The following is a 65,375-nucleotide window of genomic DNA, read 5'->3' on the forward strand; positions in this document are numbered from 1 at the left end:
AACTGTGGTTATATAAACAAAGATTTTCAATAATATCATTTTAGTTAAGCACATGCCACACTCGATTCAAAACAAATCTAATCTAAAAGGTGTTGGTGAGCATAACATGATAGACAATTTAATTTAAGATGCTCCCCCTATCAATTTGAATTCTAATTTAGATGCAACAAACTGCTTATACCATATAGAGAATTATTTCATCATACCTAGTAGTATAAGTCATCATTTTGAATCCTTTAAACTAACCATACTAATGATTTATTAATAATATTTTGATTAGTATGGTCATCCCTATAGGCAACAAATGCATCATAAATAGATATTAAGACATGCAATGTAGTTCATGAACCAAGAACATTTCATATCAAATCATAAAGCGTTAAGCACATGATATAATGTTCAAGGTTTTCTAAAGAGCCTCAATATTCAAGAAGCACAACATGATGCATATGAGCCCATTATACTCTTTTCTAGGGATGGAGCTGAGCTCCTCACAATACTTGATGATTATGTTAGGATAAAATTTAATTATTTAAATGATTTTCACTCATCCTTTCAAAAATATTTTAACTTTAATTTTATTATAATCATCTTTGGACAAGGTTTTATGTTGGGAAAAGTCTATCGAAATTTCGGAAGCATACCGCCTATAAATTGGACATTTTCTTATAAAACATATACCTGATAGATTCAAACAAACAATTTATAATTCAGTTCAAGGCACACGAGAACCTATATCCACTACCAGTATGCAATACACATCACTACATCCGCCATGTAGGAGGCTTTCAATACAAGCATGCAATCCAGTAGTATAATCAACTCAAGATATTCAATGTAGCTCAATAGTAGATCGTGCTAGAAAAATACATAAACTATCCATCAAAGAGATTATAACTATTCATTGAGTCATGGATAGTGCTGCAATGCTATACACAGATAAGCATAAAGGCATAAACAATATAAGGATATGAGAGCATTTTAATTTATATAGATATGAAGAATAAAAACTCCCCCTCAATTATGTACTCTACTCATTTTATGTCATCATATGCTTTAAGTTTCTTGGCCAAGTGTTCAATGATATAAATTTGGCATTTTGATTATAGGCTTAATCGACCAAAAAGTCACAATGAATATCTTTTCTATGAGCTAAGTCTATCTTGCCTCTTTTCTTATGAATCTCAATACATGTGAGAGACACAAATTTAAATGGCTTTGAACTTTTAGTGACCGTGCATAAGTTTCCTTTAAAATATATTTCTTCTTCTAGATTGAGACCTAGGCGATCAACCTAGCCATTCAACTCATTTCTAAGGATATGAAGCTCTAAAGGATATGACTTAACATTTTGAGAGCTGATGAGACGAAGTAAAGAATAAATACTCTTAACAGTTAAATTTCTATTAAGTTCAGAAGAGTATTTAGGAGAGGTAGGACATTGTTCAAAATGTATTCGCGCTAGCTAATATGTCCTAACAGTTAGACCAAGAGCAACTAGGAGTATATTATTATTTATGGAACAGTGCTCTTTGGAGGATGGAAAATATCCTTTAGATATGATCACAATTTAGAGCGAGGATACGAACCAAGTAATGGGAGAAACCTTACCAAATATGATCGTGGTTTAGTAAGGAGTCCTATGGATGGGATGGTGAACTAAAATAGAGGATTTTTATATTTTAAGTACAAAGGGAATATTTTGATTCCTTTACTGATTACCTCAAAATTTGATTACGAGGGATGTCTTTTAAACAAGCACTTGTATAATAGGCATTTGTGATCATTAGTGTTTAAGCCTAGAGTAATGACGGCTACTTGTTCAAGGCTTTTAAGTTCAAGGATGGGTTTAGGATTAAATGATATATAGTGTGATATGGATTCCCTAAACCACAAACTTGTGTAATGGACAATGTATGTTTAACTTAAGATGTTTACATTTAAGTATAAGCTAAGCATTTTGAATTGTTTACCAAAAAAAAATGTTTTATCCATTTTGAAACTGGATTTTATTCAATTTTTGTATTGGCTTGGTTATCTTATGATTCTTAGTATGACAATAGTGTAATATACTAAGATTTGGAATTTTAAGCATGCACCACTCCCCGAGCCTATAGTCATCACTACCCTTTAAACGTAGGAACTAAGAATGATTAAAAATATTTATGTAAAGTTAATTTAGATCCATTTCACTTTAGGTTCTACGGGGTTTTATGTAACAACCTCCTTATAAAGATAAATTCTCTACCATTTTTAATTAAAACAATTTCCTACACAGCGGAAAGCAAATAACATGAAACACAACCTTATATATATACAATACCAGAGTGTCTAAATATTCCACAAATATTACATATTTCATTGTACTCTCAAGAACTACTCTTACTAATACCAAGGCTAACAAAATTGTACCCTAAAAACACTCACTCTCAAAAAGAACAAACTAATAGCTCCTTTATCTACGAGCTTGTTCCACTCGCCCAACTGGCTCACCTGAAAAATAATTCAACACTGGAATGAGCCAAAGTTCAGTAAGACGAAACATGCTATCACTAGTGTGTGGCTACTGAGATGTGGATCTATAAAAATTAATCTAGGTTAGGAGTAGTACAAATAACTAAAACTGAAAATGCTGATACTACATAACATATTATAAAACCTTTAACTACATAATTTAACATGTCAAATTGTACGAAATTACTTTTCATAATAATACTACTATTTCGAAAAATCTGATAATACCATAATATCTGAGAATATTTCCCTGGATGGTTGTATGTCATAATTTAACTCCTCATGACAGGGTTGTGCGGCCCGAAGGCTGGATTTATCCTGGTTGGCCTACCAAGGTAAACCACTCTACTCCTCGGTCAAATTGGCCCTCCTCAACCCATATCTGATGGGGAGCATGTCCACAACTAGGCACGATTGACCTCATACCACTTACTATCTTAGTTAAGTGGTTGCACTCTGAATTGAATATTTGTATATCTATAGTTACGGTACCATGCTCTACTGTCTAATCCATCAGGGTATGATACTATATAATACATTTCTATATACAACTAACTGTTTTACCATAATTCTATAATAACTGTATAAACCATGATGCTGTAATAATCCGTAACTATATCAACTGTATTTTTCTGAGATAACTGTAAATCTACCTGTTATGGTGTTGTAAAACTATAAAATTATGGTATTATGAAAGACTGTAAATGCATTTCACTGTCTGTATCTTTTGTAAAATATATTCCTGAAAATACTGTATAAACATGTTTTTATACTGTATTCATACTCTCATACCACACGATAATTTAAAACACTTTAACCTTAATAATAAATTGCATAAATTTCTGCTCTGAATAATAATTTGGTAAAAACATCAACTTCATACTGAAATCATACTAGGTTTTCCTAGCATAGCATGTTTCCCTTACCAAACTGTCAAAAAGCCCCTATCGTATACTGATCCTACACCCGCAGGGCTTCCTATTTCACACCCTGAAAACCATATTTTCCATAATAGAATATCAATATTTATAGGCCTACATCATTTCCAACAACTGTCATAAGGTCAAAAACTGAATAAAAGACCTTACCCTGATTCGAGAGAAATTCGACTCAATCCCACCGATGATCCGCCCCAACAGACTTAAAGAGAACTCCGTCAGGAGTGTCGTGGTGGCCTTAGATCGTTGATTCGGCGACTAACGGGACCGAAATCAAAGAAAATTGAGGAAGAACCGTATTGGAGAGATTTACACCATATATTATGCGTATAAACCAAGTTTAGGCTATTTATACTGCGGGTTTCGTCAACGAGCCACGTCACCTCGTCGACGAGGTCAAGAGACAATTCGTCAACAAACCCTGCCCTTCGTCGACAAAATTCAGAGTCGCCAAAACATCCTCTCGAATATTTTCTCGTCGATGAAGCTCGCCTTCGTTGACGAGGTCTTGCTACACCCTCATTGACGAATCCCATGTGTTTGTCGACAAGGACCAAGGAAAAATTTTTGGTTATTACCCCCAAAGTGCAATGTCGTCGACGAAGTCTGCCGTCTCGTTCTGTCTCTTTTTCCATTTCTATCGTTCTTTATTATTTAAATACCATTATTCTTTGGGTCACTACATTTTATTTCATGATCACCCATATCATTTCTTTGTTTAGGCCTCTAGTACTTCTAGATTTACATTTGGATTGGATGTGCCGTTCCTTTTACAAAGTAAGCTCGTTTTATATATGCATGAAAATCCTGCCTATTTGAACTCTTTTTGCTTGATGAGGCAAGACAATGATAGTGAGACCTATAATATGACCCATTTTTAAAAGATTTATTTCTTTTAACTCCTAAGGGTTTATTATCTTCTATTTCTTCCTTTAGGCAAATAATTTTCAATATCTTCTTGACCTTTTTCTTTTCAAGGATGGCATGATACTCTTTTAATTTTTCTAATTGTTTTGCCAACCTATTACTCTCATTTTTCAAAAAGGTTTTCTTCTCAGACATCCCAGCTAAAATCTTATGCATTTTAAATGATTCATTTTCTAGTACTGTATGTGAGGGCATGCTGTCATTGTAAGATTCAATACATGATTCATTACAAAATTTATCACTCTAACATTCATATGAATCAATGCATATAGCATTATCATCAGAACCAATAGATGACTCATCATACATTATATCACAAGATTTGACACAAGATTCATCACAACATGCATCATATGAATTATTAAATGAGCTAAAGTGAAAATCATATACCTCCTTATTGATTTCTAACTCATGATTTACCTCCTCCTGATCATTTGAGCTTGGAGCATTCGGAGGAGTTACGATCTCCTTCTCCTGGGATTCTCCATATTTCTTTTCTAGTTCATCCCAGATTTCCTAAGCACTATGACATGCCACAAACTCAACAAAAATATTAGAATCTAAAGCACAGTATAATAACTCCATGGAATATGAATTCACATGCAATAAATTTATATCATTTTCATTACCTGACATACAAATTCCATTCACAATCACCTGCCAGGTCCTCTAGTTCATAGATTTTATGAAAACACTCATTCTAATTTTCTAGTGGATGAAATTTTCACCACAAAATATAGGAGGGCAAGCAGGTGATTGTCCCTCACCAAATGGGGATACACCAATGCAAGTCATCTTAATCTTTTAGCAAAAACATTTAAGTCAATGCTACGAGACTCTAATACCAATTATTGGCTTTGGTGCAATCCCAAAAGGGAGGGTGAATTGAAATTTTAAAACTTATTCCTAAGTTAAACCAGATGTTAGCAGTATTTCACAACCTAGGGTCTTTCTATGCAATTCCAAATACGCAGATAAATAAAATGTGAGAAAATTAAATCATACACAATATTCACAAAATAACATATATGTGCATGAATGTAAATTGCGGGAATGTAAACAGTGTGCACATGATATGTTATCGAGGTTCGGCCAATACTACGTACGTCCCGACCTCTAACTCGCAAGTCTTATGATTCCACTAATGCTCACTTAACGGGGTGGAGCGGCACCGGTTACAACTAGGTCAATTCACGGGGCTGACCTCAACTTACACCTTACCAGAATGGTGCACCTAGCTTCCTAACCAGGTCTAAGTCAATCTGAAACTATTCAACATGGCTAGTCTCCCTCTTCAAACCCACGCCTAAAATACAACAAATGTATGAAATTTTACGTACACAGAAATGTTTCTTACATAAGCGAATATGTACACCAAGTACAATATAATCAATGCATCAATGCACCGCAAGAATGTATGAACTATAAGTTCGATGCTCTACGTGTGCAATCAACACTCAGTCTAATGATTATTCTCGGGCAAGTACTAGAGTGTTTAAACAGGCTATTCTTTAAAACCAAGTATACCAATGTCAGATCAGTGTTTCAAAGAGGCTAGAAATAATATTCAAACAAACTCAAAAATATTTTATTCAATGTAACAAGCACAAGAGTTGTTTGAAAACGAGCTTGTAAAATATTTTTTGCGCACAAAATATAAGCCTAAGGAATCTTGCAATATCAATGCAAAGACCCTCAAGCTACTGAGTTTTCCACACAAGATTTATTTATTAAAATCAGTGAGAATAACTCTAGCCTAACTCTCAAGATAAAAATCAAACAATACAAACTTCAAATGAGAGTTGTGGGCTTTTTAGAATGGAGGACAAGCAATCTAGAAACTCTCACAATACTTAGATAATCAAGGAATAAGTGTGTGAGAGTGAATGGGAATAGTATGAGCCAAATAAGTTTTGGAAATTTTGAGAGAATTTTGGCTTAATGATTTTGCTAATCCACCCTTAATTTTGCAAATAAGCTTGTATATATAGGCATAGGCAAAATTATGACCATTGGGGACTCAATGAGCATTATTAAAAAAAGTTTTAAACATGTTTAAAGAAAATAACCTCATTTAACCACTTTAATCTCAGTAAAAAAAATAAACAACCTGAGAGTTTTCGAGTGCACGGTCCAAGGTTCGGGTGCCCGAACAGACACAACACAAAAAGGTGTTTTTGAGGCTCAGTCACCTGAAAAGTAGTTCAATTTGCTGAACTGAGTGATTCCTCAAAAACACCATGGTTTAGGTGCCCGGTCTTGACTCACTCGAAAAATAAGTAGTTCGGAAGCTTTCCCAAGTATAGGAGTTCAGTTGTGTAATACTTAACCCAAAGGTCAGATCATCTCCTCAGGGCATGCAGTTTAATTCCAAATTTTTCATAGTTCTAATCAGAAAATAAGAAACAAAAGGGTCATTGAACACAATTCAGATTCCGGGTTTTGGGATATTTGAGATTTTCTTTTGACAAATTAAAACAACGCAATTTAAATTATGAATCTTAACACGCACTCAATTAACAACTAAATTACCAATGAGAAATGATCCTGTGTTTAATCAGCTAAGTAAGAATTAAAACCCATTTGAACTTTGGACAAAAACACTAAAGATGATCACTTTCCTACGTAATTAAAGTTGGCAATTCTAACAACCTCAATCAAACACAAACTCAAAAAAAAAAAAAAATTTAATGCCATCAAGAACGAAAATTTAACTCCTTAAGAACTTAAGCAATAAACTAAAACATAATAAAAATTCAAACTTTAATCAAACTGAATTTAAAATAAATGGAACTTAACAAATCTAAATCCCTAAGAAGATTTTTTTCTTTTTTGTATTTTATTTCTTTTTTTTTCAAGAAACCAAACTCAACTTTAATCAATAATAAAATAAAAAATAACTCAAGCAAAAATTAAATCTAATGCTAATATTAATTAAGATAAGGAAGAAAATAAATAAATTTTACTAATAATCACCCAACAAAAATTCAAAAGTTTAAGACTTTAATTAAAATTCTACCAAAAGAAAATAACAATTATTCTTTTTTTTTTTTAAAAGAAGGGCGGCACCTTCATTTATTTATTAATACATCCTCACTTTTGGCGGAGGAATACCGTGATTACAAGACAATCAATGGGAGGAACAAAAGACAAAGCAATAAAGGCCTCCCAAAAAACAACACCAACAACCAGCCAAAACGGGATTACAAATTTAAGTAAAATAAAACGAAACAAGGACCTATAAAACAAATCTCAAGCAACAAAACAAACAAAAGGTAAAGAACATAAAGCATAAACCAAAACTAACAAGAAATTAGCTAAACATACTCATATAAGTCGTGTCCATCTTCTCCAGTTTCCAGTTTATACAACCCATTGATAATTCTAGAGAGTTGACTACTATTTGTAAACAAACTATTCCTCCCCATAGCACCTTGACGAGCCAAGACATCTCCCACTTTGTTCCTTTCTCTATACCAATGCTTTATCGAAAAGTCTACTCCATCCAATAAACCAATCAGGCTGCTCCCAAAAATCTCACAAATACCACAAGGAGCACACACTGGATCTTATCCAATTTACAACAATAATCGAATCACATTTAATATCAATACTAGTATGGAATGTTTGCAAATCTTTATTCCCTCCAACATAGCTCTCAATTCAGCTTCATTATTTGAACAAGAACCAAAATATTTTGAAAAACCAAAAACAAAAGAACCTGCATGATCTCTAAGGATGCCACCACCACCCGCCGACCCTGGGTTTCCCAAGCTTCTCCCATCCAAATTTAGTTTCAACCTTCCTTGCCCCGATTTTAGCCATCTCACACATTGCATAGTTTTAATTCTTTTATTCATAATTTGCACTTCCAAATTCTAGAATATCTGAAAATCAACATCCTTTAACTGAGTCATTCTTGTCATATTCTTACTCAAAACCCCCACCCAATAATTAATGGACAGCCACACATCTGTAGTACTCTCCAATTTCCCCTCCATTTGAGCCGCACATCTCCTTCTCCATAGCCTCCAAACTACTAAACAAGGAATCAAACCCATCAATGATCCCATTTGAGAAAATATGGAAGCCCTATTAAACCACATTTGGACTCTTTGTTTCCAACTTTGTTGTCTAAGGAAAGGGACACCTACCTCCACTGAAACCTTCCTCCAAACCTCAGTAGCAAGGTCTCCCTTATTTAACGCATGCTCCATATCTTCTAGTTGCCTTATTTCACAACAATTACACGCCGAAACCAACGAAACCCACACCCTTCTCACCTTTTTATTAACACTTAAGCACTCAAAAGCGGTCTTCCACATGCAAATAGCAATTTTCTTCTGTAACCATTTATTCCAAACCCACTTTGCCCAATCAAACTTTGGAATTCTAGCTCTGATAAGATCCCATGCTGACTTTGTATTAAAGCAACCATCCTTTCCCGGGAGCCATAACAGTAGGTCCGAAGAGTTTCTAAGATTTCCCACCTTTTCCATCACTTCTTCCGCTTTATTATACCCCAGAATCCTCTGCAAATTTTTCACATCCCACTCATTATTGATAACCAAATCTTTTAATCTGATATGTGAATTTGCACCATCTGGACACTCTGCAAACAAAGGTTCCGAATCAAAAAATTTATCATACCACAATTTTATATTTCCTTCTCTAACCTTCCACTTAGATTTACTTAATTGATCAGGCATACCTTGTAGAACTTTCCTCCAAAGGAAGAATTCGATCCATGAGGTCTGCAAAGAGCAATATGGCCTCCTTTCACATATTTAGCTTTAAAAAATCTAGCCCATTAAGAGTTTTGAGTTAATAAATTCAACCAAACTTCATGAACAAAGACCGTTGAACTTCCAAAATGTCCCTTACTCCTATGCCCCCCTCCTCCACAATAGATATAATTTCTTCCAAGCCCTCCATTTCATTTTTTCTTTTCCATCCTTAAATCCCCAGAAAAAAGAAGAAAACATACCTTGTATCTTTTTTGTCACTAGTTTCAGGACATTTAGAATAGTTAACAGATGCAAAGACATACTCGAAAGCACATGTCTCAACAAAATTAGATGACCTCCTTGAGACAACAATCTACTTTTCCAATTCTCAACTTTCTTACTTATTTTTTGAATTAAAGGGTCAAAATGACAACCCTTCAATTTACCATCCACTATCAGTACACCCAAATACGTAAAAGGAAATTTACCTTTACTAAAACCAATTTCTTGAAGAATTTCTCCCTTCCTTTGAACACCCAACTTCTTTGAGAAAAAAATTGCTAATTTATCTTTATTCACTCTTTGGTCAGTCTAGTTTTCATACTCCTTAATCACCTCCATTATCTGTCTAACAGATTTTTTTTGCAAAATTAGCAAATATAACAACATCATCCACGTACATTAAATGCGATATAATAGGTGCACCACACGGATGTGCAAACGGTAAATCCGCTTCTCAGACAACTTTTTTTTAATTAATTTAGAAAGAACTTCTTCCATGATGATGAAAATATATGGTGACAACGGATCCCCTTGCCTCGAGCCCCTTTTTGACTTGAAGAAACCTCTATAAGTGTCATGCATCATGACAGAAAACCAATGAGTAGAATTACAATTCTGAATCAACTTACAAAACTAATGTGAAAAACCAAGAGCATGGAAAATATGATATACCACCTGCCACTCTACTTGATCATACGCTTTGCTCATATCAAGCTTTAGCATTATATTACCTCATCTCACCCGCCTATGTAAAAATGTTGTCATCTCTTGAGCAAGCGTTATGTTTTCGAAAATACTCCTCTCTTTCACAAAAGCACCTTGTTCTAAAGATATTAAATTACCTATCACCAACGGAAACTTACCAACAAGGATTTTGGAGAAAATTTTATAGATTACATTACAAAGGCTTATTGGCCTAAATTTATCAAAAGACTGAGGATCCTTTACTTTAGGAATAAGCACTACGTAAGAGGAACAAAAAAATTGAGGCAACATATCACCTCTAAAGAATTCTCTTACCGCATCCATCACATCATTTTTAATAATTTTCCAACAGGTAATATAGAAAGAAGACCCAAACCCATCCGGTTTCAGGCTACTATTCACAGAAATAGAAGAAATAGCTTCAAAAACCTCCTCCTCAGTCGGATCTTCCCTCAACCGACCTATAGACTCCTCATATACCACCGAATGGATAATACCGTCCAGATTTGACCTTTGCATTGAACTATTTTGCCTCAAGAATTGCTCAAAGTAATTCACAACCTCATCATGAACCATCTGCATATTTTCCAACACCGAGCCATCAGGATGCACCATTGAATTTACACAAGAGTTACGCCTTTTTTGTGCAATCACAGCATGAAAAAACTTTGAATTTTGATTGTAGACACCCCATTTTTACCCAGGCCCAATGTATGTATTATTATTATTATTTTTCACTAATCTTATTATTATTATTATTATTGTTATTATTATTTTCTTTATATTATTATTATTATTATTATTTATTATTAATTATTATGTATTATTTTCAATTAGTTATTATTATGATTACTTATTTTTACTTCTATTATTAGTATTATTTATTATTTTCATTATTATTTTATTATCATGATTGATCAGTGTTTTTTATTACTATTATTACTATTAGTTTAATTTTTATTATTACAATTATTATTTTTCGCTAATCTTATTATTAATAATTATATATTGTTTATTATTATTTCTTATAGTATTCTTATTAATTATTATTATTATTATTGTTATTAGTTTCATTAGTAATTATTATTATTACTTAGTTTTACTGCTAGTATTATTATTTTTTAATTTTTATTATCATTAAGGTTTTTTTTATTACTATTATTTTATTTATTATTATTATTATTTTTATTTATTATTATTATTACCTTATTATTATTATTATTTTTGTTTCCTTATAACCATAGTGGTAGTATATCTTATTTCCAAAAAAAGAGAAAATACCAAAAGTTGAAAAAGGAAATATTGCTAGGGTTTTTTTTTAAAAAAAATTTTATAAGAAGGGGGATCCGGCGCTGCACAGAGGGGGACGGCACAGGAAACCAAAATAAAAAAATAAAAAAAATCTGCCGCATTCTTCTTCATCTCCTTCTTCTTCCGGCCAACCGGAGCGTCTCCAACCCTCATTCTCCCATCTCTCTCACACTCTCTTTGCACAGCCACGGCGCTGCACATAGCCAAAAAAAAAAAGCACTCCTTCATTCTTCTTCTTCTTCTTCTTCTTCTCCCCGAGCCCTGCACCACCGACTCGTGGCCTGACCTCGCTGTTCCATCCATCATCTCCGACAGCCAATCACCGTCGCAACACTCCGCAACCGGTCCCCTAGCAACCTCCACTTCGACCACCCTCTGCTCCTCTCCCCTGTTCCAGCCACACACCCGCGGCCACAGCCACCGGCAACACGCCTTAATCTCAGATCCAGAACGACGTTGGCGTCACCATCTTCCCCTGCTCACAGTCCGGCGAACTTCTGCTCCAACGCCAACTCAGGCCGACTCCTCCAGCCATCAACTCCGCGAACCTGCACAACCTCCATCGACGCCACGCCTGAGCTCCGACCACCGCCACACACACAGCCGCAACTAAACTCCATTCCACCACAGAAGTCCACTGCTGCAGGAGAGAGTCGCTGGAACCTTCACCGCCGTTGTCGTCTCCGGCGGTCCTTGCCGTCCTCCACCGCCGTCGTCGTCTTCGGCAGCCCTTGCTGTCATCGCCGTTTCCAGTCTCCGTTCTCCGGCGGTGCCCCCCTCTGTAAGTCCTTCTGCTCGTGCACACACATGCACAGAACACACACACACACACACATGCAATTTTATTTTATTTTTTGTTATTTTGTTTTATTTTATTTCTATTTATTTCTCTTCTGATTTTTGGTCATTACTAATATCTAATATTCGGTTTTTCTTTTTCTTTTTTTGTTTTTTTTTTTGTTTTTATTTATTTATGCAGATATGTGTAATATTTAATCTTTTATTTATTCATTTATTTATTGTAATATATAGTCTTCATGTTTACACTTTTATTATATATGTACATAAATATTATTATTATTATTATTATTATTATTATTATTATTATTATTACATGTCTATATTTATTGTTGAATATTGGTTTAAAGTGTTTATGTTATCATTGTATTGTCAATCATTGTAATATACTCATTTATTATTTAGGGTGTCTATATTATTGTATACTATCTTGTGGTATGTTATTTATTTTAGTATATATTATGTATTTAGAGTTTAAATTATTACATGTTGTATTTAGGGTTTTAATTGTATACTTAGGGTTTTGTTCATCATATGCTTTATTTAGGGTTTGATTGGTCTCTCATATTGTCATGATATATTAATTTTTAAAATTATTTCCATAATTATTGTATAGCTTGTCTATTAATTATAGGGTTTAAATTGTTTCCCGTAATTTTACTTGTATAATAGTTTCCATTATTGTATATATTACATGTGTATTATAGGGTTTAATTTGTGTCCACATTGTTATTGTACATTAATTGTAAGACCCTAATTATTTCCAAGTTATTATTATTATTATACATATTGCCTATTAGATTTAGGGTTTTGATTGATTTCCATGCTATTAATATTTTTAGGGTTTAGTTGCTTCTATAGAGATTGTTTATTAATCTTAGGGTTATGAGTGTTTCCATATTGTTATCACATTTCAAATTTTAGGGTTTTATATGTTTCCAAATTATTAGTACATATTTCAGGATTTTTGATTTATTTCCATATTATTGCACGTTTGATTATTTCCATATTATTGTATATATTATTACGGGTTTGATTGACATTGTATACTTATTTTAGGGTTTGTCTAATTCCATAATTTCGTCTTATTTGTTTCCATGTTTGTTTATATTACCTTTAACTTTTAGGGTTTGACCTATTGTCATATTTCCTTTATTGTTAATATTAGAGTGTTGTTAGTGTCATGTCAAAATCTTGATTATTTATAATTAGGGCTTTTGCCTGTATTTATTAGGATATGTTATTATATTGTATAGTTATTTAAATTATGATGTATATGCATTATTAGTCTAGTAGTATTATTATGGTATAATATTAATATTTATGTGTTATGGTATATATATAAATATTAAAGTGGTATTATAATATTGTATTGGTATTTATGTGTTATTAATATTGTGAGATATACATGTGTTATTATTATAGTAGTATTGTTATTGTAGGTAAAGTATTATCATTATAATATATTAGAGCTATTATTATCACATATTTCTGGAATTTTCAACTATATCTTATGTTTATACTTAGAATCGTAGTATCTTAATATTTTAGTATTACTATTTTTTTTATCTTTGTTATTAAGTTTAAATTATTATATCTATTATCCAAAACCTCCCAAACTAGTATCATAAAATTTCTAAAATTTGGGAGCGTATTTTATAGAGTATTTTTGATTTTTAATCCCTATGATTTTATTGCGGGGGTATGAGCCTTCGGGCTTCACGTACGTTAAGCTCTGAGGGAATATTTGTATATATTTATTTATTTATTCATTTTTCATATGTGTTTATTAATTCATAAAAGGAGTAGTTTAAAGACTTATTAAATTAACTTAGGGATAATTTAAAATTAATTAGGTACCGTTCGTAAGAACGGGCGCGTAGGGGGTGCTCGTACCTTCCCCTCGCGTAACCGAACTCCCGACCCCAACTCTGGTAATGTAGACCGATTCTACCCCTAACGGGGTAGTAATAATGTGTTCTAACCGCACTAAAGGTTAGTGGCGACTCCTACACCATGTTTTTCCATGAAAATATTAAATTGATTTTTAATTTCGCCGCCCGGGGCACACGCGACCACGGGACGTCGCGACAGCTTGGCGACTCCACTGGGGAGGTAGAGAGTCGAGCCATTAATTAATTAGAAATTATCCTAAGTTCTAATTTAATAAATCTTTTAATTACTCCTTATTTTGTGAATATTTTAATTTGTAAATAACTTTGATTAATTGTAAATATTTTACTTCCATAATTTGTAAATAACCTTAATTAATTAAAAAAAAAAAAAAATTTTGTTTCCTTATTTTTTGTTTCCAAATTTTTGTGAATAAACATATTAATTGCATATATTGTGTTTCCTTATCTTTTGAATATATATATTAATGGTAGATATCTTGTTTCCATATTGTTTATAGCATGTGAATAAATGTGGGGATAGCGGGATTAGGTTAAAAAATTGAATTCACACACTCTCACGCTCTATACCCGAGCTTTCCTTACTAGAACTAGATAGGAGTGTAATAGCGTCAGTCCCTTCGTGGCAGAGCTTGATGGGACCCGCGAACCACTCCACTCAGTGCGGGTTTTATCCGGACCCCTATGGGGGAGGATGAAATTCCAAACTGGGAACCTTTTGTCAATAGGGTTAGAACCTACCCACACATGCTTGTCTATAGTCTTCCTTAACTAGGGTAGAGCCATGAAAAACCCTATACATACGTACCTACCCTAGGTTGGGACAGGAGCCACATCCTTCTCCATGAATAGTGTGTTGCATATATGTGAAATACTTTGTATTATATCATGCATTTGACATACATTTAGACATACATACTACTTAGTTAGTATTCTGAAAAAAGCCCAATAATGAGACCAAGACCCATCCTTTCAAAAAAAAAATAATGAAGCACTTGGCCCAAGCATTTTAAAATATGGGTTGGCCCAACCCTTTTCAAGTAACTCGGGCCCAATTTTTTTGAGAAATAACGAGTATAGGCCCAACCTTTTCCTAAGTAAAAACTCGGTCCAGGCCTGATTTTCAAAATGGGTCAAATCCAGATTTCCATAAATGGGCTTCGGCCTTATTACCCTAAAAATCCAGGCCCATATTTTCTAAACAATCCAAGCCCAAATCCTTTTAAAATTAGGGCCTGATCCCATCATGAAGTATATTGAAGCCCATATTTTAAAATACTTGAGGCCTAAGTGCACACTAAAGTCCACAAGCCCGTATTGAACAAATCCAGTGGGTTGACTAGCCTGAGTCAACCCCAACCTCAGAACATAACTTGACCCTTTATAGAATCTGAGGTACATAGACCCTCATCAAGGAAATGAATGGGTAAGGGAGAAATTGAATTGAAATCGTAGCCCATCAATGATTATGTTAATCTTGATCCGTTTCATTAGTGAGATTTTTCTAGAATTTTGGCTAAGTAGTAATTTAGGACATCATATTCATGCATCTCATTTCATACATAGTCATGCACGCTAGGTCACATGCATGTTCATATCTCTATTTGTATGTGTAATTGCACTAGTTACATCCATGCACAAACATACATTGCATCCATGCATTCATACCTTGCATCCACGATTCTAAAAGGAAGTTTGTTGGTTTTCAGCTCCTAATCAAAGAGGTGGTTTAAGTAATATAAAGCAATAATTGAGACCACCACGCATCAGTACAATACCAGGCGAAGAGCGAGAGAAATGAGTGAACAATTGGAAAATAGAGTCCTGGGTCTAGAACAAGGACAAGAAGAGATAAATGACAAGATAAGTAAGGTTCTGGAGTTACTGATGAACAAGGGAAAGGCAGTGCATGTTGATCCCGAAGTAGATGTGGACCCCGCTCATCCCCCAGGGTTCACCCCTGATCATGGACAAACATCAATTCCACCGTCTGGTGTCATGGGGGGTCCACCGCCAAATATGCCTCCTTTCATCCCTGCTATGCCAGCACAGGGGTTCCCAGTGGTAGGAACTCCTCCGTTAGTACCGTCTGATATGGGAATAAGCAAATCTGAGGCTGAGCGTCGCTGCGACGTATTAGAAGAACGTTTAAAAGCAATGGAAGGTTCTAATACTTCGATTCAGTTAATCCAAATGACCTTTGCTTGGTGCCGAAAGTCATCCTGCCGCCGAAGTTTAAAATGCCAGACTTTGAAAAGTTTGACGGGACCCGGTGCCCTCGAACACATTTAGTGATGTACTGCCAAGCAATGGCCGCTTACTCGGATGATGAAAAGCTAATGATGCATTGCTTTCAAAGCAGTTTGACCGGGTCCGCCATCCGTTGGTACATTCAACAAGATAAGGCTCGGGTCCGCACTTGGAAGGACTTGGCTAGTGCCTTTATCACTCACTATCGCCACGTGACGGAAATGGCACCTGATCGAATGACTCTGCAAGAAATGGAGAAGAAGTCCACTGAAACATTCAGAGAATATGCTTATAGGTGGAGGGATATGTCGATCCAAGTGGACCCCCCAGTGAGTGACCGAGAGGCCATCTCCTTGTTCGTGAGCACATTAAAAGACCCCTACCATACGCACCTTCGGGGAGCAACTCCCCATGATTTTATGGATATTGTGGCTGCGGGAGGAAGGATTGAAGGCGATATCAAGGCAGGCCTAGTTAAGGATAATGGCTCGGAAACTGGCTTAGGCAAAAGGTGGACTAATAGGAAGAAAGAGGAAGAGATTCAAATGATACAGGGGCAGTTTAATTGGAAGAATCAGTATGCCAGAGGTGGGAACCAATGGCCCAATAGAAACTCTGGTTTTGAGCCCATGGTAAATCAAACGATGCATACAGGCACAAGATCCCAGATTGTTCACTCTGGTCCGCCGAATCAGCAAACACAAGACAGGTTTGTGACCAGAAACTTCCGAAGGGTGGACCCCATTCCCATGACATATGCCGAATTATTTCCTCAGCTGCGGGAAAAGGGGATGGTATCTGCGATCCCTGGGACGCCCGTTGCGAACCCTCCACCACAGTGGTATGACCCTGGGGTTCGCTGTGAGTACCATGCTAACTCTCCCGGCCATACCAGTTGACCGTTGTTGGGCTTTCAAGCATAAGGTGCAGTCGTTAAGAGATGCAGGATGGTTAGCTTTGATGACAAGCAACCGGGAGTCCAGGGGAATCCTTTGCCCAAACACGAGGAAGGAAGTGGTTTAACATATAAGGGAGGTTCCTAAATCAATGGTTTCAGTCGTTGTCCACCAAGGCTAAAGTGATGGAGTACCGAACTTTTGACTATCTAATCCTCTTAGTTGATGTTCTTTTGTTTTCCGTTGTTATTTGCTTTTTGTAATCCGTGGACGCTTGTGTCTCGGAATAGTTTCTATTCAATAAAATGAGTCATGCATTTCGTTATCTCACTTGCATCATGAGTCCAATTGCCAAATTCTGTTTGCTTATGTTTCATGCCGAAATAGGGAAAGTAATATGCCAGTGTTCATGAGTTAGAAAGAGATGTAAAGGATGAAACAATCATTGAATTCAAATGTTATGAAGAAGCATCTTACCTTCCAAGGAATTCAAACGAAGTGGGCTGCACTGTTCTAATAATTTCCTATCTATTAATCACTCATGTTTTGATCAAATGATGGATGGCCTCTTTGGCCGACCAGTTATCCCTAAAAAGAACCCAAACAAAGATTTACCATTTGTTAACCAAATTGAGCCTGAATGTTAAACTAGCTTTTCCTTAAAAGTTAGATCACCAACACGCTAACCTGGGTTTGGGTCCCTTAGCGTTTGGCAAATCATTTGAGACAATAGTTATTACCAAAAGGATGGCAGGCCATTATTCTGTTACCCCAAAAGTCAAAGAAGAAATCCCTTGCCAATCCCTTTTGATTCCTGAAAGATTCATTTCTTGATTAACCTGTTGAAGGATCACACCCCATACTGGGGCAGTTTTTAAAAGATTGGTCCCAATTGAAATTCAAATGAAAAAGAAGTCAAGTTTCCTTTATAAAAGAAAAGTGAAAGTTGCAGTAAAAGAGAGGAAAAGAAGATTAAAAGGAAAAAAGAAAGAAGAAAAGTAGAAGGAAGAGAAAAGAGAATAAGGGACTTACTACATATGTGATCTTTGACCAAATTACCCCTGATGATATTGATGATTTTGAGCCTTATGTAATTCCTTTCTTCTTTAACCCATATCCTTAGCCTACATTACGGTCCTAATGAAAGTCCTGACCAGATTGGTATACATTATTGTCTCGAAAGATTGTCAGACTCAATGTTGAGTCTGAACTACGTAATGACCTGATCCTGAAAAGGTACGTAGGCAGCTTGTTTAAATAACAAGTTCGGTCAATATCTTGCAAAACGCCTCAACTCGAACTGGGAGCATAAACATTATTTGGGGTGGTATTTTTGAGCTTAGTTTCCCTTTTATTCTGAAATCATACATCCTTTAGCCTACGTTTCGTCCCGAGTCTTAAAGACCATCTTGAGATCAAAGCATGGGTTGATGAAACAGGGACAGTTGAAAAGAAGGGACAATCATCTAGGCTGGAATCAACGTTTATACGACTTTTGAATACTGGTATGAATTTTCCTATGATAGCATTGAAACATGGTAAAACATTTATTTTGTGCAGATGGCCTTTTGATTTAGCAAGTTGATGTCATATTTGTGGCATAATCATTCCCTCGTTCCATACAAAAAAAAAAAAAAAATGAACCTTTCTTATTCTTTAGAGCAATTAAAAGGAGATGGATAGTCAAAGAGTTTGCAGAATCACCAGAAATTTCTATAACAGAGATCCTTGTGGAGAAAGAGCAGTCAAACTAAGGCAAATGTTATGGGATACAACAATAGAGTCAAGATCGGGGTGGCAGATGAAATTTAACTGGGGGCCAATTCCGAGTGAGTTCAGAGGTCCCAATTCAAGCACTTCTTATCAGATTGGAAAGAAATCAAGTAGGATCAGCTGTAGGTCCATTCAACTGGCGGCAGATTTTGTGATATTTTTGAGTTGAGTCAATCATTCATGACCGGCTGAATGAATAAAGAAAATAAACTAGATCGGTTACAAAGCCATTCAAAATGGTGGCGAATCTCATGTAGAGACCAAAGATGGAGGGTCATTGGGAGAAGAAAGATTCATGCTTGTCATGCCTACCCCGAATATTTCACGGCATAGTCATACATTTAATGCATACCTAAAATCAATAGATTGACATGCATTCATGCATTACCATACTTCTGTGCATTTGCCATTGTATTCAGCATCACTAAGATTTCCATGCGTTTCCATGCATCTTTGCATACCATACATCTCAGCATTGTAGCATTTATGCATGCATTGTAATCCATTGCATGCATTACCTACACTTCAGTAGGGTAATACATCTATGCATTGCCCTGCTTTCTCGCATTACATACATCTTGCAGCGTTCATACCTACATTTCATAATTACCATATATCTTATGCATTCGTCATGCATTTCACGCTTATCATATGTTTAGACGCCATGCATTTCATGAATTACACCTATTTATTTCACACATTACAACAAATTCAAGGCATTCCTTGTTTATCATGCAGTTTCACGCATCTCATGCATTTTAGGTTTAGTATCCATGACATTTTCTTAGGCTATTGTCAGCATTTCACGCATACCATACATCGCATTTGCTATTGAATTGTGCGTTTCTACATTACACAAAACAATAAAAATGCAAACATATAATTCACCCGATAGTTAACAGGACAAGTAAGGGCAACATATCACTTGCATATAAGTTAGCAAACATGCATAACATATAGCCAGAATATCATTGATCAGCATCACAAGCAGACCTAGCAGCACCTAAACTTATCTGAGCTTTGAATGGATTATTTGACATCCTTGATGGAGAATTCTGTTGTGGTGTAATTATGAGCTGGGGTAACTGACCCCAAGCACACATTGATTTAACTTGGAAAATTGGGGCAAGTTGACCCCGTACACACATTGATTTATTTTGAAACTAGGGCAACAGATCCCAAAGACAAGGGGATTCATTCATTGACATTCAGACTTTACCCCAAGAGCATTTTCCAAATAGAGTATCATTTTCCAAACTTTGCTTTCACACCTTGTTACTAGTTGAGATGGCTAGATCATCGTGTCCCTACGGCTCGGATTCTTACATTCGAAGCAAGCCATCATTGTGTCCCATGGCTGGATCATCGTGTCCCTACGGCTCGGATTCTTACATTCGAAGCAAGCCATCATTGTGTCCCATGGCTGGATCATCGTGTCCCTACGGCTCGAATTCTTACATTCCAAGCAAGCCATCATTGTGTTCCATGGCTGGATCATCGTGTCCCTACGGCTCGGATTCTTACATTCGAAGCAAGCCATCATTGTGTCCCATGGCTGGATCATCGTGTCCCTACGGCTCGGATTCTTACATTCGAAGCAAGCCATCATTGTGTCCCATGGCTGGATCATCGCGTCCCTACGGCTCGGATTCTTACATTCGAAGCAAGCCATCATTGTGTCCCATGGCTGGATCATCGCGTCCCTACGGCTCGGATTCTTACATTCGAAGCAAGCCATCATTGTGTCCCATGGCTGGATCATCGTGTCCCTACGGCTCGGATTCTTACATTCGAAGCAAGCCATCATTGTGTCCCATGGCTGGATCATCGTGTCCCTACGGCTCGGATTCTTACATTCGAAGCAAGCCATCATTGTGTCCCATGGCTGGATCATCGTGTCCCCACGGCTCGGATTCTTACATTCGAAGCAAGCCATCATTGTGTCCCATGGCTGGATCATCGTGTCCCTACGGCTCGGATTCTTACATTCGAAGCAAGCCATCATGTGTCCCATGGCTGGATCATCGTGTCCCTACGGCTCGAATTCTTACATTCCAAGCAAGCCATCATTGTGTCCCATGGTTGGATCATCGTGTCCCTACGGCTCGGATTCTTACATTCGAAGCAAGCCATCATTGTGTCCTATGGCTGGATCATCGTGTCCCTACGGCTCGGATTCTTACATTCGAAGCAAGCCATCATTGTGTCCCATGGCTGGATCATCGTGTCCCTACGGCTCGGATTCTTACATTCGAAGCAAGCCATCATTGTGTCCCATGGCTGGATCATCGTGTCCCTACGGCTCGGATTCTTACATTCGAAGCAAGCCATCATTGTGTCCCATGGCTGGATCATCGTGTCCCTACGGCTCGGATTCTTACATTCGAAGCAAGCCATCATTGTGTCCCATGGCTGGATCATCGTGTCCCTACGGCTCGGATTCTTACATTCGAAGCAAGCCATCATGTGTCCCATGGCTGGATCATCGTGTCCCTACGGCTCGGATTCTTACATTCGAAGCAAGCCATCATTGTGTCCCATGGCTGGATCATCGTGTCCCTACGGCTCGGATTCTTACATTCGAAGCAAGCCATCATTGTGTCCCATGGCTGGATCATCGTGTCCCTACGGCTCGGATTCTTACATTCGAAGCAAGCCATCATTGTGTCCCATGGCTGGATCATCGCATCCCTACGGCTCGGATTCTTACATTCGAAGCAAGCCATCATTGTGTCCCATGGCTGGATCATCATGTCCCTACGGCTCGGATTCTTACATTCGAAGCAAGCCATCATTGTGTCCCATGGCTGGATCATCGCGGTCCCACCTTATTGACCCATCGCGGTCTCATTCTTATTGACCCATCGCGGTCCCACCTTATTGACCCTTCGCAGTCCCACCTTATTGACCTATCACGGTCCCATCTTATTGACCCTTCGCGGTCCCATTTTTATTGACCCATCACGGTCCCATTCCTATTGACCCATCGCGGTCCCACCTTATTGACCCATCGCAGTTTCAGTCATTATAACCCATCGTGGTCCCACCTTATTGACCATTTTCGGTCTCACTCTTATTGATCATTCGCGGTCCCATTTTTATTGACCTTTTGCGGTCCATTCTTATTGACCATTCGCGATCCACTTCTATTAACCCTTTTGCGGTCTCACTCATGTTGATCCTTCGTTGGTCATTTTTGGGAAGTCACACTTTGATCTCTTTTGATGCATTGGCCTGGTCCAAAATCAGCGTCTTTTGTCTTTGCAGGTTTGTTGCTACAAATAACGTAGGAGAGTTCCTACTTTTACTTTGAAGCAACGAAACCCACAAAGAGGGGCAGCTGTAGACACCCCATTTTTACCCAGGCCCAATGTATGTATTATTATTATTATTTTTCACTAATCTTATTATTATTATTATTATTGTTATTATTATTTTCTTTATATTATTATTATTATTATTATTATTATTATTATTATTATTTTTCATTAGTATTATTATTATTACTTATTTTTACTTCTATTATTATTATTATTTATTATTTTCATTATTATTTTTATTATCATTATTATCAGTGTTTTTTATTACTATTATTACTATTATTTTATTTGTTATTATTACTATTATTATTTTTCGCTAATCTTATTATTATTATTATTATTGTTATTATTATTTTCTTTATATTATTCTTATTATTATTATTATTATTATTATTGTTATTATTTTTCATTAGTATTATTATTATTACTTATTTTTACTTCTATTATTATTATTATTTTTAATTTTTATTATCATTAAGGTTTTTTTTATTACTATTATTTTATTTATTATTATTATTATTTTTATTTATTATTATTATTACCTTATTATTATTATTATTTTTGTTTCCTTATAACCATAGTGGTAGTATATCTTATTTCCAAAAAAAGAGAAAATACCAAAAGTTGAAAAAGGAAATATTGCTAGGGTTTTTTTTAAAAAAAAATTTTATAAGAAGGGGGATCCGGCGCTGCACAGAGGGGGACGGCACAGGAAACCAAAAGAAAAAAATAAAAAAAATCTGCCGCATTCTTCTTCATCTCCTTCTTCTTCCGGCCAACCGGAGCGTCTCCAACCCTCATTCTCCCATCTCTCTCACACTCTCTCTGCACAGCCACGGCGCTGCACATAGCCAAAAAAAAAAAAGCACTCCTTCATTCTTCTTCTTCTTCTTCTTCTTCTCCCCGAGCCCTGCACCACCGACTCGTGGCCTGACCTCGCTGTTCCATCCATCATCTCCGACAGCCAATCACCGTCGCAACACTCCGCAACCGGTCCCCTAGCAACCTCCACTTCGACCACCCTCTGCTCCTCTCCCCTGTTCCAGCCACACACCCGCGGCCACAGCCACCGGCAACACGCCTTAATCTCAGATCCAGAACGACGTTGGCGTCACCATCTTCCCCTGCTCACAGTCCGGCGAACTTCTGCTCCAACGCCAACTCAGGCCGACTCCTCCAGCCATCAACTCCGCGAACCTGCACAACCTCCATCGACGCCACGCCTGAGCTCCGACCACCGCCACACACACAGCCGCAACTAAACTCCATTCCACCACAGAAGTCCACTGCTGCAGGAGAGAGTCGCTGGAACCTTCACCGCCGTTGTCGTCTCCGGCGGTCCTTGCCGTCCTCCACCGCCGTCGTCGTCTTCGGCAGCCCTTGCTGTCATCGCCGTTTCCAGTCTCCGTTCTCCGGCGGTGCCCCCCCTCTGTAAGTCCTTCTGCTCGTGCACACACATGCACAGAACACACACACACACACACATGCAATTTTATTTTATTTTTTGTTATTTTGTTTTATTTTATTTCTATTTATTTCTCTTCTGATTTTTGGTCATTACTAATATCTAATATTCGGTTTTTCTTTTTCTTTTTTTGTTTTTTTTTTTTTGTTTTTATTTATTTATGCAGATATGTGTAATATTTAATCTTTTATTTATTCATTTATTTATTGTAATATATAGTCTTCATGTTTACACTTTTATTATATATGTACATAAATATTATTATTATTATTATTATTATTATTATTATTATTATTACATGTCTATATTTATTGTTGAATATTGGTTTAAAGTGTTTATGTTATCATTGTATTGTCAATCATTGTAATATACTCATTTATTATTTAGGGTGTCTATATTATTGTATACTATCTTGTGGTATGTTATTTATTTTAGTATATATTATGTATTTAGAGTTTAAATTATTACATGTTGTATTTAGGGTTTTAATTGTATACTTAGGGTTTTGTTCATCATATGCTTTATTTAGGGTTTGATTGGTCTCTCATATTGTCATGATATATTAATTTTTAAAATTATTTCCATAATTATTGTATAGCTTGTCTATTAATTATAGGGTTTAAATTGTTTCCCGTAATTTTACTTGTATAATAGTTTCCATTATTGTATATATTACATGTGTATTATAGGGTTTAATTTGTGTCCACATTGTTATTGTACATTAATTGTAAGACCCTAATTATTTCCAAGTTATTATTATTATTATACATATTGCCTATTAGATTTAGGGTTTTGATTGATTTCCATGCTATTAATATTTTTAGGGTTTAGTTGCTTCTATAGAGATTGTTTATTAATCTTAGGGTTATGAGTGTTTCCATATTGTTATCACATTTCAAATTTTAGGGTTTTATATGTTTCCAAATTATTAGTACATATTTCAGGATTTTTGATTTATTTCCATATTATTGCACGTTTGATTATTTCCATATTATTGTATATATTATTACGGGTTTGATTGACATTGTATACTTATTTTAGGGTTTGTCTAATTCCATAATTTCGTCTTATTTGTTTCCATGTTTGTTTATATTACCTTTAACTTTTAGGGTTTGACCTATTGTCATATTTCCTTTATTGTTAATATTAGAGTGTTGTTAGTGTCATGTCAAAATCTTGATTATTTATAATTAGGGCTTTTGCCTGTATTTATTAGGATATGTTATTATATTGTATAGTTATTTAAATTATGATGTATATGCATTATTAGTCTAGTAGTATTATTATGGTATAATATTAATATTTATGTGTTATGGTATATATATAAATATTAAAGTGGTATTATAATATTGTATTGGTATTTATGTGTTATTAATATTGTGAGATATACATGTGTTATTATTATAGTAGTATTGTTATTGTAGGTAAAGTATTATCATTATAATATATTAGAGCTATTATTATCACATATTTCTGGAATTTTCAACTATATCTTATGTTTATACTTAGAATTGTAGTATCTTAATATTTTAGTATTACTATTTTTTTTATCTTTGTTATTAAGTTTAAATTATTATATCTACTATCCAAAACCTCCCAAACTAGTATCATAAAATTTCTAAAATTTGGGAGCGTATTTTATAGAGTATTTTTGATTTTTAATCCCTATGATTTTATTGCGGGGGTATGAGCCTTCGGGCTTCACGTACGTTAAGCTCTGAGGGAATATTTGTATATATTTATTTATTTATTCATTTTTCATGTGTGTTTATTAATTCATAAAAGGAGTAGTTTAAAGACTTATTAAATTAACTTAGGGATAATTTAAAATTAATTAGGTACCGTTCGTAAGAACGGGCGCGTAGGGGGTGCTCGTACCTTCCCCTCGCGTAACCGAACTCCCGACCCCAACTCTGGTAATGTAGACCGATTCTACCCCTAACGGGGTAGTAATAATGTGTTCTAACCGCACTAAAGGTTAGTGGCGACTCCTACACCATGTTTTTCCATGAAAATATTAAATTGATTTTTAATTTCGCCGCCCGGGGCACACGCGACCACGGGACGTCGCGACATTGATCACCATCAATCAACCATTTCATCTTTGCTTGCTGCACCAACCTAGCCTCTTCCCTTTTATATCAAACCTCCAATTCAGCTTTAGAAACAAGAACTCTTCTTCAACTGATTCCGAGTACTCTATCTGTAGTAAATTCTCAAATTTTTTCACCCTTTCCTCCAACTCTTGAATAAAACCACCAAAATGACCAAAAGTCTATTTATTCTACACCCTAAGTCTTTGTTTTAGCCTTTTCAATTTACCCGCCAATTTACACAACCTTGAATCCGCCACAATGTGTTATCTCCAAGAAGATTCAACCATTTCCAAAAAATCTCCATGCGACGTCCATATGTTTAGAAACGTAAAAGGCGCTGACCCATATCTCTCCATACTCGCACACAACTGTAAAATGATAGGAGAATGATTTGAAGTATTTCTTTTCAATAAATATGTCTTAGCTTCACCATATTTTATAGAAAAAACATTATTAACCAACACCCTGTCCAGTTTTGCCCAACTTCTCATCAAACCTTGTTGGCCGTTACACCATGAAAATTGATTTCCTTTGAATTTGAGGTCCAATAATCCACACCTATTAATACAACCATTGAATTCAGCCATAGACGAACCCAAGTGAGGTTTACCTCCAACCCTTTCTTTATCTAACCGAATAACATTAAAATCCCCCATAACAACCTAAGCCACATCAAAACTCGACAGCCCCTGAAGCTGTTCTCATAAATCTCTTCTCTCAATATGATAACATTTAGCATATACAAAAGAAAGAAGCAAAGAGTCTCTATCCTCTGTTAACAAAACTGTCACACATTGATTTGAGGCACCCACCTAATCCACTTGAACATCATCTTTTTAGAACAGTCAAACCTTCCCACCTTCCTCTACATTAGAGCAAAAGTTAGTAAATTGCAAATTCACCGCCCACCTTCTTATCTTTTCTATATCTTGAAAAGGTTCCGAAACTGCCAAAATCAAAACTTTCTGATCTTTCACAATTTGTTTCAATCTTCTCTTCAACGTGCCCAACCCCCTTATATTCCAAAACATAATTTTGTCAATCATATGTTCAACTTTTGAGGCACTGCCTTAGCCCTCCTAGACTTTCTCACTTGACCATCATCTTTATTTCTTCCTTCCGACACACCCACTATCACATTACCTGGATCCGAGTGATATTCTTTTTGAGTATCAATGTAAACCTCCATATCTCCCTCAGACAACACATCATAATTATCCCTACATACTACACCCTTCACATCCCCCTCTCTCTCATCCACCTCTTCCACCAAAATCACCTCCCCATCCTTGTACTTTTCAAGTTTTCCCCTCCCCCCTTCATACACAACTCCGATTTCCTAGGCAGACCTAGAACAACCTCCCAGTTCTACCTGCACCCCAACCACCCCTGTCTTCTGATCTTGACAACGATCGGCTTTGTCTCCACTATTTTCCTCTATCAAATTAACTTCATCCATTTTGAGTACCCAAATTATTAACCTCATTCATAATTTCTTTATTTTTCTCAATCCCATTCGACGGACCACTCACGTTTCCATCATTCTTCTCCTCCACTCTCTGATCTTGAATCTTCAAAACAAGACCTTCCTCTTCAACTATCATATTCTCTTTTCTACCCACTTCTTTCCAAACCAACTCATCTCCCTCTTTCCTCATACCCACCTTCCTTTTATCCTTAAGCTTAACTCCAAATCGGCATACTACTTCAGTGTGACCTTGCCTACAACATTTATTACAATAGAAACCCCTCTCTCATATATTACCCTTTACCAATTCTGCTTTTTTCCTACCACCAATGGAAAACCCTCCACAGGATCCTTCTACAAGTCCACTTCAACACATAATCTCGCACCAGTGGCTCATGTTCTATATAATGTGGCATTATCCATCCCCAGGAATCTACCAAATCTAGTGGCCAAACTCTGCAAACAGTCCATTCTATATAAATGTCAAGGCAGACTTGGTAGGAAAATCCACTGAGGTGCTTTCGATGGCTCTTTGTTTACGTCGAAATTCACGGCCCAGTTAAAAAGCCAAAATTGGCACCCTGCCACCCATTTTCCTTCTCGTGCCCATGCATGAATGTAATCCTTTTCATTTACCAAATGCAACAAAACATGATAGTTGTCCGTAAAACTTATCATTGGGACTTCAGAGAGACCCCAAAATTGGATAATATGCCTCTGAAGTACATCGATGGACAGCCTTACAAAAAGAAATTTAAGGACCAACGCAAACTTCAAATCCTCAGTAGCCTTTTCCATCTCCACCTCCGAGAAAACAAAACCTAATTCCCCATTAATTAGTTTTGGTTTCCTTAACGGGATTTTGAATTTTGAAGATGGAATTGACCTCTTCAAGGCTTCAGAAAATGATTTTCCCCCAACGAAACCTTCCTCCTTATCGACCTTATTATTCCTCAAACCACTCCCCGCAACCTGTAAACTAGCATCAACACCTCCCCTCGACCCTCTAGTAACAGCTATCGTAGACGGCGCGGTTATGTCTATCAACTACCTGTTTTCCATATTGAACACCAAAAATCAAAATAAAATAAACAATAAAAAGCCAAACCTGCGGTAGACCTATGTCTATGTCGCCAACGCATGTTCGCCGTCACCACTTCGTCGTTGTTGCCGTCTCATATTCTCGCAGCCCAATGTCTTCCATCTATGTCGCCAACGCAGGTTTTCCATCACCACTTCGTCGTTGTCATCGCCTCAAATTCTCACGACCCACGCCATTTTCCCCATCGTTGTCGCTGCTGCTGCTCTTCGACAAGAACCGCTGCCACTGCAACGCCCTACGGTGGAGATGGCGGTACGTAGATGAGTACTTCAAAGAGGCACTGGCCTCCAACAGCACTGACGAAGGCCCTTGCCGAAGCCTAGAGACACCAGGGCGCTCCAACGTGTCACAGTCGTCGTCTTCCTCATTGCAACGACGCCTTTCACAGCTTTCACAGAAAACGCTCCACTCTGTTGTCGTCTTCTCGTCTCGACGGTGGCTAAGGACAGCCTCACAGGCTCGCAGCGACTACGCCAATCATTGTCTTCCTCGTTGCGATGACGGATCTCACAAGAGATGCTCCACTCTGTCGTCATCTTCTCGATGGCGGCTAGGATTCCACTCTTACAACAGCACACATCTCAGAAAATAACAAGTATTCAATTATTTAAAAGTAATGAAGTAATGACAAAAAAACAACTAAAGGAAAAGAGAAGTAAGAAAAGAGAAAGAAAGAAAAAGAGAGAAAGAGAGGGTGGAAGAAGATGTTGGTCGTGTGGGAGAACTGGTGTGGGAGAGCTAGGTTGGCCGCAGCAGCACAAGAGAAGTAGTGGCCTCAAGTTCTCCTTCATGCATCAGCAGCAGAGGCAGTGGTGTAGTAGCTCTCAAGTATGACAGTAGTAGCAACACAGCCGTGAGGAGAGGGGAGTACAGAGGGAGAGAAGATAGGGAAAGAGAAAGGAGAAAGGAGAGGAAAGTTAGAGAAAAAAGAAAGACAGAGGAAGAGAATGGACAAAGGAGATGGGAGTTGAGAGAAGGAAGAGTGGGGCGGGTGCTAGCTGTCCCAAGAGAGGAAGAAGAAAAAATAATATATAGAGAGCCCCCCCCCCCTTTATCCCTATGTCCAACGCCCAAGCCCAAAAGGACCCGACTGCATGGCCGGGTCAAATCATTCTTATTTTTATATTTTTTTTTCTTTTCTTTATTTGTTTCTTCCTTTTTAATTTTATGTCTCCTAGCGAACATGCCTGAGTTTGACCATTCTAAAGTTCGTATCTCTCAAAGCTCGAAACACAAAAGTCGTAGAGCTCTTCCTCAATTTTTTCAAAATTTTGAATCGTCTTGATCGAAACTCAGATGAGAAAGTTATGCCCAGAATACAAAATTGTGTCGCTTTTAGCTTCCAATAATTACCCTACGATAAAAAAAATATCAAAATTCATAAATTACTCAATAAAACCCAAATGTTATAAATAAAACACAATGTTAAAATATTGAGAATAATTAGGTATTTAATTAAAAATATACGCCTCAATGTATAAATTAAAACACCTAATTACGCAATTTAAACTTGTAATCAAGTATTTTGTTGACCGAACTCACAAATTTGGTCACCCGGGGCTACTTTGAACACGAAGGTTCGGGTGGCCAAGTTGGTGAAAAGTAAGCTGACATAGGTTCGGTTGACTGAGGAAGATGTGTACATTTTGATTTGGTCTACTGAACATAGGTCAACTTGTTGACCCGTCCACGGTTCGGTCGACTAAGGCAATTTGAACTGCCAGGTTCGGTCGCCCGACCACTCACAAAATTTTTCATTTAAATCCAATTTTGCTTCAGTTAACTCTCCTGATATGTTAAGTGATTTTGGGAACATCTTATGTGCTAGTGCTAAGACCTAGGGTCTTTCTAAGGTCTTTTGAGGACACCGAAAAAATTCAGCGTTGGTCTACCGAAGGGTGATCCCTAAGGTTTTTCCAAGGTCTTGAGCTTATAGTCCTACATGCATTATATGCAGATTATTACAGACCTTTTTTTAATTAAGATTACAGACCCAAATAGAAATTACAACAAATAAATATGTCGAGGTATTCCTTTTCTTCAAGTTACCGCATGCTATCAATGTGATCTAACTTAGTATGATCCTACACACAAACTTAAAAGTCATCAAATACCAAAATATTTGTCATTATCAAAATCGGGAATGACCCATAGGGTTAACATATATACATATATTATAAAAATCATCCTTAGGCTTGTTAATCATAGGTCATATTTACCCTCATGACTGGATCGTGCTAGCTGGCCGGCCAAACTAAATCAATGTAAATCATTATTAAGTGAGATTTTCCCCATTAAGTTATGGTTCGAAATTAGGTGTGCACTCAGAAGAAATCCACTGTCATATAAAACTACTTTGTAAACAGTACTGGTGCACTCTAATCCGTTGAAACTTTAAGCTATGGTACCGAATATTCGTAATTTTCTATATCTTCTGAGCCATAAGGGGTTTTGAAAACATCTTATTATATAATTTATGCAACTAAAATAATGTCATGAAGATTTCATTTTTACTCATATTTTCATGAAATACGCAACGTAAAAATAAACTCATGTCATCTTTACTCATATTTTCGTGAAACATACAATGTAAAAATAAGCTCATACCACATGATTTTAGTGTTAAAAATATTTTCTTGAATAGAAATTAATGCTGTAAAATACCCGAGATGTTTAAAACATCTCTTAACTCAAAAATAAACGCAAGTATATTAAAAATAAAACTGATATTATTAAATATGCAAAAAAATAAATTTAGGAAAATTTTATGAAAAATAACTAACATAATTAAAATTTACTTATAAATAAATTCGAGTATAAATTTTAATAAAAATCTAACATAATCAAATTTACTTATATTTACTTAACCTTGTGAGATAATTACAACGAATATATCTGAAAAATGATATCGGAAAGAGTGAATGAGTGAGAATTTTAATTATAACAAAAATTCTCCATTTACCATTAATTCTTTCACTCACTAATTTTTCTCTTCCTTTAAATTTTTTTTTTTGTGAAAAATGAAGGTTGAGAGCTTTCTATTTATAGGAAAATTTTGGGAAAGAAAATGGAATTCGTAAAAGTGTGGAGAGATAGGTGAAATTATAAATTTTTTTAAAAATAAAGGAATTGGCAAGGAATAAGCATGTAATGGGCATAAGATAGGCTTATGATGGGTGGTATGGGATGGGGATAAGAGTAGATGTGGGGAAAACAGGAATGCTTGCCGACACTTCCATTTAATTAATTTACTTAATTAATTAATTAATTTGTTTGAAATCATTATTATTATTTATTATTATTATCACTGTTATTATTTTTAAACCATGCCTTAGTATTTATTATGAAAGAAGAATTAAGTTCGAATTTCAAAAACTCATATGGGTCGCACGGTCTTGTGAGCCCTACAGCACTTCAAGACCTAAGTGGGCCCTACAGAACTCCAATAGTCCTCACACGATCTTATGAGCCCTACATAGTTTCAAGACTCAAGTGGACCTCACACGACTTCAAGACTCATGTGAGTCCTGTATAGGATACCTATATTATTATTATTATTATTATTATTATTATTATTATTATTATGTCAGTCAAAACATTATTTTATGTATATGTACTTATTTATGTATACAAACAGTGTCTACCTTATTTATCTTCTGAAATTTCATTTTGATTAGACCGACTTCCAAGGAGCGACTGAGTCACAATGGTCTCTAAGCACTTGCTAAGATAATGTCTTTCTTAGGTATCAAACATGGAATTAAAAATCTTAATAGAGAAATACCTTCGTATTGATATTAAATTAATGAACATTTTTATTTTATTATTATTGTAATACTTTAATCGTATATACATTTTTGGGGTTATTACATATATAGTATATATTTTGTACTTTTTGAAAGAAAGTAATTCCAAAAGTTTATTAAATTTAATTTGTGGGATAATTTTTGATTAATTAGGTACTGTTTGTAAGAATGGACGTGTAAGGGGTGTTAATACCTTCCTCTCGCGTAACCGAACTCTTGAACCCGACTTTGGTAACTCAAACTGATTCTATCCTACCGGAATAGTAATCAAATATTCTAACCACACTAAAAGGTTAGTAACGACTCCATTATACATTGTTTTCCACAAAAAAATCATTTTTAAAACTAATTTTTCAAAAATCTCTCGTTCAGTTCACGTCTGAGAATGTCGCAATAACTCGAAAACTCGAGTTTAAGCTCAAAATTGAATAAATTGTGCAAAAAGTCGAGCTAAACTACTAAACTAGTTAAATAAAATTGACCATCAATAAAAACAATTTAAGGAAAAATATATTTTAAAGTTTAAAAATCAAATATTTAATGAAATGAATTGGTTTACGAGTTTAATATCAAGTTAGTTCACGAACTAATAACAAGTTAAGGAAACAAGTTGGCCCGATGATTAGATGGTGAAATGGGTTAACTTTTAAGTCTAAGAAATTAAGTAAAATTCAACTTGGTCTCAAATTATTAGTTAATGAGTTTGAAATTTGGATTTTAATTTGACTCATTTAATTTAATAAATAAACATTATCAAGTTAAATATTGAAGTAACTCAAGAACTTCAAAGTTACATTAAAAGATTTTCTTAAAACAAAATGGATTTTTGGAATTAAAAACAAAACTTATGAAAATTAATATATTGGGCAGCTAAGTCTACCATAAGTCATAAGACCACGGAAAATAATTCAAGAAACGGCTAAAATGTTTCGTTTTGATTACGTCGAAACGGAGGAAATCATGCGTTTCAGCACGGTATTCGTGGACAACGAAACAACCAAAGATCAGCCATGGAAAAGTAACCCAACCCCCCCCCCCCCCTCTCTCTCTCTCTCTCTCTCTCTCTCTCCATGGACGACCTACCTCCACCTCTGATCCTCGACATCCTCACCCGTCTGAGTGACTCCGCCGACCTCGCTCATTGCAGAGCCGCTTCCAAAACCCTAAACGCCGTTGCCGGCGATGTCCGTTCCGTCAACCTCCTCTGCACCTTCGACCGATTCCTGAAATTGCGATCGCTGACAACCAAAACCATGGTCACTCCATTCAAGACCGTACTCAAGAACCTGGTCCTGAGCTCGAGGGACCTCGAATCGGTGTCGGTCGGCGTGGACAGGCTCTTGCGAGGGATCGATTACGACGACGTTGAGGATGAATCCGACGATCTGTATCTTACCGACGTCGGATTTGTGGCGGAGTGGTTGCCGCGAATCGGGGAACGGTTAAGATCGCTTTTGATATCGGATTATTGGGTCCAGTCGTGCTGGAGACGATCCGAGGTTCTATCCCTCATTTCTTCGTGCTGTGAGTTCTTTCACATATTTTTTTCCTCTCTAAAGTTAGAAAGTGAGCACTGGGCACAAATTGGAAAATTGATTCTTGCCTTAAGCATTGATGATCTTATGAAAAAAACCAAAACTTGATTGGGGATTCTCATACTTGCTAAATCTATACAAATCGAAATTTAAGGTTTCTTCTTCAAGCTCCTAAAGAAAGCCTGGGTTGCATTTGATTATATGATGAAATAAGAATAAGAACAAGAATTGTGATAGCAAAAGAAATGAGAAGTGGGAGACACAAGTCTCATTGCCAACCTTTTTCATTATCTTTCCCATTCCATAATACAAGTAAAGGCAACTTTAGGTGTTTGTTTCTGTCAGTCTCATGCTTAAATTCTATGTTGGGAATTAGGATGCGGTTTCCATTAGGATTTCACATTAGAGGGGGACAAATACATAAACTGTCAACTTATAAATGAAGGAAAGCCGCATGAAAGAATCAAGAGGTTAAGTGTGTTAGATTACCACTTTATCTAGGTTGTGGGCAATGTATATCAAGTTTTAACACTCCCCCACACATGCAGCCCGACAATACGTGGAGAGATAAACACATGATAAATAGCACCCATAATATATATTTTTTTAAAAATTGCGGGCAATAAGATTAGAACTTAGGACCTCCTGATAACCAGCTCTGATATCATGTTAGATTACCACTTTACCTAAAAGTTTAAGCTGTTAGGTTATGACCAATAATAAATGTCAAGTTTTAACAGAGTGGGAAGCAATTGAGCGAATTGTTGCTTATTCGTTTGTTTAGGAAATTAGGAATCCCAATCTATTTAGAAGATTAGTTTTTATATTTGTATATTTTAACTAAAATTTTTCAATGTTGCAAGCTCAATTTTTTCGTAACTTTATTTAAGCTTCATCCTTGGTTCCCATAAAAATTTAAGATGCCTTAAGAAAAGGAATAAAAAGTTTTGAGTTGCGCATTGTCATGTTTGTCGTGTATCCCAGAAATTCTACATGCTTGTAATGTAAGATCTCGTGGACAAACCGGGCATCCAAGATTCCTTTTATTTCTAGAAATTGCTAAAGATTCTGTGAACCAAATGGCTGCTTGGCTGGTAAAAATATAGTTTTTGGCAAGTAAAAAATGCAGTAGGAGATTGTTTTTAGTATATGGATGTAGATGGAACTAAGGTTTGTCTCTTGCATGCGTAGGCCAAAGTCTTCTTCATTTGGAGTTGAAGAATGCTTGGCTATCTGTGGATGGCCTGAAACCGATGCTGTCGCTAACGAGTTTGACTCTTGAATTCATAAGACTGGATGACGAGGACCTCAACAAAGTGAATGAGTGTTTCCCATCTCTGCAAGTTCTCAATCTGATAGGAGTTGGTGGTCTTAAAGAACCTAATATTCATCTCCTGCACCTAAAAACTTGTCAGTGGACGGTCTCGAACGCTCCACTCTCTCTAACTATACATGCACCAAACCTTATCGACTTGAAACTGAAATGTGTGAAACCCAAGTTGCTTGTTCTCAAGACTCCATTTTTGTCTAAACTTCATCTTGTAATTGATGAGGCAGGCAAGTTTGAAGCAAAGGAATTTCTTAATTTGAAAACTCTTCAGCTTGAGTGTTCAAGTGTTTGCAGCCTTGCTAGTGCATTTGCATCTGGTAGAACAATTAAGAAGCTAATAGTGGATTCACCGAAATGGGCTGAACCATTTAGCATCAAGGACTTGTTTGATGTTTTCCCAAGTGTGATCTCTCTTACGTTGAACTCCGGAGCTTGGTTGGGAATGGAGTCCTGTTATCGCCATGCAGGCTTGGAAGATTGGAGCAGGATGAAGAATGTGAAAGAAATTATTGCTTATGTTGTGGTGTATGATATCCAAAGTACACTTGCCTTTATTTTTTCTATTTTGGACGCATGCACCAATTTGGTAGACATTGCATTGCTCATCCACAGGGAAGTTGATGCCGATATTACTAGCCGCCTCATGTCAAAGTGCACCAGTCATTGCCCAAGACTTAGATGGAGGTGGGGAATGTGGAAAGAGGGAATGAAATATACTTGGTTCTCTGATGTGATATAGTCAAATTGTTGAGAGCTGCAGAATATTTTGGTTTAGGGGACAAGGGATCTGAAAATTTTAGCATGGTATCGACAAATTCTGAAGCAGCCACTGCTGGTGAAGTGCAAGACTGCAAAACTGATTTGAATTTGGTTAACTTGGAAGAATTCCAGAGACAGTTTCAGAGAGATTTGAACCATGAGAAGAAAGAAAAGTGCATGGAAGGAAGACAGCTCTGTTCCAACTCTAAAGTCTTTACCCTTGGAAGGTTGTGTTTGTATATATATTACGATAATATTGTTAATGTTCTTGGATTACGTATAAATGTGCTTTGTGTGCTCTCGGAGGGTTCCCGATAATAGGGTCTGCGTTTTCATTTGTTGATTTATACATTGAAGGGATCGCCGGAATGAATGTAATATAAGTGCTTTCTTTTGGTTATGTGGAGATTGTATGCATCTTTTTCTTTGGTCATGGAGGTGGAACCATCCATTCCAATCCCCATTCTCTATCTCACCGTCTGACCACCTGGTCTAGACTCCAGCTAGAGATCTGAACTGAACAATTTTTCAACTTTTATTTTTGTTTGGAGAAGAAAGAAAAGGGAAAAAATGACAAATTAATTTTTTTAACGTAGTTTATTTTTCTCAAATAATATCAAGTTCTAATTAATTTTTTTTTTTTTTATCATAGTTTCTTTTTCTCAAATACTATTAATTTATTTTTTCAATATGGTAAAAATTTAATAAAAACTAAATGTTAATGACATGTAAAGTTAAATTTTATCCTATATTTTAATTTTTTGGATAATCAAACAAGAAGAAATAATTTTTTTTTCGTATTTTCTTCCATGTAGGGCCTCAAATAAAGTCAAAATTGGAAAATCTTAGGTATTTTTATTGAGCTAATTTGAGAAATTCTAAAACTAAGAGCTTATTTAGTTGTAAATTTTGTTTTTTATTCTTTTTAAGAATTAATATTTTAGTTTTTTCAACTTTTATTTTGTGACTTCCCGGACCCTGTGTATGTGCACTGGACTGCCTTTTTAAATTTATTAAATAAAAAACTAGAAAAAGGTAAAACATGAAATACAATTTTTATAATTCTCCCAAGAAAATAAAATTGAAAATTTTAAAATCATTCGTCACACCATGGTTGTGAAACCGATACTACACTAATGCATTGGTGATGTGATATCCTTAAATTAGAGCTCAACTAGACCGGACACCTTTGTTGAGTTGACAAATTCATGAGAGAGAGAGAGAGAGAGAATGCTATCAAATCAAAGGGTGAATGATAGAGCATTGCCAATTACCACGTCTATTTAGTATCAATGTTATTTTCTGTTTTCTATTTTTATTTCTATACCAAGAAAAAAAAAGAAATTATAAAAATGTATTTATTTATATTTACTTTGAAATTTTATTATTTTTGTCATTTTTAAATTATTTTAATTTTAAAAATATCAATCAAACAAATTGCTGGTTTTAGGTTTTTAGTTTTTATTTCTGATTGTAATACCAAACAATCTCTAATTTTTTCAATAAATAATATCTATAATCAATTTATTTCAAGTTCATACGTACACACTTACATTTACACAACTTTCATGTGAATTTTCATATCCATAAAAAATATAACTAAACTTGGACATAACTTAGATCTTTAATGAAATAAAATTTCTTTTCTCTATCTTTGGATCTTTTATACTCTTAATATAATATAATAATTAATCAATTTTGAGAATATTTTATAAAATTCTATTTAAATTATTGTTTTTTTATTATATTTATCTATTAGGTAATTATGAGTCTATAGTTATATATTTATAATATTATTTAAATGATTGTAATATTATCATCAATTTGGCCAATTAGTTCTGAATTGGTTTGGAAACTAAGGAGGAAAAGAGGGAAAATAAAAAAGAATAAGAATAAATAAATAAATAACGGCCAATAAGAAATAAAATTCATAATATTATAAAGAAGATTTATTTATCAAAAACATCAAATTTATTCTTTTAATATCCATAATTATATCCAAATACCTCTATAGCCAAATTTATCTCTATAATTATTCTATTATATTCTTGTAATTACCTATAACCATCCCAAAATACTGTGTTAACTTATCATAATTGTTCTTTAACCAAATTTTAAAATCCTTCAATTCTTATTTATTTTTCTGCAATTATTTTCTCAAAATAAAATTAAAAGTAATAACAAAAATGTTTTTATAATTTTTTTAAAAAAGAATATTACCCACTATTCACAGTAAGGGGCGTTGCGAGAATCGAACTCGCGGCCTCTCGCACCCAAAGCGAGAATCATACCACTAGACCAAACGCCCTGCTGGTTGCCCGTTGGGTCTGATTTTATAATAAAATAAGCTATCTTAGGGAACAACTATAAATTCGTGCATAAACCCATGCTCTATTCCACTGATCTAAGCTCGATCTTCTACTCAAATCCAATCGAGCGTGTTTGTTCTTCTTTGAATTCTTACTTGGAATTCCTCATTGCCCACGCCAACTATTTCAGCTCGCTTTTGTTTTTGATATTCCCATTACGTTTTCTAGCTCACAGAGTTCCCATGGCGAGCAACGGTTCCCGAGCAGTTGATCTGGGAGATTGTCAAGAATATCAACTCCTTTCTCGTCAAAGAGCTTGATAATGAAAGCGTTCGATTCAGTAAGGAGAGCGACCAGTAATTCAGCACTCAGGTGCCCAACTATCCTGTGTTATCGCATTTTTAAAATACTTATCTTGCTTTTGACAGCATTTAGCTTTAAAATCGTCTAGAATTTCTAGTTTCAAATATTAAATTGCTTTTGAATGCGCGACCTGCGCTTCCTGCGTGGTTTGATTTTTTTGGTAATTTAGAATTGATAGGGAATTTTAGGTTTAGCAACCGTAAGATGGATACTAAGGCCGTCTGTTTCATCCATTGCAGTATTGGTGTGTTGGGTGTGCTATATGAAGAGAATTATTAATTTTGTGTATTTTCTACTTAATAACACATTGCTATACTTGGCTTTTTATACATAATCAATGATGAATGCGGGAGCTATACACAGTGAATTTAGAGTTATCTCAGCCAAGATTCACGGAGATAATGGAGGCTTGACCGGTGGAGTGATTGACGGCTTGATTGGAGGAGCAACAGTAGGTGTTGACTTATCATGCCCCCGCAAGATTGACTGTCCTTTGAGGACCAATCTTGGTTCGATGAGAAAGAAAGGAGAATCGAGGTAGCGACTTGGTAAGAGAGTCAGTTAGTTGATCAGAAGTATGAACATGAGAAACGCCTAGACAACTTGTAGCAACTTGATTGCGAACAAAGTGAAAGTCAATAGCGATGTGTTTCATAGGAGAATGAAAGACTGGATTGGCATAGACATAAGCAGCACTCACATTTTCATAGTAAATGATCGGAGTAGAAGTTACAGGTACACGCAGCTCTTGAAGAAGATTCATTACCCAATTTATTTTGGCTGCAGTAGAGGCGATGGCTCGATATTCGGCCTTGGTGGAGGAGCGAGCGACAGTCTTTTGCTTTTTAGAACTCCAAGAGATGGGATTGGCGCTAAGAAAAAGAATATAAGCAGAGGTTGAAGTCCGATCATTAGGATCACCAGCCCAATCAGCATTGGCAAATGCATGAAGTATCTGTGGTGATTTTTTGCGAATCATGATGCCAAAGTCAAGAGTTCCAACCCGATAGCGGAGCAAGCGTTAAACTGCAGACCAATGAAGAGTGGAAGGAGAATGCATGAACTGAGATAACTTGTTAATGACAAAGGACATGTCAGGACATGTCAACGAGAGATATTGTAACGACCCAAGAGTTTGACTATACGAAGTAGCATCAGTTGGTGGAGAGTCATCCGACAATATGAGAGCTTCAGTAGTTGCAAGAGGGGTAGAGACAAGCTTGGCATTGTCCATGTTAACTCGATGCAAGAGGTCTTGGATATATTTCCTTTGAGACAAAAACAAACCATTAGAGGTAACTTCAATCCCAAGAAAATATGTGAGATTACCAAGATCCTTAAGAGAGAATCGTTTGGAAATATTGGTGATGAAGGCATCCTTAAGAGAGAATCGTTTGGAAATATTGGTGATGAAGGCAGTCACATAAGCAGCAAAGGATCCAGTGACGATGAAGTCATCCATATAAACTAATAGATAAAGAACTGTGCCGGAAGAGTGAAGCATAAACAAGGAGGTGTTCGATTGAGAGTTGGTGAAGCCTTACGAGATAAGAAAATTGCGAAGTTCATGGTACCATGCTCATGGTGCTTGTCGAAGCCCATATATGGCCTCGTGTAAGCAACAGACATGATCAAGAAGATCGGGGTTGGTGAAGCCAGGGCTGCTGATCCATGAAAACCGCCTCAGATAAAGAGCCCTGCAAGAACACATTATTTACATCCAGTTGGCGAAGAGGCCAATCGTTAGTCACAACAAGAGTAAGTAATAATCGAACAGTTGCAGGTTTGACAACTAGGCTGTAGGTTTCATAAAAATCTATCCCAGGTCGTTGATGGAAACCTTTTAGCCACTAAGCGAGCTTTATAACAAGCTATGGACCCATCAGGATTTTTCTTAATCCTATAGACCCACTTACACCCAATAACGTTTTGTGTAGGATTGCGTGGAACAAGAGACCATGTGTGATTGGAGAGTAAAGCATTGTATTGGTGTTGCTAGGCCTGTTTGAACATGGAAGGTTCAATAGTGGAGGGAGTGGTGGTTGTGTGAAGGTCAAAGATATGTTTTGGCTTTGTAATTTTATTACGTAGCCTGGTATTATAAGGATGAGGTTGTGCTGGAATTGTAGATGAGATACTTACCTGGGAAGGAGTTGATGCATCCGATGGTGGAGGCGTGGAGGAGGGTCCCGAGGATGAAATGGCCTGGTGGGGAAATTCACTTTGATAAGGAGAAGACTCACCATGTGAAGTAGAAGTAAGAGGAGGAGATATAGATTCAACTCGAAGGATGGAGGTGATAGGCACTTGGAGGTGATTAGGAGAAGTCGTAGGAGTGGACACCTGAGTTGATTTAGATAACCAATTGGTGAAGGAAGGTAAGATGAAAGTTGACGCGGTGTGAGACTTGATATTCTAAAGGGGAAGTGTGTGTTCCACAAAAACGACATGTCTAGAGATGTAGAGTTTATTGGTGGAGGAATCAAGACACATATAGGCATGATGTGGAGTTGAGTAGCCAACAAATATACAAGGACGATACCATGGTTGGATTTTGTGAGAGGTGTAGGGGCGCAACCATGGATAACACAGACAGTCAAATATTTTCAAGGATAAATAATTAGATGACTACTTAAAGAGATGAGAGAATGGAGATTGGTTACGTGTTACTGGAGAGGGCATTCGGTTGATAAGGTAAACAACGGCTTGAATTGCTAAGGACCAATATTTGATTGGAATAGATGCATGATGTAGCAAGGCTAGTGCAATTTCAACAACATGGCGATGTTTACACTCAGCTGTGCTGACATGTTCTAGGGTATGGGGAGGAGATTTGAGATGCTGAATACCAACTCGTGAGAGAAAATGTCTGAGACTGGTGGCTTCGCCACTTCCATCTGTATAAACTGTTTTAATCTTTGTAGAAAAATAATTTTCAACAAGAGATTTAAATCGTTCAAATATAGAAGTAACATCCGATTTTTTCTTGATTGGATACAGCCAAGTATATTTAGTAAAGTAATCCACAAAAATAACGTAATAGTGAAAATTATCAAAGGAGGGGAGAGGAGCAGGACCCCAAACATCCATAAATAGAGTTTCCAAAGGTCTAGAACAAGTTAAGGACGAGATACCAAAAGGGAGTTTGTGACTTTTATTACATAAGCATGCATGGCAATGATGAGACAAGGAACTAGACTTAGAGAAAGGTAGTTTATGAGATGCAATGATTTGATGAAGAATTTTGGAGGATGGATGACCAAGACGATTGTGCCAGAGACTAATGGTGGGACGTTTGGATCTAGACGGGGTTGTTGTGAGAGCCGAGTGTTGTGGTGAAGAGGTTGTTCTGCTAATTGAAGTAGGCCACTCAAACTTTCCTCTATTCCGGCCTCGCACCAAGGATGCCCCCATGGTTAGATCCTTCACAAGAAAAAAATCAGGATAAAATTCAATAGAGGTGTTATTCTGAGAGCAAAATTGAGAGATAGAAAGAAGATTTTTCTTGATGTTAGGTGCACACAAAACATTATTGAGTTTGAAAGTAGAATCACATGAATTAAGAGTGGGAAATCCAATATAAGTGATAGGAACGTTATTACCATTTCCAACCATGACATCATCATTGCCACCATACTCAGAGTGAATGGATAGGTTATGCAAATCTGAGGTGATGTGATGAGATGCCCCGGAGTCAACTATCCAACCTGACTGATTATTCGGAGTGTCATGAGTCGTGAAGTTGGCTTGTGGCCAAGTGATGGGTAAGGAACGTGATTTGCATACTTTGGCAACATGACCAGGCTTCTCACACAATTGATAGATAACTCAAGGTTGATTCCCATTGAAGTTAGGCCGCCAAGTTTGATTTGAGTAGTTTGACAAGAGTCCTTGAGTTTGTAAACTGCTGGAAAAATTTGGGTTGCCACGGTGTTTGTAGGAATTCTGTTGGAGCTGATTGTTGTTGTTCCCTGGGTAGCCATTATTGTTTCCTCTAAAGCGAGACTGGCTTGGAAAGAAATTGAAGGTGTCGTTTCTACCTTTCTTGTTGTGTTGCTTTTGTGAATATTGGGCAGTGATATGAGAGTCTGTCGAGTGTAATTGCTTGACACTCGTTTCATAGTCCATGAGTTTTTTTACTAATTCTTCAAAGGAGATGGGTGATTCTCTTGCACATAAGGCAACTTTGAGTTCTTTGTAATCATCGGTGAGACCATTAAGCGTATGTACCACTATTTCTCCATCACTCATATAGTGCCCAATTATAGCAAGATCATCAATAATGGTTTTAATAATTTGCATAAATTCAGAAATGCTCTTTCTTGCTTGACTAACCTTAGTGAGGGAATCAATTAGACTAACCATCTGAGTATTAGATTTGTTGGCATAGGTAGTTTTGAGTTTGCGCCACGCTTCCTCTGCATTTTTGTATCAAGATACAATCGGTCTTGTTGGTCCAGTGACAGCTGTTTGGATAGCGAGAAGCAATAGTCGATCTTGACGAATCCAAATTTTATACTTTGGATCATTAACCGGTGGGCATGGATGAGTTCCATCTACAAATCCCATGAGATCATACCCAAGAAGAAGATTTGTCATCTGGGAGTTCCACATTGAATAGTTTCCACCGCTTGAAAGTTTGGAAGTAATTAGTGTGGATGTATTGATTGAGACAACATGAGTATTTTCTCCAGCAAATATAACTGTAGCTTCACTGGATTTAGCCATAATTAAAAGATAGGAGAAGATAAGCTAGTTGTACGTATATATAGGAGTATAGGAGTCTGGGTTTTATTAAGGGAAAATTTGAAAGAGGACAAATGGCTAGAAAAGTGAATGAGGAGACGGGTGCAAGGCCCGCAGTATGGGTCTGTAGGAAGGGAGTATTTAATGGATGGGTTGAATTATTGTATTGGAAGTGGGGCTTGAATTGATAACTTGGAGATGCAGGAAAGTATTTAATATATTAGTGGTGTCAGGAGAAATATTTAATTGGAAGTGGGGCTTGAATTATTGAGATGGAGATGCAGAAAAATATTTAATTGGACGGTGGTGTTAGGAGAGATGTTTAATTAGACCTTGAAATGTTTAATTTGAGATGAGCACTGCGCTACACAGCTGCGGCAGAGAGTTGTCGGGGAAGACGCCGCAGGTGTTGTTGTTGCAGCCAGGGCGGGGGGCGGAGAAGTAGTTGTCGCCGCAGCCGTTGGCTCTGGCGGGGGAGCACTGGTTGGAGCGACAACGAGCAGGGTGGTAGGAGGAAGAGACGTAGTTTTGGTCGCAGTTGACCCAGAGGAACTCGCTGCTGAGGTCAAGGACGAGAGACAACCCGCGAATTTTCTATGGAAGCTGAATGCGGAAGCAAGCTGGGAGGGAAGTGAAACGCGGGTGCAGCCGAGCACCCGGAGTAGAATATGGCTCCGGCGAGGGGAAATTTCACGGCGTAGATTCGTCAGCAGAGAGGTCGCAGAGACTTGTTGATTTCAGGAATCGGCGGGCTCTGATACCATGAAGAGAATTATTAATTTTGTATATTTTCTACTTAATAACACATTGCTATACATGGTTTTTTATACATAATCAATGATGAATGTGGGAGCTATACACAGTGAATTTAGAGTAATCTCAGCCAAGATTCACGGAGATAATGGAGGCTTGACCGGTGGAGTGATTGATGGCTTGATTGGAGGAGCAACTATAGGTGTTGACTTATATCTATAGCACTATGGTTGTGCATGCTGCTATTGAAGTTTGTGGGTGTGTATCTCTTGGTAGAAGGGAAGGTGGAGTTTTCTATATTATGGGATGTGTGTGTATTGGTTGTGTTCTATTTGTGCAGTGAGGTTTCGAGCGTTTGCTTTGTTACATATTTACTTTTAACATTGTAGTTGGTATTTGATGGATATGGCCCATAATAAAATGCAACCCACGCCATACGCACAAATAGCCATTGGTTGAAGCCTCAAATGGCTACTTGCAGCCTCAAGCTTAAATGGTTGTTTATATGATGGACGTAAGAGCCGAGGTTTATTTTATGTAGTCTAAGAGCTGAGATTATCTTATGTAGTCTGAGTGATCAGCCAACTCAATTAAAGGGTGGGAGCAACTCCTGGAGCTACCTTGAACAGATTTTCCTCCCCTCTCACCTTGTGCTCCATTATATCCTCTTTGCAGTGAGAAAAATTGAGACGATTTCAATTGTATTTTGTGTGTGGATATTTCTTTGTGAACTTTTGTGAGACTTCCCTCGAGTGATTGTGAATCAAGCACCCAAAGTTGGTGAGTGACTATTGGGCTGAGAACCTGTGGACCATGCAGGTTGGTGCACTGGTGTAACCTTTTGGTGGCAGTGGACCCAGATGAGCTTTTGGGGATTAGATTTAGTTTGAACCACAATAATTTGGTTTTCACATACAATTATGCCCAATCCTACAACCACCCCCACCCCCCAAAAAAAAAAATCTTCTATGCACTCACATCAATTGGTATCAAAGCTATTTGTCCTGGATTCTTGGTAGAAAAAAATACACTTAATGATATTTTAAAGCACTGAATGCTTGGTAATCAAGACAGGTGATTAATCTAAATATAACTAATGGAAACAAGTTTGTGATCTTATGACACACAACCCCTACAAGAGTAGCAAATTGGGATGTATTGGCAAATCTAGATGGTGGTGATAAGGATTTTTTCAGCTGAGGCTGTCAAAGTAAGTCTTTCATTACTAATTTCAAAATCCTATTTCAAGGATTGAATATGAAAGCATGACTGAATTACTGCTAAATAGTTGTTAGAATCTTATGATTCGTGATTCGATTCATACAATTTGAATCACTTCTACACCAAATAGATTTGTGTCTTACTAGAAAATCTAAAAACAACTTAATCATTGTCAAATCAATTCCCTTGTGGGTCTAATGATTCAATCTGAATCTTTCGACTCACACAGCTTTGGAGCTATCATATCCTGACAAGCCTGAATAATTTGCAACCCCTAAAACAACATTTCTTTTTTTTTTTATTGCTTTTATTTTACACGATTACCTTCCATTCCTCGTCTGTTGGTTTCGTACTAAAAAAGAGGAGAAAATAGAATTTTTGGTCTTATGTTGTCTTGACCGAATCATTCTTCACTTTGGGAGGTGTATAGTGTTCTTCCATTGAGAAGAAGCAGCAGAACACTCACTAGCTATGGTGTACGCTTGTTTCATTGTGTTGTTAAGAATCAGAAGTTAGTTTTTTTAGTAGGTTGTTCAACTATTATCATTTTTGTAGGTTAATTGTTTTTTTTTTCTTTTTAATCCAAGAAACTATGCTTGAAATATTATTATTTTTTTAATTGTTGATAAACACCAAAAGTTCAACTTTTTTTTCCCTTGATTCCTTCCTTTAAACAAGATGAAGTTCATTTTTTTTATTAATATTTCTTGATTCATTCTTTTCCTTTCCATTTATTTAGGGAAAGCTTCCACATGAGATTTTTTTTATTGTCAAAATTTAAAATGTAGTTTACTAGTTTTGCTTCTTGTTTGTATATCAATATATGCACGTCATTTGGAATTGATTTTGGAAATTTATACCAAATCTTACGATTCGACTTGATTCGCGATTCTCAATTCCCAAAATTGGAATTTTGATTCACGATTTGAATCTCGATTTGACAACTATGCTGCTAAATTAAGATAATCCGTTCACTATCAAAAAGCTTGTTTTTCATAATCAAGTTAATTTTTAATGGCCACTGAATTTGAGATAGTTTGTGCGCACCTCTCTTCAAGTGAGACTAGTGTTTCTTATAACTTTATTTTGAGGTGAGCCTAGCAATTTTTATCTGAGCAATGATGAAAAGCTAACGTGTGAGAAGATCGTATATGAAATATACTTGTTACACTTGGCTTCTGATTTTTTTTTTCTCTCTGTAAGATATAAGAATTGGCTGTTGAGAATTTTATATATTGTCTTCATTTGTTTTTTTTATCTTTTGCTAGATGTTGTCTTCATTTGCCTTTGCTTGAATCATCAAAATTTTTGTAGAAGTATAGAAGAAAGAATGTACATCTATCCATTTGCGCTGGTTTCATTGATATCTAGAACCCTTATTTCTGCTAGAAACCTTATTTTAGGGATTGATAAAATTATAGCATCACATTGTTTCCCCTCATACGTATGGAGATTTGATACCGGGGCAATATTTTCTTGTGTGCCAGTGTAAGGATGTGCGCCCATCTTGGGATTTCCTTCTGTATCGTCCTTTTCCTATGTGTAGGGGTCCAGGGGATGTGCATTATTAATTGTCATTGCCAATTGTTTTTCCTCTATAGTTGAGGCTGGCAGTTTAAGGCTATGATTTTTTTAGTTTTCCTTCATTGTGTTTGTCATGTGTTATCAATTAAACTCTTTTTCCCACGTACTCCATCGAATTGTGCTTGTAATATTGGTGATTCCTGCCTTCCTGGCTAGAAAAACTTAAACCTTTAGTGCATTCTGCATTCTAAATTTTCATCAAGGACCCATATCCAGCAATCCAACCAATACAAAGAGCATCAAAGGGGGATGTGCTTTTGCTCATGCTTCTAGATTGTTGAACTAGCTTAATGAAATCTTTGGAATTTTTTTCCCACTCTTATGCAGCTTTTTTTTTTTTTTAAATGTTGTCAGCTTTTGAATTAAGAAACATGCATGGTTCAAATTTTGATGATTACATGATGGATTTGAAGACTTAAAATCTCATTAGATATCCAGAGCTAAGTTTTTCACATGGTTTGGTACCGGATTGTTGATAGCTCAGTTGCCTTGGTTCAGCACCTCCCATGGAAGGTCTTAGACCAGTTGTCGTGAATTTTATTTTTTAAGTCTACAAATTTTTATTTTCTCATGTCAGTTTCTGTTACGGCATGTTTGGCTAAAAGGAATCAATGCTGGACTAGAATCATAATTCCAGTCCTAATTCCTTTCCTATGTTTGGTTACTTACTAGATGAATGGAATATTGATTCTTTTGGAATGAGCATTCTTCTTGTTTAAGGAATGGCCATTTTATTAGCTCTTCACATGAATGAGCATTCCATTGCTAACTTATTTTTTCTGAAAGACAAAAGGGCCCCTGCCAAAAATAGTTTATTCCAGTTGAAATGTCCTCACAGGCCCGATAAAATCACACAACCTCTTCCTCCTTCTCCTTCCACCGCTGGTTCTGGCTCTCCCATCCCCAATACTTCATTGTTGTTCTCGTCAACTCTGCAACTCTCTTACAGCGACCAATTCTTCAAGTAGCTTCAGTCCAAGTTTGCATGTCCTCTAGGGCTTGATTTATTTTTAAGTTGCTTGAGACTGCCATTATCTCCATCGCATTCTACATTCTACAATGGACTCCTTGAAATTACAACAATCCCCTTTTATTCAATTGAAGAAAAAAGAAGATCATCCAATGTGTCTTGCTTCCGCCATTTTCCTGGGTTGGATCCACAATATCAGCAGGCTTTATCCTATGGAACTCCAAAATCCCCAAGAAACCCTTGAACCCCTCGCACCATGGCAGAACCTATGAATGTGGCATCACGGTCTATATCAAGGATGTCGGAAGTCACCAAAGGCCTCTGGTCCGACATTAATCGAGTTTTCCAAATAATATTAACTCAAGCCAACTGGTCTCCAATGCTCCTTGTAAACAGATAAAAAGCCCAAGCTGTAAATCGAAGAGCATCCATATCTAATCAAGTTCCCTAAAAAGGTAAGATGCCGTAAATTTCATAAATTCTTTGAAAATCTAATGGTGGTGGTTTAGTTTATTTATTTAAGAGCTGTTCTTATTAGTAATGCAGTGTGCAGAAGTTGGTTGAAGTTTGTGTCGTTCTTGTTTGTTAAAGCTTGATATACATTGTTGGCCCATAACCTAATAGCTTAAGCTTTTAGGTAAAGTGGTAATCTAACATGGTATCTATGCTACCAAGAGAACTTGGGTTCTAGTCTTGTCGCCCGCCTTTATTCTGTAGTGTTATTTATCATTTGTTTATCTCTCCACATGTTGTCGGGCTGCACGTGCGGGGAAGTGTTAAAACTTGATATACATTGTTGGCCCACAATCTAATAGTTTAAGTTTTTAGGTAAAGTGGTTATCTAACATTGCTACATACATTTTGTTTTTCAAAACGCCAAAATATTCATAAGGATTTTGTTTCTAGATTATGTGTGCAAATTTTACCTTTGTTTTTGCATGTTCACTTCAGCTACTTTGACTGAAGGTAAAATTTTTTTTCAAAACTAAAGTCCTGTTCACCAGGAAATTGTAGGACTTTGCAAGTTTATTTCAATTCTGCTTGGCAGTAACGTGCATTCTGTTAGAAACAAATATTTGATTGTGTTTTGTGAATAAATTCTTATTCTGGCTAATTTTGATGCCATTTGAAAACTCCAATGATTTGATGAGAAACTGAAGTGTGTTACTGTAGATTTTTAATTGTCATTTGTGTCTTTTGACATGTACACCAACTTGTGTATACAGAGCCGAGTCAGATACCCAACTTGTCTACAATAGATTGTGAAATGTCAAGTCCTCCACTGTTTTTTGAAAAATTAGTGGCATCGACCGACTGATCTGCAAACTATCATTATTCTTGAAATTTTCACATTGTAAAGCCTAGTCAGTTGATGCAATTTTTTTAAAAAAAAGTCCAATTTCTAAAACAAATATATAAAAGCTTTGTTAAATGAATGAAGCTTTGGATTCTAAATATTTAATTTCTAAATAGTATAATAATGATAATAATAATGGATATTGGGTGATAGAACATTCCTTTCCCATATTATAGTCTTGTTGGTAGATTGTTTTGATGACTAAACAAGATGAAACCTGTGTGGATTTATTGGACAAATGGACAATATTAAAGAGCAAAAAACATTTGCCCTTTGTACCTAGCAAAGTTGAGGAGATCATCCATGTAAATCTTATCCTATGAAATTTTTACACGAGTGATTTTGTGGCATCAGTTCCCTGGTGCCATCATCCCTGCTCAAGGAAATTTTGAGAAGAGAATTGTTCTACACCTCTTTAGAAAACATCTACAAGGAATCCAACTCCCTGTTTTTATTGGGTTTTTAAAAAAAAGTATTTTTACAAATTTAATTTATTATATATATATTTTTTAATTCTATTATCTAAGGAGCTTTCTGGCCTTCCATGCACAGTAAAATGAAATTAGAGGTAGAAAATGTCATGTATTTTCCCTGCTTAATTGATAGCATATATTGTTTTAGTCCTTTGAATATTTTTTTGAATAGGTTGTATTCAGCAGAATTCTGATAAAAACCAGAAGGAATGTCGTTGATCGCTGCATTGTTTTGATGCCTTCTTTTTGCGACTTGGATTATTATTGTTGCGAATCATAATGAAGACATGTTTGTCTTTTTTGGAGGGGTTGTCAACTTTATTATGAAGCTACTGCATGGCCCTTAAGTGGGGAAGGTGGTGTCCTATGTGGGAAAAAGTGACCCTATTAAACAAGTTGCCTCATACATATTTTGCACCAAAATGGATTGCACTGCAGTGAGAAGAAAGAGTAGGATTGTTGTGAGGATAAATTTCGGTTTTTATGTGTGTTGTTTTTTATCACGAGGATACATTTGTTTCAGCACAATGAGGCTTCGTAGGATATTTGTTTAGACTGTCTAGCTGACTACTCATAACTGCTCCCATATTTAAGTATTATGGTGAGATATAAAATGTAGGATTGTGGGTACTTGTGCAGTTGAATTTTTATGAAAATTAGAAAAATGTGAGCATGAAAGCATTACATAATCATATTTTACTTTACTTTGGTGCTTGCGCAGTCGAAAACTAGAAAATGCAAACATGAAAGCATTACATGATCATATTTTACTTCATTTCCCATACATCATTTTTGTCCACGTTATTCCCATTTATTGCTCCTCTGCCCCATTCATTACACTTCTTTATTTGCCATCCAAGTTACAAATCACTTGATCAAAATTGACTGTGTCATATAACAAATAACATTTTTCTCTCTAATCATATTTTACTTGATCTGATATAATGAAGGCTGCATTATGCCCTTCGAAGAACCCATAGCATTGTTCTGAAAGTTTCAGATCGAGGAAGGGCTTTATACTAAGGACATATTCAGAATTATTAAATAGTCTAAGAGATATCGAATATCTTTTGGCGAGTAGAAATGGCTTTTTGTTCCATACAGGCTCCATCATGTGTAGGTGATTCGACATTTGACGGTTTCTTTTTCTTGAAATTTTATTTTAAGTAGTTATGGAATATTGTTTGTCGAAACTAGTAAGTTTTAGTTGTGATGGATATTATTTATTTAATATTTTTAAACTGTTTTTATTCATATGTGGTAGCTTTATTTTAAACAAAGTTGATCCTTTTGTATGAATTTGAAATTGAGAAGACTATTTATTATTCAATGATTATTATTTGTTTTACCATTTTGATCCATTGTACTAGGTTTTGTTTTTGAGTTGCGAAGGTTGTATTGTATTGGTAGCATTTGTTTTCTAAAAAGGCGACAATACCAATTTAATCACCGCCAAAACCATCGGAAACTAATAATCTATGATAATAGTCTCTGATTTATTGATAATTCATTTGAGTTTCGTCGGTAATCAATAAATTGTGCCCACCAACAAACAAGTATAGAATTGTCGACTATTATGGTAAATTAAATACAAATATAATTCCACAATATGTGCGAGCATTTTTTTATTATCCATGCATTTTGATGTTGACATTAGAATAAATATAAAGACATTAAATATATTATATTTTGAACATAAGAACAGTCGGTGGATGTTATATGCATTTGATGATCAATGCATTTTTACCCTTACAATAGTAAGGGTATTATGGTAAATTTAATATAAATATAATTCCATTTATTTAGTTTTATTATACATAGGGTTAGTTTGGAACTTTGGATTAAAGATTTTATTCGGGAAAAAGAAAGAAAAATATTTCTCTCTATATTAAATATCACTAAAAATGAAAAATTATTATAATATGATTAAAAATTAGCAAAAATCAAATATTAAGGATGTATAAAATTAAACTTTTGTTCATTAATTTAATATTTTTCAAAATTTTTTTCTCATTTTCTTGATAACCAAACATGAAAAAGTGGAATACTTCCTATTTTTCTTTTCTTCCTCAATATTTTTCTAGTTCCAAATGGGTGGATAACAAACAATAGGAATTAGCGTTTGATACCAACCTTAAACCCATGCCTTACCCAAACATTGCAATGGAATTACACCTTTCATTCTACCCTAAAGATGATTTTATTCCCTACTTTATTCCATTTGCTTTTTTTTTTTTTTTTAATTCCACGAACCAAGCATGTTGTAAGTGTTTAAAGAACTTGTTGGATTAGGCTTTGTATTTGACCATGCCCAAGTAGGCCATGCTAAATTAGTGTGAAAGGCTTGTCATTCACATTTGTTTTGGTTTTTCATTTAAGTGAGAAATAATCTAGTCTATTTTAGGAGCAATTATTTCTTTTCCTCTTATAATAAGTTTAGAATAATTTATGTGCATGACTTCTATTAGCTTGTTATTTCATCTTTAAGAATAAGCACCTCATTTGAGTGTTAGTACTTTTAAAATTACAAGCTTAATTATTTCAAGTTTCAAATAACCACTATTGTCCAGATTTGGAGGATACAATCTGTTGATTGGTGAATAAATATTTTCTTGATCAGGCTTGGCACACACGCATACGTTAAAATAAGCAAGTTTTAGTTTAGGTGTGGTTGTGATTGCTGCAGAAATAAAATCATATTTGTATTGTGGTTCATGATCACTGCCAAGAAGATTTATAATTGATTAAAATTTGTAAATTAGAATAAGCCATAATAACCTGATTGCTTATTAAATTCATCTAAATGCTCATCAATAGATGAATTTTAGTTTAGATGAATTTTAGTTTAGATAAATTTGATTAAATTCATTTAAATGTTCATCAATAGATGTTCTAGGGGTCATTCTAAAGGTATAAAGTCTAGCCTTCTTATGAAGTCTGTTTGTTAGGGATTTTGTCATATACAAACTTTTCAGTTTTGACCAATCTCCAGCTGTTGTATCCTCATTGACAACTTCCCTAAGCACTTTGTCTCCTAAGGACAAAATAATGGCACTATGTGCCTTTTGGAGGATTTCGGGTTTCACTTTGTTGATGGAGGGTAAACTTGGTTTCCCCTCTTGTGAAGTGGAAGCCCCCTTCTTTTTTCCAAGAAGAGCCTCCTCAAGCCCCTGCTATACCAAGATGGCACGCATCTTAATCTTCTATAAACCAAAGTCATTTTTTCTGATGAATTTTTCCATTTCAAACTTAGCAGTCCCCATCACATAGTCAGGCTTTAATACCACTTGTTGTGTGAATAACCTGATTGCTTATTCTAATTTACTAATTCTAATCAATTATAATAAGCAATCAGTTATTCACACAACAAGTGGTATTAGAGCCTGACTATGTGATGGGGATCGCTAAGTTTGAAATATGGAGGATTAAGATGCGTGTCATATTAGTACAGCAGAGGCTTGAGGAGGCTCTTCTTGGAGAAAATAAAGGGGCTTCCACTTCACGAGAGGGGAAACCAAGTTTACCCTCCACCGACAAAGTAAAGCTCGAAATCCTCCAAAAGGTACATAGTGCCATTATCTTGTTTCTAGGAAACAAAGTGCTTAAGGAAGTTGCCAATCAGGACACGACAGTTGGAGTTTGGTCAAAACTAGAAAGTTTGTACATGACAAAATCCCTAACAAACAGATTCCATAAGAAGACTAGACTCTATGCCTTTAGAATGACCCCTGAAACATCTATTGATGAACATTTAGATGAATTTAATAAAATTATTTTGAATCTTACTAATATTGATATTAGTGTAGATGAAGAAGACAAGACAATTCTTTTATTGAGTTCTCTTGATACCACATATGATAATCTTAAAGAAACTATGATGTATGGGAGAGAGAGACTGACTTTAGAAGATGTGCAAGCACTTTTGCACTCTAGGGGATTGCACACTAAGTTTGAGTCTAAATCAGGGGAAGGGTTAAATGTGAGAGGTAGATCTGAAAAGAGGGACAAGAAAGGAAAATACAATAGGTCTAGATCAAAGTCTAAAAGTAAAGCACTAAAGTGTTTTGTTTGTCATAAGGAATGGCATTTTAAGAGGAACTGCCTTGAAAGGAAAAATGATGCCAATGCCACCACCTCTGAACCAAAGGGTAACGCAGCCTTAGTTTTAGATGGGTATGATAGTGCAGAAGTGTTGAATGTCTCTGAGAAAGATTCGGGAAAAGAATGGATGTTAGATTCAGGATGTTCCTTCCACATGTGTCCATTAAAAAATTGGTTTGAGTCCTTTACATGCTTAGAAAGAGGTCATGTTGTCCTAGAAAACAATAAGTCATGTAAAATACAGGGTATTGGGACAGTGAGGCTTCTAATGCATGATGGGATTAAAAGAGTGCTAAGAGATGTGAGGTACATACCTGAGCTGATGAGAAACTTGATTTCTCTTGGTAGCTTATATAAGACAGGGTACACGTTTAAGTCTGAAGGAGGTAGCCTAAGAGTATGTAGAAGTTCACTGGTAGTAATGAAAGAGGTGCTAAAGAATTGGTTGTACACCTTGGTAGGAAAGACAGTGATTGGTGAGGCTTTACCTATCAATCACATGATAGAAAATCAAGTTTCCTTGTGGCATAAGAGGCTGGGACATGTTAGCCAACAGGGCCTAAAGGAGCTAGAGAAATAGGGGCTGCTTGGGGATAGGAAACTTGAGGAATTGTCATTCTGTGAGGAGTGTGTCTTGGGTAAGTCTACTAGGGCTAGCTTTAAGAAGTCCACTCACACCACAAAACAGACTCTTAATTATATACATTCAAACTTGTGGGGGCCTACTACGATTAGTTCTCATGGTGGTTCTAGGTATTTTCTATCAATTATAGATAACTTTTCTAGGAAAGTATGGATTTATATTCTAAAACATAAAAGAGATACTTTTGAAAAGTTTAAAGAATGAAAAAACTTAGTTGAAACTCAAGTTGGTAGAAAAGTTAAAACACTGAGAAGAGACATTGGATTAGAATACTTGTCAAATGAATTTTCTGAATTTTGTAAAGCTGAGGGTATTGCTAGACATAGGACTGTTAGGGATACTCCCCAACAGAATGGATTAACTGAAAAGATGAATAGGACTATTCTGGAAAGGGCAAGATGCATGTTAGCCACTTCAGGTCTACCCAAGACCTTTTAGACAGAGGTTGTGAGCACTGCTGTATGCCTTATTAATAGGTGTCCTTCCTCAGCTCTAAATTTTAAAACCCCTTAAGAAATCTGGTTGGGTAAGCCTGCTAATTATCAGGGTTTAAAAGTTTTTGAGTGCATAGTCTATACCCACATTAGAATTGATAAATTAGAACCTAGGGCTATTAAATGTATTTTTGTGGGATACCCAGAGGGGGTTAAAGGTTATAAGCTCTGAGTTGCAAAACTTGGAAAACAAAAATGTATTATTAGTAGGGATGTAATTTTTAATGAAACTAAAATTGGGGGAAAATCAGAAAATTCAGATGACATTGTTAGGCACTCTGATGCTGGTGACCTGCAACTTGAGGTGGAGCAACCCTCCACTTCTCATAGCCATTTAGAAACAAATGTTACAGATTCTGAGGAGCAAAACTCAGAAACAGATACATCTGAATTAAGTAAAACCTACCTTCTAGCACAGGATAGGGAGAGGAGGGACATAAGACCTCCTGAAAGGTATGGGGAAGTTGATATGACAGTTTTTGCTCTTTCTATTGCTGAAACAGAAATTGAGGTGGAGCCTAAGACTTTTAGAGAGGTCATGGATAGTAAAGAGGTTGAAAAATGGATTCTTGCAATGCAAGAAGAAATGTAGTCTCTAAACAAGAATAAGACATGGGTGATGGTACTTAGACCGGAAAAATAGAAACTTATAGGATCCAAGTGGATCTTTAAAAGAAAAGAGGGAATCCCTGGAGTTGAACCACCTAGGTATAAAATTAGGTTAGTGACTAAGAGATTTACACAAAGGAAAAGGGTAGATTATAATGAAATATTTTCCCTTGTTGTGAGGCATAGTTCAATTAAAATTCTATTATCTTTTGTTGTTGTTCATGACTTGCATTTAGAACAACTTGATGTTAAAACTGCTTTCTTGCATAGTACTTTAGAAGAAACAATTTATATGCAACCCTCTAAGGGCTTTGATACAGAAATGAATAAAAATCATGTATGTTTATTAAAGAAATCTTTATATGGGCTGAAACAATCACCTAGACAATGGTATAAAAGATTTGATTCTTACATGATTCAAAATGATTTCTGTAGAAGCAATTATGATGATTGTGTTTATTATAAATCATGTGATAAATGTCATATATATTTGCTATTATATGTTGATGACATGTTGGTTATTTGTGGAGACTTGATATGTTAAATCAAGTTAAGTGTATGCTTAAATATGAATTTGAAATGAAAGACTTAGGACCTATTAAAAGAATACTTGGTATGGAAATAACAAGAGAAAGGAATAAAAAGCTTCTCTACTTGTCTCAAAAGTTTTATATTTCATAGGTGTTAAAAAGATTTGGAATGAGTCTTGTTAAATTTACTTCTGTTCCTATTGCACAACATGTTAAATTATCTAGAAAACAATGTCCTGAAACTGAAAATGAGTTACTGTTTATAAATAGAATACCTTATGCTACTATGGCTGGTAGTGTAATGTATGCTATGATATGTTCTAGACCTAATCTATCTTATGTTGTAAGTCAAGTGAGTAGATTTATGAGTAAACTTGGAAAACCACATTGGCATACTTTGAAACAAATTTTTCAATACTTGTCTGCAGCAAAACAGCAAGGATTAATATTTGGAAAAAGGGATATGCATTGTGAAATAGGGTTAACAGGATATGTAGATTCTGACTTTGTTGGAAATCTAGATACCAAAAAGTCTTTGTTTGGTATGGTCTTTTCTTTTTTAGGTAGTGCTATTAGTTGGAAATCACACATGCACTCGGTGGTAGCCTTGTCTACCACGTAGGCTGAATATATTGTCATGAGTGAAGCCTTTAAGGAGGCTATATGGATAAAAGGACTGTGTCTAGAGTTAGGAATGTATAGTGGAACCGTTATAATTTATTATGACAATCTAAGTACTATTCATTTGGTTAGGAATCATGTTTATCATGATAGGTCCAAGCATATTGATGTTAGGCTGCATTTTGTGAAGGATATTATTTTTAGTGGTGAAATAGAAGTAAGGAAAATTTCAATAGAGGATAATCTTCTAATATGACGACTAAAGTAGTACCTAAATCCAAGTATGAAAATTGTTCAAACTTGGTTAACTTTGGAAGTTGCTAGTGTTTGTTTTGCAAGAACCGTCATAGGAGATGCTAAGGAGGTGCAAGGGTCACAAGCTTGCCAAGGTGGAGAATTGTTGGAGTGTCAAGCATGAATCTTGGCCGTCCATCTGATGTAGAGATCCAACGGCTGCTGTGTGTGTTTTGCATTGGGGGGAATTGATGTAATTTACTTGTTTTTTATTTGTAAAATAGAAACAGCAAGGCCGTGGGTTCAATTTTCTGCTTCAGAATTTTAGCGGAGACTTCTTGCTTGGAGAACCCAAGAGTGTTCACCTGTGCGAGAGAGCACCTGCAACCTAAGAGTCTTCGCCAGCCGAGAGATAGCTTTCAACCGCAGCGCGAGAGAGAGGGATACGGTAGGAGAAGGGTTCGGCGTTTGAGGTCTCTAGCTATCAGCAGAGGTTCACGCACAGGTAAGGGGAAGGCACAAATCTAGGTTTTGTTAGAGTTTCTTTCTGGGAAATCAGGGAGGAAGATAGGAAGAAGCCTAAGGTTCTTTGCAGGTGTGAAGAGGGGTTTTCTTGGGTCATTCTTGAGCTGATTCTTGAGCTGTCTTTAGTAAAGCATCTCCAAAGGTGAGTTCCTGCCGTGGATGTAGGCCAATTTTTGGGCCGAACCATGTAAATACGTTCTTGTGATTTTTGCAGTTTTGCTGAATGTTGATTGTTGAATAAATATTTTCTTGATCAGGCTTGACACACACGCACACGTTGAAATAAGGAGATTTTAGCTTAGGTGTGGTTGTGATTGCTGCAAAAATAAAATCAAATTTGTATTGTGGTTAATGATCACTGCCAAGAAGATTTATAATTGATTAAAATCTGTAAATTAGAAAAAGCTATCAGGTTATTCACACAATAACCTGATTGTGTGAATTATTTAGAGGTGAATAATTCACCTCTGAATTATTCAGTAAAGCCACAATAATTTCAGCAAAATATAGACATGCAAAAATCACAAAAACCATAAGAACACATTTACGTGGTTCGACCCAAAAATTGGCCTACATCCACGACAGGAACTCACCTTTGGAGATGCTTTATTAAAGATGGTGGAAATAAATATATGTACACAGATTTACCTCTATGGCTTACCGATCTCCTCCAAAAATCAGCTCAAGAACGACCCAAGAAAACCCCTTTTCGCACCTGCGAAGAACCCTAAGCTTCTTCCTATCTTCCTTCCTAATTTCTCTGAAAGAAACCCTCCCAAAACATAGATATGTGTTCCCTATCTTAGCTTACCCAGGCGCGAACCAACGCTGGCCGCAAGGAAACCCACCTGTTGAAGATACCCTCTCTCTCGCGGCTATTGAAGAAGCCCCTCTCTCTCGCGCAACTGAAGACTCTCTCTCGAGTTGCTGCTCTCACTCTCGCAGGTGAAGGCAAGTCTCCTCTGGAAAAGAAAGTCTCGGTTGAATCCCCTCTCCTGTTGTTTTCAATTTACAATTTAATTAAGAGCAAATTACATCATTGCCCCCTGAATGAAAATGTACAATAGCCGTTGGATCTCTAATCAAATGGACAGCCCAGATTCATGCTTGACACTCCAACAATTCTCCACCTTGGCAAGCTTGTGACCCTTGCACCTCCTTAGCATCTCCTATGGCGGTTCCTACAAAACAAACACTAGCAACTTCCAAGGTTAACCAAGTTTGAACAATGTTCAAACTTGGATTTAGGTACCACTTTAGTCATCATATCAGAAGGATTATCCTATGTTAAAATTTTCCTTACTTTTATTTCACCATTAGAAATAATATCTCTCACAAAATGCAGCTTAACATCTATATGCTTGGACCTATCATGATAAATATGATTCCTAGCCAAATGAATATTGCTTCGATTGTCACAATAAATTATAACGGTTCTACTATACATTCATAATTCTAGACACAGTCCTTTTATCCATATAGAAAATAGCACTACCTAAACAATATAGCAAATACCACCGACTACATGTGTGATTTCCGACTAATAGCACTACCTAAAAAAGAAAAGACCATACCAGACAAAGACTTCCTAGTAACTAGATTTCCAGCATAGTCAGAATCTACATATCCTTTTAACCCTATTTCACAATGCATATCCCTTTTTCCAAATATTAATCCTTGTTGTTTTGCTCCAAACAAGTATTGAAAAATTTGTTTCAAAGCATGTCAATGTGGTTTTCCAGGTTTGCTCATAAATTTACTCACTAGATTTACAGCATAAGATAGATCAGGTCTAGAACATACCATAGCATACATTACACTACCAACCATACTAGCATAAGATATTCTATTCACGAACAGTGACTCATTTTTAGTTTCAGACTATTTTCTAGACAATTTAACATGTTGTGCAACGGGAACAGAAATAGATTTAACATGACTCATTCCAAATCTTTTTAATACCTTTGAAATATAAGACTTTTGAGACAAGTAGAGAAACTTTTTATTCCTTTCTCTAGTTATTTCCATACCAAGTATTCTTTTAACAGGTCTTAAGTCTTTCATTTTCAAATTCATATTTAAGCATGCACTTAATTTGATTTAACATATCCAAGTCTCCACAAGCAACCAACATGTCATCAACATATAATAGCAAATATATATGACATTTATCACATGATTTATAATAAACACAGTCATCATAATTGCTTCTACAAAAATCATTTTAAATCATGTAAGAATCAAATCGTTTATACCATTGTCTAGGTGATTGTTTTAGACCATATAAAGATTTCTTTAATAAACATACATGATTTTTATTCATTTCTATATCAAAACCCTCAGAAGGTTGTATATAAATTGTTTCTTCTAAAGTACCTTGCAAGAAAGCAGTTTTAACATCAAGTTGTTTCAAATGTAAGTCATGTACAACAACAAAAGATAATAGAATTCTAATTGAACTATGCCTCACAACAGGGGAAAATATTTCATTATAATCTACCCCTTTCCTTTGTGTAAATCCCTTAGCCACTAACCTAACTTTATACCTACGTGGTTCAACTCTAGGGATTCCCTCTTTCCTCTTAAAGATCCACTTGGATCTTATGAGTTTTTGTTTTTACGGTCTAGGTACCATCACCCATGTCTTATTCTTGTTTAGAGACTTCATTTCTTCTTTCATTGCAAGAATCCATTTTTTATCCTTTTTACTATCTATGGCCTCTCTAAAAGTCTTAAGCTCCACCTCAATTTCTATTTCAGCAACAGAAAGAGTAAAGGTTGTCATATCAGCTTCCCCATACCTTTGAGGAGGTCTTATGACCTCCCCTCTCCCTATCCTGTGCTAGAAGGTAGGTTTTACTTAATTCGGAGGTTTCTGTTTTTGAGTTTTGCTCCTCAGAATTTGCAGCATCTATTTCTAAATGGCTATGAGAAGTGGAGGGTTGCTCCCCCTTAAGCTGCAGGTCACTAGTATTAGAGTGCCTAATAATTTTATCTGAATTTCTTGGTTTTCTCCCATTGCAGTTTCATTAAAAACTACATCCTTATTAATAATACATTTTTGTTTCCAGGTTCTGGAACCTAGAGCTTATAACCTTTAACCCCCTCTGGGTATCCAACAAAAATGCATTTAATAGCCCTTGGCTCTAATTTATCAGTTCTAATGTGGGCATAGGCTATGCACCCAAAAACTTTTAAACCCTGATAATTAGCAGGCTTACCTGACCAGATTTCTTGAGGGGTTTTAAAATTTAGAGCTGAGGAAGGACACCTATTAATAAGACATACAACAGGGGTCACCGCCTTTGCCCAAAAGGTCTTGGGCAGACCTGAAGTGGCTAACATGCATCTTACCCTTTCCAGAATAGTCATATTCATCCTTTCGGCTAATCCATTCTGTTGAGGAGTATCCCTAACAGTCCTATGTCTAGCAATGCTCTTAACTTTACAAAATTTAGAAAATTCATTTGACAAGTATTCCAATCCATTGTCCGTTCTCAGTGTTTAATTTTTCTGCCAACTTGAGTTTCAACTAAAGTTTTCCATTCTTTAAATTTTTCAAAAGTATCACTTTTATCTTTTAGAATATAAACTCATACTTTCCTAGAAAAGTCATCTATAATTGAAAATACCTAGAACGACCATGAGAACTAACCGTAGCAAGCCCCCACAAGTCTGAATGTATGTAATCAAGAGTATGTTTTGTGCTGTGAGTGGACTTCTTAAAGCTAACCCTAGTAGACTTACCCAAGACACACTCCTCACAGAATGACAATTCCTCAAGTTTCCTATCCCCAAGCAGCCCCTATTTCTCTAGCTCCTTTAGGCCCTGTTGGCTAACATGTCCTAGCCTCTTATGCCACAAGGAAACCTGATTTTCTACCCTGTGATTGATAGGTGAAGCCTCACCAATCATTGTCTTTCCTACCAAGGTGTACAACCCATTCTTTAGAACCCCTTTCATCACTACCAGTGAACCTCTACATACTCTCAGGCTACCTCCTTTAGACTTAAACGTGCACCCTGTCTTATCTAAGCTACCAAGAGAAATCAAGTTTCTCATCAGCTCAGGTATGTACCTCACATCTCTTAGCACTCTTTCAATCCTATCATGCATTAGAAGCCTCACTGTCCCAATACCATGTATTTTACATGATTTATTGTTTCCTGGGACAACAAGACCTCCTTCTAAGCATGTAAAGGAATCAAACCAGTTTTTCAATGGACTCATATGGAAGGAACATCCTAAATATAATATTCATTCTTTTCCCGAATCTTTCTCAGAGACGTTCAACACTTCTGCACTATCATACCCATCTAAAACTACGGCTGCCTTACCCTTTGATTCAGAGGTGGTGGCATTGACAACCTTTTTCCTTTCAGGGCAATCCCTCTTAAAATGTCCTTCCTTGTGACAAGCAAAACACTTTAGTGCTTCGCTTCTAGACTTTGATCTAGACCTCTTGCCTTTTCCTTTCTTGTCCCTCTTTGCAGACCTACCTCTCACATTTAGCCCTTCCCGTGACCCTGTTTTAGACTCAAACTTAGTATGCAATTCCCTAGAGTGCAAAACTGCTTGCACATCTTCTAAAGTTGGCCTCTCTCTCCCATACATCATAGTTTCTTTAAGATTATCATATGTGGAATCAAGAGAACTCAATAAAAGAATTGTCTTGTCTTCTTCATCCGTACTAATATCAATATTAGTAAGATCCAAAAGAATTTTATTAAATTCATCTAAATGTTCATCAATAGATGTTCTAGGAGTCATTCTAAAGGTATAGAGTCTAGTCTTCTTATGGAGTCTGTATGCTAGGAATTTTGTCATGTACAAACTTTCTAGTTTTGACCAAACTCCAGTTGTCGTATCCTTATTGGCAACTTCCCTAAGCACTTTGTCTCCTAAGGACAAGATAATGGCACTATGTGCCTTTTGGAGGATTTCAGGCTTCACTTTGTCAGTGGAGGGTAAACTTAGTTTCCTCTCTTGTGAAGTGGAGGCTTTTCTCCAAGAAGAGCCTCCTCAAGCCCCTGCTGTACCAAGATGCCACGCATCTTAATCCTCCATAAACCAAAGTTATTTTTTTTGGTAAATTTTTTTATTTCAAACTTAGTGGTCCCCATCACATAGTCAGACTCTAATACCACTTGTTGTGTGAATAACCTAATTGCTTATTCTAATTTACAGTTTTTAATCAATTATAAATCTTTTTGGTAGTGATCATGAACCACAATACAAATTTGATTTTATTTCTGCAGCAATCACAACCACACCTAAACTAAAACCTACTTATTTCAATGTGTGCGTGTATGCCAAGTCTGATCAAGAAAATGTTTATTCACCAATCAACATTTAGCAAAACCACAATAATTTCAACAAAATATAGACATGCAAAAATCAAAAAAACCACAAGAACGCATTTTCATGGTTCGACCCAAAATTTGGCCTACATCCACGGCAGGAACTCATCTTTGGAGATGCTTTATTAAAGATGGTGGAAATAAATATATGTACACAGATTTACCTCTATGGCTTATCGATCTCCTCCAAAAATCAACTAAAGAACGACCCAAGAAAACCCCTCTTCGCACCTGCAAAGAGCCCTAGGCTTCTTCCTATCTTCCTCCCTGATTTTCCTGAAAGAAACTCTCCCAAAACCTAGATCTGTGTTCCCTATCTCAGCTTACCTAGGCGCAAACTAGCGCTGGCCACAAGGAACCCCACCTGCTGAAGAGACCATCTCTCTTGCGGCTGCTAAAGAAACCCCTCTCTCTCATGCGGCTGAAGGCTCTCTCTCGGGTTGCTGCTCTAGCTCTCGCAGGTGAAGGCAAGTCTCCTCTGGAAAAGAAAGTCTCGGCTGAATCCCCTCTCCTGCTGTTTTCAATTTACAATTTAATTAAGAGCAAATTACATCAATGCCCCGAATGAAAATGTACAGTAGTCGTTGGATCTCTAATCAAATGGACGGCCCAGATTCATGCTTGACACTCCAACACAATCCATGCCAGTTTAGGGTGTAAGAATATGTCTGTCTCACATGAAAGATAAGTGCACCATATGATAAGGAAAATGAAATTACTTATGATAAGAGAAATGAAAGGTCGTATCTAAAATTCTATGGATTAACTAATGTAAGATATAATAGTTGGAAGTTGAAGAGTTTCCTATGAATCAATTTATAGCTATTGTTATGGAGAGTAATAGAATAGATTAAAAGTAAAGCATATAGGAATTGTCCTCTCTCTACCTTAACTCTCTGTTCATCAGTCATATTTTCATAAATCTGGTGGAGTACGGAAAGAGATCAGGGTGAAGCGAGTGAAACGATTTTTACGGTTTCTACGAGCATTCTTCTTGATTGACATACACCATGAACGATTCCAGTATGTGACTTTAAGGTAACATATATGTGAAGATCATGATAATTTAAAGATCACGTGTTTATAGTAAATAATAGCATATAATTATTTATATAAAATTAAGCATTCAGCATGCTGAACACTATATACAGTCTGAACTTGTAAATTGGATTTTAAGAGGTTGATTGAACCCTAAGACATTGAAATTTTAAATTGTTTGGTAAACATTTGAATGTGTTTATAAAAACCAAAAAAAAATAATAATAATAAATTACAGACAACATAAACCTGAATGAAGTTCTGATTTTGTTCCAATTTTAAAATGTGGATCTCCTATATACCAAGTAAACAGACAGAAAAAGGTTTTCTTAATTCTATAATTTCTACAATTAGATCTAACAACTCTTAACTGGATTCCGGTCAAACTTTATTGTTCCTTAAGTGACTGTTCCTCTTCTTCTTCTTTTCCCGATTCATTTTGTTGAAAAAGATTAATACTTAAAAACATACAATGGGTTTACAGAAATTGTTCGTCCCTTGAATTTACTAAAATCGCCTCTAATGCTTGTGAGATTTGGACACTTCGGTCTGCAGACCAAACCAGAAATGATGAATTGAGAACAGATCCACATCAAGGGGATAGGAATTAGGAATGGATGAAGTGGCTTGGGCCAACAGCACTGCATGCTCATCTCTCAACTGGGCTAGTGGGCAAATGTCTCTAGAGCTCAAAGAAGGAATAGGGACTGCTAATGACATTAAAGCATTGCAAACCGAAAGAAGAAGTAATTAAGGGACATTAAGAGGACATTCAATGCAGACAAAAATCCCTAGCATGGTTTTAAATCACAATAGTGAGTAGCGTAACGTAACGGTGATAGGTGTAGCGGGTAACAAGAAACGGGTATAACGAACGTGAAGTTTTTTTTAAGCATACACAACCATGTGCATATTGCATGTTAGTGTATTTGCATTTTTTAACTTTTGACTCTTCTTAAAAAGGGTTCAGATTTTGGATTCTTTAGTTCAACTAAGTTGTTTGGTAAGGTCAAGAAATTTACGATCGTTTTAAACCACAATTGAATGAAAAATTACATGTTTGTTTTTATTTATACTTTCTCATTATTCTTCTGCATGATAAATTCTTGTGTGATAAATAAATTAATAAAACAAAATAAATTATACACTCCATCAATCTATCAGACACTTAAGACATACGACGATTATGCAAATAATACAAATATACAATAACTAGAAAAGAAAGTTGAAGTCGAAAAATATAGAACATAGATATCAAATTGCTAATTTTATCAAAATAAAATATTTTCCCAATTAATGCATCTCTTGTGTGTAATTTTAAAAAAATAGTAAAATTTTTTATCATTCTCATTCTCATCATAACCTTCACATAATAGCAACAATCCAAAACAGCTACTACTGTCGTGATTGTGATTCTTCTTCCCACTGATTTTGCAGTGTATAACAATATCAGGAATTCAAAAAATCGTTACATAACGACATCACATAACAGTGGCGGACTTATTTAAAACCATTTCCTTAGAGCCCT

The 65,375-nt window shown here is 36.1% G+C and overlaps 1 protein-coding gene, 1 long non-coding RNA gene and 2 other non-coding genes across 4 annotated transcripts; 3 read left to right on the plus strand and 1 right to left on the minus strand.

The window, feature by feature from the left end:
* Positions 1 to 33,201: 33,201 nt before the first annotated feature.
* On the plus strand, positions 33,202 to 36,315 carry LOC131158266 (F-box/LRR-repeat protein At4g29420). Its single transcript, XM_058113007.1, has 2 exons — positions 33,202 to 33,815; positions 35,018 to 36,315. The coding sequence occupies exons 1-2, from the start codon at positions 33,362 to 33,364 to the stop codon at positions 35,893 to 35,895; spliced, it is 1,332 nt and encodes a 443-aa protein (XP_057968990.1). The 5' UTR covers positions 33,202 to 33,361; the 3' UTR covers positions 35,896 to 36,315.
* A 1,836-nt stretch (positions 36,316 to 38,151) lies between these two features.
* Positions 38,152 to 38,223, minus strand: TRNAP-UGG (transfer RNA proline (anticodon UGG)). Its single transcript has one exon. It is a non-coding gene; the product is annotated as a tRNA-Pro (tRNA).
* Positions 38,224 to 38,238: 15 nt separating this feature from the next.
* Positions 38,239 to 50,356, plus strand: LOC131158267 (uncharacterized). Its single transcript, XR_009137436.1, has 2 exons — positions 38,239 to 38,596; positions 49,864 to 50,356. It is a non-coding gene; the product is annotated as an uncharacterized LOC131158267 (long non-coding RNA).
* LOC131159071 (small nucleolar RNA R24) lies at positions 46,420 to 46,494 on the plus strand. The gene has a single exon (XR_009137684.1). It is a non-coding gene; the product is annotated as a small nucleolar RNA R24 (small nucleolar RNA).
* Positions 50,357 to 65,375: the final 15,019 nt, after the last annotated feature.

This window comes from Malania oleifera, chromosome 6 (assembly GCF_029873635.1).
Source record: "Malania oleifera isolate guangnan ecotype guangnan chromosome 6, ASM2987363v1, whole genome shotgun sequence".
NCBI classification, from domain to species: Eukaryota; Viridiplantae; Streptophyta; class Magnoliopsida; order Santalales; family Ximeniaceae; genus Malania; species Malania oleifera.

What these genes read in the sequence shown, in the direction of transcription:
- LOC131158266 (XM_058113007.1), top strand. Translation starts at nt 33,362, where the DNA reads ATGGACGACCTACCTCCACCTCTGATCCTCGACATCCTCACCCGTCTG. An exon ending in ATCCCTCATTTCTTCGTGCT is followed by an intron (nt 33,816 to 35,017) that starts GTGAGTTCTTTC and finishes TTGCATGCGTAG; the next exon opens with GCCAAAGTCTTCTTCATTTG.